The sequence below is a fragment of the Peromyscus californicus genome, unplaced genomic scaffold, assembly GCF_007827085.1.
Source record: "Peromyscus californicus insignis strain IS unplaced genomic scaffold, ASM782708v3 Scaffold_7__1_contigs__length_154581171, whole genome shotgun sequence".
NCBI lineage: Eukaryota > Metazoa > Chordata > Mammalia > Rodentia > Cricetidae > Peromyscus > Peromyscus californicus.
This window is the reverse complement of record NW_026294595.1, coordinates 63,815,521-63,873,035: the sequence shown is the minus strand read 5'-3', so window position 1 is coordinate 63,873,035 and position 57,515 is coordinate 63,815,521. Positions and strand designations below refer to the sequence as shown.

At 35.5% G+C, this 57,515-nt stretch overlaps 4 protein-coding genes across 4 annotated transcripts; all 4 read left to right on the top strand.

Moving 5' to 3' along the window:
* The first annotated feature begins 27,260 nt into the window (after positions 1 to 27,260).
* On the top strand, positions 27,261 to 28,199 carry LOC128101821 (olfactory receptor 5W2-like). Its single transcript, XM_052725215.1, has one exon. The coding sequence runs from the start codon at positions 27,264 to 27,266 to the stop codon at positions 28,197 to 28,199; it is 936 nt and encodes a 311-aa protein (XP_052581175.1). The 5' UTR covers positions 27,261 to 27,263.
* Positions 28,200 to 41,178: 12,979 nt separating this feature from the next.
* Positions 41,179 to 42,114, top strand: LOC128101840 (olfactory receptor 5W2-like). Its single transcript, XM_052725247.1, has one exon. It carries the CDS (start codon positions 41,179 to 41,181, stop codon positions 42,112 to 42,114), a length of 936 nt encoding a protein of 311 aa, XP_052581207.1.
* A 6,497-nt stretch (positions 42,115 to 48,611) lies between these two features.
* Positions 48,612 to 49,547, top strand: LOC128101925 (olfactory receptor 5W2-like). Its single transcript, XM_052725385.1, has one exon. It carries the CDS (start codon positions 48,615 to 48,617, stop codon positions 49,545 to 49,547), a length of 933 nt encoding a protein of 310 aa, XP_052581345.1. The 5' UTR covers positions 48,612 to 48,614.
* Positions 49,548 to 54,405: 4,858 nt separating this feature from the next.
* On the top strand, positions 54,406 to 55,341 carry LOC128101910 (olfactory receptor 5W2-like). The gene has a single exon (XM_052725375.1). The coding sequence runs from the start codon at positions 54,412 to 54,414 to the stop codon at positions 55,339 to 55,341; it is 930 nt and encodes a 309-aa protein (XP_052581335.1). The 5' UTR covers positions 54,406 to 54,411.
* The last annotated feature ends 2,174 nt before the right edge of the window (positions 55,342 to 57,515 follow it).

Below are 57,515 nucleotides of genomic sequence, written 5' to 3'. Positions count from 1 at the left end.
GATGTAGTTGTATAACAAAAACCAACTTATATTTTCCAACTACAAGACAGAGAAGCATCATTAATGAAATTAAATCAATTTTCAAGAACTGTAAGCTGAGTATGTTTCGGTAAAATAATATTTAGGATAATTCTTTAAGTTTTTCCCATATTTTAAAAAAGGCTGATAATGTTGGTCATCTTTTTTTTTTAACTTCAATATATAGTGTTTGCTTAAAAGCAATTCCAACTAAATACTAAGTAGCTGACTGAATAAAGTATGTACAACATTTGGTCATTAATTAATTTCTAATAACTTTAAATTATCTGGGACTCTCATGAATAAATACAAGTAACAAAAATAGCTGACAATTTAATTGTACTATGAAACAACTTCAACTTGTATCTGAGAAGTCTGTCAGTCAGAATTTCTGTGCTCTCAGGGTATTTAAATGGCAGAACACAAAGTATTTGAATTGTTTCACTTAATTAAATTTTGAAGAAAAGGAAATCAGTACTTAACCTTCAAAATTGTCTTGAATAACATAAAACAAATGAACAAAGTGTTCAATGATTATATTAATGTTGTCTGAGAGATCCATAAAGGGAAACATAACTGTTTCTGCATCTTGCATTTGTTAGAATAATATTTGTTAAAGTGGTGATGATAATAAGGATGATGTCTTCCAAATTTAATGATTAAAACATCCCTATAACATGTGCACATCAAAACCCAGTTGGGTGATTATCAGAAGGTTATGCTCAAACATGTTTATCAACAGAGAGTGCAAAGGTATGTCACATCCTATCTATCAACAGAGTGTAAAGGTGTGTCACATCCTATCAGGATAGTGGAAATTATTTCTTATTTTCTGTCTGCTTTTAAAGTATCAAGATATTAACCAAGACATTACTTTTTAGTTAATGTGAATTAAGTCAGAATATATATATATATATATATATATATATATATATATATATATATATATATATATATATAATGTTATACAACTTGGTGTAGTTTAGCAAACATTATAATCTATAAGGCAACTATGACATATCATTCAGTTGTTCTGTATTCAATTACAGAATTATCTATCTACTTATTTACCCATCTATCTGTCTGTCTGTCCATTGATCATCTGACCGTCTGTCTATCATCATCTATAATCTCTTGATCCATTCACTTTCAGGATATCTTCTCCATTCATCACTTGTTAGACAGAATAACATGGAGAAAACTGTATTTTAGTTATTCTTACACAGATTTACCAACAATAACTACTAGCTATTTAAGGCTTCTCAAGTATAACACAGAATTGTATGAATTATCACTAAACAACTTACAAAAATATGTAAGAATTTTTGTCATTATTAGCCCTGTCTAATAGATGGAAACATGAAGAAAATGAAAATTTGAGTTTATAGGGGAAATTGAGACAAAATTAAGATTAAAAAAAAAGGATCCCAAAGTTGTTCAATGTATTAGTTTCACAAAAAAAAAACCCCTGCATTCCCATTCGTAACAAATGTCAGGTAGATGCTTAGATTAGATTAACACACAAAGACATTTGACTAGGAGTTAGCAGGCATGATTTAAATTGAAATGTGTTTTTATTCAAAGACAGGGAGGAGAAATGATCTTTAGGGTTGTTAAGAGTTCATAGTTAGATCACATTGAGACAGACTGAAGAGCAGGAAATATTTTCTCATTTCCTGGAAAGCCATGGCAGCCATTCTTAGACACTTGTGATAAAATGTGCCTTGTGGTAGTCTAAGACAATAAGAGATACTAAAAGCTTAAGAACAAAAAATTAAAACATGGGCTTTTAAGTACAATTTGATGTTTTCAAAAGCTTGTGTAGGGTTTTTAGTGGGTATTTACATACTGTGTGAGTACATGGGCTCTTGATAATATTTCTTTATAATAAGAGCCCCCCCATGCCACAGCTGAGTGTTTAAAAAGATCAGAGGACTTGCTATGAAAAATACTTATAAAAGCTTACATTTGTGCTGTCATTATTTTATGAAGAAAATGGATCATCAAAAATCTGTTCACAAATACTTCCAATGAAATATTCTCTTTTTGTAATTAAAAAAAATATTTAACAAAATTTTCCCACACTTCTAGCAATTATAACAAAATATTTCAAATTATCAGATAGCATGGGTAATTTCTTATTTGAAATGAAAAGTGTATTTACACAAAGATGCTACAGATTATTACACAATTGTCAGAATGTGGGAACAAATTATTTGTGCAGACTAAAGAAATTTATAAGTATATTTTCATACCACTATTGCCATGAGTCATCTTTTTTTTAAGCTCAAATCCACAATTAGCTGAGATCCACAAAACCTAATTTTTGTGCAATGAAAGTCCGTCTAACTCCTCACAAAAGTGACTTACCAAGGAAAAGACTGTTTTCTAGTAGACGAAATGAATAATCTCACAGAAGAATTAAGGGCTTTTACTTCATTCTCATGCCATTGGGGGTCTAATAACTGAGCTCCCAAATGTGTCTTTCCAAGGGATCTTGGGGCTCCCCAATGACATCACTGCCACTGGGATATGTGTTCCTGTAAATAGACTGGTGAATACTGGAGAAATACTGCTACTGTTAATTATCTGAAGAGTAATTATCACTCTCAGTAACATTTGGACTGTTTCCTTTGCTTTACTCCTCAGGAGTGGGAATTAACTTTAGGGATTTAAGCATGATAGAAAGGTATACTCTAACAATGAGGTATATCACTAGTCCTGGGTTTAATTTTAATAACTTGTAATCTTTTAGTTTGTTTGTTTTGAGAGAGGATTTCTCTGTGTAGCTTTAAACCCTATCCTGGAACTAGCTCTATAGACCAAGCTGGTCTTGAACTCACAGAGATCCTCCTGCCTCTGCCTCTGCCTCCTGGGTGCTGGGATTAAAGGCATGCCCCACCATCACCCGGCAGTAACTTGGAATCTTACAAAGAATTTTTTATAAGTAAAAGTTCTTTGTAATTAGTAAAATATTTAAGATTTAAATCTTTATGACTAAACTATTTCAAATGTCACAAGTAAAAGTAAAAATGTTACTGTAAACATCAGTACTGTAAATTCATAATTGTTTCCTTACATTGAGGATGCACACAGGAGCTCTTATGTAAACATTGCCAAGAACAAGTGTTTTCTGAGAATAGGGAAGTGACATAAAAACATTTCATAGCAGAGTCAGTAACTACATCAGTTTCATTGGCTGATTTACATTGTCCATAATAGGTTCATGAAAGCAACTGAATTTCAATAGCTGGCTCTGCATAATAAAAAACTGCCAATCTTGTTTGACATTGGTGTGATTATTTCTCACAGCAAGAATTCCATCCTTGGAATTAGATTCACCTGGAAAGTTATAACTATTGAAGATCTCTGACATCTGCAGCTCAAATCTGAATTCATATCTGCCGTTATTTTCAGAATTATCTTTTTGTCTAATATACACACAAACTTTCCATTGTAACTTAGAAAGCAGAGTAATAAGCTCTGTGCATGAGAATTAGCTCTAAACATAAATGAAAGTTTGTTAGTATAGCAAAGATTTAATACTTACTTAATCATTTAATTTAAATGGTTTGAATGTTTAATACTTTACTATTTAAAACATATTTTCTGAATATGCTTTTCTTTTTACAATGTCGTGGATTTAAATTAAAAAGTGTAAATGGGTTAAAAATATCTGTTCAGTTTTGCTAAGCATCCTCTTGTAGAAAAGAATGAAAACTCAACTCTCTAATAACTGAATGACCTATTAGAAATGTAGTGAGATGCACACCCTGGTAGACAATTAGAAAACAAGAACCATTATTGACAGCAGATAGGTAAGGACCATCACTGACAGCACATATGAGAAGGAACACTCAGGACTTGGAAAAGACAAACTCCAACTTCATCACTTTATCCTCAAAATCAGTGATTTTACAAGTTTTGAACACTAGATGGAACCAGAGGCATCAGGCCATCATCTAATAAGCAGGTCTACAAACTGATGATTCTTTGAAGTAATATTTTCATTAATGATTTAAGAATGTCATACAATGTAGTTTGAACATATTTGGACATACTCCTCTAGCTTCTTCCATATACAGCCTCTCTACCCTTCATGCCTTACCCAGACAGTTTTTAGTTTTCCTTCTTTCTTTTTTTTCCCCATGAAATTCAGGTTTTGTTTCTGAAATAGACTTGGGACTGGAGCTTTCCTAGGGCTTACCAGGAGTGTGACTTACCAGGAGTCACACCTTTTCTTTTTCTTTTTCTTTTTCTTTTTCTTTTGCAATACAATTCAGTTCTACATATCAGCCACGGATTCCCTTATTCTCCCCCTCCCGCCCCCCCCCTCACTTTCCCCCCAGCCCACCCCCCATTCCCACCTCCTCCAGGGCAAAACCTCCCCCGCAGACTGAGATCAACCTGGTAGACTCAGTCCAGGTAGGTCCAGTCCCCTTCTCCCAGGCCGAGCCAAGCGATCCTGCATAGGCCCCAGGTTTCAAACAGTCAACTCATGCAATGAGCACAGGACCCGGTCCCACTGCCTGGATGCCTCCCAAACAGATCAAGCCAATCAACTGTCTCACCCATTCAGAGGGGCTGATCCAGTTGGGGACCCCTCAGCCATCGGTTCATAGTTCATGTGTTTCCATTCGTTTGGCTATTTGTCCCCGTGTTTTATCCAACCTTGGTCTCAACAATTCTCGCTCATATAAACCCTCCTCATTCTCACTAATTGGACTCCCAGAGATCCACCCGGGGCCTAGTCATGGATCTCTGCATCCAGATCCCTCAGTAGTTGGATGAGGTTTCTAGCATGACAATTAGTGTGTTTAGTCATCCTATCACCAGAGTAGGCCAGTTCGGGCTGTCTCTTGACCATTGCCAGCAGTCTGTTGTGTGGGTATCTTTGTGGATTTCTGTGGGCCTCTCTAGCACTTTGCTTCTTCCTATTCTTATGTGGTCTTCCTTTACCATGGTCTCCTATTCCTTGTTCTCCCTCTCTGTTGTTGATCCAGCTGGGGTCTCCCGCTCCCCCAAGCTCTCTTTCCCTCGGCCCTTGCCCTTCACTACCCCCACTCATGTCCAGGCTGTTCATGTAGATCTCTTCCATTTCTCTGTCATTGGGCGATCCCCGTGTCTTTCTTGGAGTCCTGTTTTCCAGGTAGCCTCCCTGGTGATGTGAGTAGCAGTCCAGTCATCCTTGTTCCACATCTAGTATCCTCCTATGAGTGAGTACATACCATGTGTGTTTTTCTGAGTCTGGGTTACCTCACTCAGGATGATTTTTTCTAGATCCATCCATTTGTCTGCAAACCTCATGATGTCATTGTTTTTCTCTGCTGAGTAGTCTCCTCCACTGTTGGTGGGAATGCAAGCTTGTACAACCACTTTGGAAATCAATATGGTGCTTTCTTAGAAAATTGGGAATCCATCTCCCCCAAGATCTAGCTATACCACTCTTGGGCATATACCCAAGGAATGCTCAACCACACCACAAGAGCACTTGTTCAGCTATGTTCATATCAGCATTGTTTGTAATAGCCAGAACCTGGAAACAACCTAGATGCCCTTCAACTGAAGAATAGATAAACAAAATGTGGTACATATACACAAAGGAGTCACACCTTTAAATAAAAGATTCTTCCTCTCCTGTAGCTATCAAATGGCAATAATATTTCAGCTGGGGTTTTTTCCATACTGACATTCCCCTCGTTACACTGGGGTTGTCTTGTTTAAGCTCATGTAGACTTCTGCAAGCTGTCACCTTCACTGTGACACATTCATACAGGAAACTGCCTTTTTGTGACTAGAAAGTACTGTTTTCATGGTGTCATTATGCATGACCTCTGGCTCTTACAATCTTTGTTCTTCCTCTTCTGCAATGGTGTATGAGTCTTGAGGAAGAGGGGTGTGATGTGTATGTGCCGTTTAGGGTTGAGAACTGCACAGTCACTTATTCTGTGCATTTTGACCAATTTAGGGTTCTGTCTTAATTGCCGTCTACTGCAGGAGAAGATTCTCTGGTGATTTTTGACTGATGTTTGATGTATGGATTTATCATTAAATCATTACAAGTCATTTTACCATAATCTCTATGTGGACAATAATAGTACTAAGTTCTCTAAGACCCATTAACTAACTACCCACAGGTTATTGGTCTCTTTAAGAGTGCCAGGAATGGGTTCTTTCTCTTGAGGCAGAACCTAAATACAACCCCAAAGTAGTTGGTTACTCCCCTAACTTTAATGCCATTATTGCACCAGTGGGCCTCTTTCGTCAGGTCAGTCATTGTTGTACCTTGCATGGTTCTCAGTTGGGTGAGATGGATGATTACTTTTCTCCTCCAGTAGTATGCACATACTCTGTCATTGTTAGTGCTAGCCAATAGGATGACCTCCTAAGTGAGTACCAGCTTGATTCCTGCATGATTTGTGACAAAAAAAAATGTGGTATCGTCAGCATTAGGTTCTTGAAGTCAAGGTTTGCAGGGAGGCTAAGAGTATCAATTGTCTCCAAGACGAGAGTATATGTGACCCTAGGAGCCAATAACTTTCCAAACGGTAACTGATTCCTCATGTCAGGCTTTTATAGTCTACCTATGGAATTAAATCCATCCCCCATTGTCAAGTAAATCAACTGAAACTCTTTTTATATATGCATAGGTATATGTTTACATACCAGAAAGCTTCTATAGTAATGGTTTTCATATGACTTTTTGAAAGGTTTTTAGTGTTAGTTATTCCTTCCTATATTCTTTCCTGTACCTGTTATCCAATCCTCCACACCAGTTAAAATCTTCCAATTTTGTCATTTCCATTTAGCCCTTTATAATACTTTATTCCATCTCCTGCCTACTACCATGTCAAGTTACTAATTCTCTGGCATTTATATGTACTTCATATGGAACACACATCCCTGAAGATTCAAAAATAATATCCTGAAATTAGAGAAAACTTCTGATGTTCATCTTTCTGTGTCTGGGTTACCTCAATTAAGAGAATTGGTTCTAGCTCTATTCACTTATCTGTGAATTTCATTTTTTCTTAACTAAATAATATTCCTTTGTATAAATGCACCATATTTTCATCATCTACTATACATCTGATAAACATTTAGGTTGTTTCAATTTATTGCGTTTTGTGAATAAAGCACTAGCAAACATAGATGGGAAATTGTCTTCACAGTATAATGTACATGTCTTTTGGTATATGCCAAAGACTAACATGGGTGGATATGGAGACAGATCTGTCTTCAGCTTTTTGAGGAGCCTCCACATTGATCTATCTGACAGTTGTACCAGTTTTCACTCCATCCTGCCAGACATAAGGGCTCCTCTATTCCCCCATTCGTGTCAGCATCTGAAGCTATTTGTTTCTTTGATTTTGGCTACTTATACTGGAGTAAGATATCCCAAAGTAGTTTTAAGTTTCATTTTCCTGATGGCCAAAGATGTTGAACATTTTAAACTCTTTTCAACCATTTGCATTTTATTATTTGGTAACTCTCTATTTAGATCTGTGCCTTATTTTATAACTGTGCTGTTTGTTTTCTTAATGTTTAATTGTTTGTTTCCTGTATATTCTTGACAATACTCCTCACATCTATCTGTCTGTCTGTCTATCTGTCTATCTATCTATCTATCTATCTATCTATCTATCTATCTATCTATCTATCATCTATCTGATAAAGACATTTTCCCATTCTGTAGGCTGCTTCTTTATATGAATAACTGTGCCTTTGCAATGCAGAAACATTTTAGTTTTCGTGTTGTCTTAGTTGTCTTTTGATTGTAATAATGCCTTTGCTATCAGGGCTCAAATAAGAGTCATTTACTGTGCATTCATGTTGCCTATGTTCTCCTCAGTCAGATTCAGGATATCATGTAGATTTTTTTTGATTTTTAAACACTTTTTTTATTGATTCTTTGGGAAATTCACAGCATGAATCCCAATACCACTGATTCCCCAGTCCCTCCATATCCTCCCATCACCCTTGCAACATTTCACCCAAAGGAAACCTTAAAAAGAGATAATAAAATAAAAAATAAGACATACAAATAAGAATAATAGTTAAAAGGATAGCAAAAGAAAAAAACAAGAAGCAAACAAAAAAAAAATATCTCCACTTCAGTCCTCCATGTTTCCTGCCTCTCCATCACCTCTTCATTCGTCTTAGTGGATTTGATAGCTGTTGTGTATCCTGCATTTTGCTCTGTTGTCTAAACGACTTTACTTGCAAACGTTTATTATGTAGTGTGCTGTTGGTCTGGTTCAAGGCCTCTGTCTTCTGGTACACCATCAATGCTGAACCTTCACCAAAACTCTTGCATAGCCTGCAGTTCCCCCAGTCAAGGAGATCCTGTCACTAGGGCTCCACAGGACCAGTTTCACAGGCTCCAACAGATAATAGATGGGGTAGATGTTGGGGAATGCCAACTCAAAGCCTTGGATGTATGCCGAGTGCTGGGTGATAGCCGAGTTGGTCAGTCTAGGCCTAGTATCACTCCCCTTGGTTGAGGGGTGGGATCAGCTTTCCCAAGTGTGAGGTGTGTGGGGTATATGTGGTGTGTGTGTAGGGTGTGGGGGTGGGATTTGGTGAAATTTTCCAATGAGGGGCAGGGCCAGCTTTCCAGTTGACTAGGGGAAGCTCTCCCTGGGCCAGTGAGGGCTCTGACCAGCTCATCTTGCCCTCGTACTTCCAACACATGCTTCAAAACATGGTTTGCAAGGTCCTTTGTGGGAACAAGGCAACAAACATCAAGACAGACCCCAGCTGCAGCAGGACAAAGGACCCAGACATGGCCATCAGCAGCAACTTGGGCTCAGATGTCACCATAGCCCCTTGTGGGAGTGCAGGCCTCTCAGATCAGCATGGGTCCAGTAGTACCAATGTGGTTCCCGGACTCCAACATGGCCTGAGGTGGCAATGTAGACCCTAGACAGAGTCACACAGCCTTTGCCTGTATCAGGAGGCACAGACATTAACATAGACCCTGGTTTTAGTAGAGCCACTGACCCAGACATGGCCCTTGGCTAAAGCTCATACCTGGATGTCACCATGTGCTGGATGGCAAGCAGGGAATCCACATCAGCCCATTCCTTACCACCTTGGCCTCTTCAGATCTGCCTCTCTCCATAGGACATGAAACATCTTGCCTCTCTCTCCATCGTGTATTTGCTGACCATAATGGTTCCCTATACCATCCAGTGTTACAAGGTGTCAGGTAGGCCTGTGGCTTCCTCTACCCAGGGCAAGTGGTCCCAGGCAGGCATATGCATGTCCTTCATCTGCCTGGTTTTAATCGGGGTATCCTGTCTTATGTCAAGGTCCTTGATACATTTGGAGTTGAGTTTTGTGAAGCGTGAGAGACAAGGATGTACCTTCATTCCTTTACAGGCAGTCATCCAGTTTGACCCATGCCATTTTTTTTTTAATGATGTTGCCTTTTATCCAGTGTGTATCTTTGAATTCTGAGATTGCAATATTGCTGGCTTTTATTGTTCAGGGTTGTTTTGTCTATCCTGGTTTTGACTGTTGTTAATTTCAAAATGATACTTAAGATTTTCTTTTTCTACTTCTATAATGAGTTGGGATTTTGGTGGGGATGATGATAAGTCTATAAATTTCTTTTGGTGGGATGATCAATTTTACAATATGAATTCTACTGATCTATAAGTATATTTCTATAATCTGGTGGTGATATTTTATTTGTATTAAAATGTTATTTTTATGCTAATAAAATTCAGAGCTATTAGCAAGCCATAGGAAAGCAGGGCAGTGGTGGCGTACTCTTGTAATCTCAGCACTTGGTAGGCAGAACTGGGTAAGTCTCTGTGTTCAGGGATACAGCCATTATTGGATACACATGCCTTTAATCAATACCAATCATAGAAAACCTGGAGGCCTATACAGACAGGCCGTGAGGAGGCAGTCATGTGGTTGGGTTTACAAACAATGAGAAGGCAGAACAGGAACTCTATATAAAGACTTTAACACAGGGGTAGCTCTGGTTCAGAGAGGTAGGACCACCGCAGGAGGAAGGGTAAGGTTTTAGCTCTTAGCTCTGACCTCTTGGCTTTCTTCTTTGCATTGGTTCTGTGTTTCTTATTTAATAAGAAGGTTGGTTACATCTACAATCTGGTACTTCATTTTGTTTCTTAAATATATTTAAATTTTTATTATGAAAATCTTTCACTTTCTTAGATTTATTCCAGAGGTTTTTTTTTTTAAGCTATTGTGAATAGCATTGTATTGTTGATCTCTTTCTCCGTAAGTTTGTTATTTTTATATAGGAAGGTTGCAGATTTTTGTATGCTAATTTTCTTTCTTGCCACTCTGCTGAATGTATATATCAGCTGTAGGATAGTCATGAGTCTACTAAAGTTATTGTGTTAACTTTAGAAACAATAGTTAGTGTGGTCACAGTAAAATTATACTCTACTGCACATATTCCGTGTGTGAGTGCCAAGCTTATATGTTGAATTTACCAAATAAGAATGACAGAAACTTTGATACACATTGTAATCCATTTATGTTTCTGTGGGTATAATGAAATTAATATTTTCTTCTGTGATATTCTCTTTGTAAACTGCTTCCTTATTCAAATATTAAGATTGATGAATAACTAATATATGGTATTTTAATTTTGAGTTAAATATCATCTCAGGAATTTCTGTTTTCTATTATTACACTATCTTATGAGTTTTAATGATCAGCTCTGCCAAGGGAAGTTTAAAGCTTTCTGCATCTATTCCTCCCATGTGACTGCAGTTGCTATTTTCCAGAGAATTGTGCTTTTCATGTATTTTTCTCCAAGTTTACTATTTTCAAAATCAAAATAAAATGACTTCACTGAAACATCCTTATGATGTCATACTGAATATTCTACTTTATAAGAATAGGACTTACAAGGAATAATCAATAAGTTGGTTTGAAACAAATTTCTTGGGGCTTGGGAGAAGTGGTTAAGAGTACTTACTCCTCTTGCAAAGGACCTAAGTTTGGTTCTCCAAACCCACATGTCAGTTCACAACTGTGTTTCACTCCACTTTCAGGGCATATGATACCCTATTCTGAATTCCACAGAATCTTTCACACTTGTGGTACACATAAACTCATGCAAGCACACACACATATGCATAAAAATAAAATAAATCTATGCATACATTTCTTATACATATGTGCACACATGAATAATGATGGTTGTTCTTAACAAATTCTGTGATATGATACAAAAGAAACTGTCATGTTGTTTATTAAAATAAGTGCATTTATACCTAATTTTAATAATATTTTACAGATACTAAAATTTTTATATTTCACTGTGCATTTTGAATTAAAATGTGGTACTATTTTGTTCAGAAATTTTTTCTGACACTTTCATTTGCATTAAAGTTTTGCTTATCACTACTTCCACTCTCAGTGAGTGTTTACTGATTGTGATTTTCCTTTTCTTTTATCTTTTTTTTTTTGAGATGGGTTCTTTTTATTTAGCCGTAGCTATCTCCCAACTCTGTCTCCTGAGTGCTGGGATTAAAGGTGTGCATCACCACATCCAGCTCTAATTGTGATTTTAACACATTCAATTCAGAAACCTTGCATTTCATGGAAACATTGTTAGTTCATGAGCAAGTTGATTTTATGTTATTATGTTAAAGCAGATGTTAATTAACCTGCATTTGGTTCACATAAGCTTCAAAGTAGTCCTGAGATATAAATCTCAATGACTCAAAGTAAAGAACAAAATGGCTAAACCTATTTTTAGATGGAGATACTTGTCTCAGTGGACAAATATGCTAGCCAGGAAAATGGACAGGTCTGAGATGCTTTCGAAGTAAAGAAGTCCAACAGTGTTAGGCTATAAAGAGTGACTCAAAAAACAGATGTGTTCTGGAATTATAAACTATCAGCTCCTCCCTCATTATTTACTTCAGAAAGTCTTACTCTACTTCTTTCAACTGTCATGGCAGGGTTAAACAACCCTCTGAGATGATAGTTGTCTCCTAAAGGTACGATTTAAAGGAATAGCTTATCTTTAAACATGTTTTGTTACATTTTATTTACTTATTTTCTATGCTTGTAAATATGTGTATGTGTGGATTACCTGATGATAAAATATGAAGTATTATTCACAAACCCTTTATCTTGTCTCAAATTATACACTTCTTTCCTGTCAACCAGTGACTTTTGAAAATTTAAAAATCCAAACACCTCAGTACTGATTATTATATGTTGACAAAGCTATGGATGTAGGCTTTGGCTCTCTGTTAAAACAAAAGTTCAATGAAAGTCAGTTGCTAAAACAGCAAATCAAGTTTAAGGATTGTGATTGGAATGGTGATTGGGGAGAAAAATGAGAAATTGATTAATGATAAAAATAGCTAGTAACAGTACTCTATATTACAGGTGAAAGAGACTGTCTCAGAAATTGAAGAAATAAGAAAAAAAGAAAAGAACAAGCCAGGGAAATCAAGCTAGTTCCTGTCTAGGATTCATTAGATGTTTTGCTTCATTTGAAAAAATGTGATTCATAATAGCAAATTATAGTCTTAACTAAATTCTCATGAAAGTTTTCAAGGAATGTTTGGTGAAAAGAGTTAAGTATTGAAAGTTCAGATTTACTTTGGTGCTAAGCTGGGGGTGCTATTATTCTTAGGAGAAAATAAGTATCTAATTAACCATATTGGAATAATGCAGAAGAGTGAAGGCAGATTTGGATGTGTATAAATCCCAGTTGTCACTAGGTGAAAATAAATAATGAGGTAATACTCCTGACACCAGTAAAAGGTAGGAAAGGCTTTCTTGTCTCAGGTAGGCTAATGAATCTAGCATCTAAAAAATAAGGAAAGAAAAAAAAACTATTTTCTATGGAAAAGCAACATTGGTGAATTTGTAAATGATTGATTTATGTCTAATTATTGAATTAAACACAAGTTATCAAATGGTTATTTCTTTTCAGTTTTATTCAGCAAATAATAGATATGAAACATTAAAATATGTATGTTTAAGCCTACATGGACCAGATGCCATTATATTTAAGTCTAGAAACAATAACAGCTAACTACTCACGTTCTAACTAGACAGATAGACAGAAAACAGCTAGGTGGATAGGCAGCAAGCAAAACAGACAAGCATGTACACTCATAACTACCATAAATAAAAGACAAATAAGCCTATATATCTTTAAAATAGCTACTGAGTTTCAGGTTTTGGTTCAATGAAATCATTAAAAAGCCATCAATTAAAAATGCATTTCTTGGCCGGGCGGTGGTGGCACACGCCTTTAATCCCAGCACTCGGGAGGCAGAGGCAGGCGGATCTCTGTGAGTTGGAGGCCAGCCTGGGCTACCAAGTGAGTTCCAGGAAAGGCGCAAAGCTACACAGAGAAACCCTGTCTCGAAAAAAAAAAATGCATTTCTTACAGATTCTTGCTTCTATTTCATTTTTATTGGCTGTTTAGGGGATTTATACTGAGAGTCAGGCAAATTACAGATAGAGGTTTTAGTAGTTTGACAAATCAGCAAATAATGAAATAGGAAAAAGTAAAAAAAATCATCTTTTTAATTTTAACTAAAATTATATGCCAAACTTGTACTATCATGCTGTTCATTTAGTAACTGTCTTTCAGTATAATTTTTGATGGCTCAGGTGACTATGCTTGTTGGAAATGTAATAATTGCTATTCTTGTAGATAAAGATATTCTCAGTCACAAGCTTTCTGTCTTGTTTTTCCATATCTGAATTTTTCCTTGTATCATTTTGGACATAAAATCACCACTTAATTCATTCAAATGTATTTTCTAATATGAGTGATGGAGACATAGTAAATTCAGGTTTCTCATACATTGCATAAGCATTTAATTTCCACCTTTTCAATTTCCTAAAATAAAACTTTATTTTACATAACAATGAATCCTTAAAACTACTTTCCATCTGCACTGATTTTTAATGCATAAAATTAAACAAAAAATATATTTTGTCTTAGAAATGGCACACTGATGTATGTCCAGAAAAAGAAATCTAATCAATTTTCTCTTGACTTTTGCAACAGGATAGGAAAAGAACAAAGAATCATGGACAAGAGGAATTCCTCCTCTTGGGAATTACCAATAACCCAGATATGAAAGTGATAATATTTACCATGTTCCTAACTTTATTTTATTATTCTCCTGACTAATATTGGAATGATTATTTTGGTCAGAATGAATCCCCAGTTCCAAACACAAATGTACTTTTTCCTCAGTCACCTCTCTTTCTCTGACATCTGCTACTCCTCTGCAGTTGGGCCCAAGATGTTGATGGATGTTAAAGATGAATCTTATATTCAAGTGAAAACCAAGGACATCACTTATACACTCAGTAGTACATTTAAAAGTTTTAGGAAAGAATAAAAGTTTATATTATTCTGAAATAAGAAAGAATTTTGATCATTACCTAGAGGAAAGTCTTTATGCCCAATGTGCAGGAGGAAGAATTTACATATTATGGCTTCTGGTTGTTTTTTTTTTTTTCAGAAAGCACTGAAGATGGGGAAGAAGGAAGAGAAAGCTAATAGAGTAAGCGATGGTATTGATGCTTGAGAATTACAGCACATAGAGTATTGTGATTGTCTACATTGTCCTTTAGAATGTAGACTGATTGGATTTATTTGCGTAATACAGAGAATTTGTACTGAGCATTGGTATCATGTTGGTGAAAAAACTGACCAAATGATTTTTGAGCTTTGCGATTGCTTTTTGGAAGGGTTTCTAGCATTAATGTTTAAAAGCCCTAAAATGCTACAAACAGAACTTAAATAGATATGCCAGGGAGAATGTTGAAGAGCAGAATTGTGACAGAAATCTACACACTAAATATACTCACACATATGGTACCAAGGATTGGGATAAAAGTCCTTATATTCTGGCAAAGAATCTCCAGTCAGGAGAACTATACTTACTTCACACCCACAAAGAGACTTTTTAAGGATCAAATCACAGTTAAAGATAAAACCGATTGAGTCCAGATAACATGAAGCACATTGGATTTCCCAAAGAAATCATCTGAGGAACTTATTCTTGTACTTGTGAGGGGGGAAAAAAGAAGTTTCTATGGAAATGTCATGATGTTGGAGATATTGGCAACATGGGATAACTGCCGAAGAAAACTTCAGACAGTGTATGCTTCTGTTCCAAGAGAGAGCAGTTGTCTGATTCAGACAGTATCGCAGTATGGGAGGAGCTACCTTAGCTTTTTGGAGCACAGATGAAACCACCATGAGACTAAATACTGGACATGAAGATAAACAGTTTAGTTTTCCCTTGCTGGATTTTAGTAATAAATTGGTCTGAATTTTCCCTGCTATTCTGATCCTTTAGAATTGAAAGTTTATTCTGTATCCTGTAATATTTGTAATATTTTACTTATTTTATATTTCACAGAGTGTAACAGTAATGAGACTTCAGATTTTTTTAAATATTGGCATTTTTAACATTGAAAAGCCTTTTGAAGTTATTCTGGATGCCTTTTGCATTAAAAAATGTCTGTGAGTTCATGTGAAATAGGGGATTACTGTTGTGGTTTGATTTTATCTTTTGTTATTGTTGTTTTCTTTTTGTTTCTGTTTGTTTTGTTTTGTTTTTCTAGACAGGGTTTCTCTGTAGATCTGGCTGCTCTGAAATTCACTCTATAGACCAGGTTGGCCTTAGATATCCTTCTGTTTCTGCCTCCCAATTACTGGGACCAAAGACATTAACAACCACCATCTAGCTACTGATTTGACTATAAACCATCTATCATTGTTTCATGGGTTTGAAAAATTGGTAGTCAGCAAGTAGCTATTTGTACAACTATGGGCCCTCTCCATCAGGAAATATGTTTGGTGGAGGTGGGTAAGCAAGCCATGATTTGAGGTTATAACCCATTCCCAATTACCATTCTGTCTGTTTCTTGGCTAGTGCCATTAATAAGTTCAATGCTTAGGAGTTTTACTGTCACTGACTGAACACAATGTACTGTCTCTTTTACTTCTATATTGACAAAAGCCTATAAACATATGAGAAAAACAAATAACTCCCTTCTTCTTAAAGTACTTTCATCACAGATTTTATGCACATCGACTATAAAAAAATGGGTTGATCTGAAGTAATTTTTTAAAATTTTATTTAAATAACATTTCATTTATTTTACATACTGACTGTGGTTTCCCTTCCCTCTTCTCTTCCCATTACCCCCCCTTCCCATCTACTCCCTTCCCCATCCACTTCTCCTCTGTCTCCATTCATAATGGGGCAGGTCTTCCATGGGCTGAACAAAGCATGGAACATCAAGTCAAGGAAAGACCTGGCTCCTCCCCTTGCCAAAATGCTGGGTGAGGTAATCCAGCATGGAAGTAATTTCAGATCATCTCACAGAGTCTACTCAGCATCCACATACATACATCTGTGATGTAATAGCTCTAAGAAACTTTTTCTCCATACATTAGGTTTATGGAATTTCCTCTAACATCTTGCATATTTCAGGAGTATTTTCAGACCAACAGTTGTATGTAATTGATATAGCGTCATCATTAAATAAACTGTTGCAATTGTGATGAAATACAAAGTCCAAAAAGTGCAAAACATGTTACTAGTAATCACACAATAAATCTTATATGATTAAATTATTATTAAATAGTAAAATTAAATATGATTATAATTAAAATATGACTGGTATGTATATGCATATATACATTCTTCTATCCATTTAAATAACTGTGAATTTATGTAAATACTAGGTTTGAGGACAAATCCTCGTGTACACAGGATTTTGGATTCAATCTCAAGTATTGAAAACATAAAATAAAATATAGAAATAAACAAAATTTGCACAATTTTAGTATCATTAAAAATTTATACAACAGTCCATATATTTAAGTACCAGCACTTACCACTAAAATACTTGTTGACCTGGTATACTCTCCAAATCAAACATTTTTGCAAATACATATTTTTTTATTGACTATACTGTGAAATAGAATCTTTCTTCAAACTTTGTATCGTGCAACATAATTTTAGAGAAGTGGTGACCATTTCTCACTGTTTGTCATGTATATAACCCAATTATTTTGAACACATTATAGTTTTTAGTTTTTGCAGTGTCCCATTCACATCATTGCTCCTCTAACGACAAATAAGAGGGCTCATCACGGGGTTCACCAATTACAAATGGAAGCATAGAAACTGGGCAGAGTATAGAAGCCTTCGAGGAGCTATCCTTTCTACAGTCCACACGACACCTTCTCTCTTCCACTCTTTTCAGTGTCAGAATAATTATTCCAGAAAGATTCCTGCAACACTATCATAAATTGATTTGCTTCTAGTAAAAAACGGACATCTACAGAACATGAAATATATTTCTTCATAATGATATTCATATTATTTTCTGCTTTTATGAAAACATATTTTCTGCCGGGCGATGGTGGCACACGCCTTTAATCCCAGCACTCGGGAGGCAGAGCCAGGCAGATCTCTGTGAGTTTGAGGCCAGCCTGGGGTACCAAGTGAGTTCCCTGGGCTACCAAGTGAGTTCCAGGAAAGGCGCAAAGCTATACAGAGAAACCCTGTCTCAAAAAACATATTTTCCTATTTCTTCTACATCTAGAAAAATTTAACTAAAATAAGAAATAAGAGTTTTACTAACTTTTATCAAATTTTTGTCTCTTTTACTTCCCCATTTTATAGCTATCATTGTTTATCATCAGAATCTCTGTGACACCTGGCATATGTTTTTCATCTCTGTTATTGTGACATACATGCCTATATATTTATTTCCACAATCCCTAGCATAGATATATGTATGGGTTGTAAGTTCATTAAATTATAAATTTAAATAAAATATTTTCATGGAGTTAGACAAAGGATGTTCAAAAATGAGAAATAACATGAAATAAAGTCTGTTTTGAGTGATATACTTCATGAGCGTAGGGGTCATTATTTTTTAAAACATGTTTTAAGGTGATGTTGCCATGAATACTCCCAATATCTGTCCATTTCTTAAATAAGATCTGGATGTTACTATTTATTGCTGCTCTTTGATAATTGACAAAACCTGAAAGTATCACTATTAATTAGCAAGACATGAAGAAGTACTACAATTGGGCTTCAACTAAAAAACAACAACAAAACTATTAAATAATAATAAATGACACACGTTGAACCAGAGTACCCAAGAGCTCTAGATCATGACTAAACATAAAATATAATGAGTTAATTAGTTAAAACATAGAGCTAAACTAAAATGTGAAGTCAGAAAAAGTATTTAAAGAAATAATACCAGAAAGACTTCAAAATCTGAAGAAAAAATTAACATGCATGTACAAGACATATTTAGAACTTCAGAAAGAGATGGCCAGAGAAAAATTTTGCTATAACATATAACAGTCATTCGACGAGAAGAGCAAATAATAAAATATATTGAAAGTAATAAGAAGGTTCACACACCATGCAACTTCTCCACCCATCCAGTTCCTTCTCCTGAGCCCAGGCCAGTGAGTTTCCATGACCCTCCTTATCCACTCACCCTTTCCAATACTCCAGTATTAGACCAGGCCTCACAATCTTTGCTCTAGTCCAGTAAACTACCCTGAACTGTCCCAAAATCTACCACCAGGATTTCCTAGGACCTGCCACCATGCACAGGTCCCTCCTATGCTGTATCTAAGATCTTCATGCTGCAAGATCCTATTCACATTCTAATCCTGTACCAGGAGGCACATCATCTCAAGTAATCTAATCCTCTACATCTACTTGATTTTTTTCATAGCTCCCAAGAACTTCCACACTGTAAGCTCAGCCTTTCTTCACACTCTATTATGCTCCAAACTTCTCTGTCCATATGACTTATAAGAACTCCATATGATTAAAAAGTGTTGAAAATTATGAATATAACAGCACATCATGAGCTACTTTTCATGAATTATAGCAAGCAGGTGATCACAGAAGTACAAAATTTAATATCAAAGATGACTATTTACATTATATAAGAAAGAATAATATAGAAGTTATTCCTTAATTATAATGCATCTAGGAAATATTTAAATGTGATTCCTGAGAGCCAAATTATAAATAACTGAATCTATACCATGATGTGCTGTTATATTCATAATTTTCAACACTTTTTAATCTTACAGCTTCTTTGATGGGAGCTAGGAGGTTTGAAAATACAAGTGTAATTTTATAGTAGGTTTTTATTTCTAAGGCAATAGCTATGCATCAACAGTGGAGAATCTATTCAGAATACTGAATATGCTTCATTATTTAATTCACAACAGGCATCTCATTGAACATCAACATCTAGGGAAACATCAGATAAGCACTTTCAGTTTGGTGTAATGATTATCTAATAAATAAGAATGTTCTGAGTGAAAAAAAAAAAAAAAAGAACTCCATATGTTCATATTTCTTTGAAAAATACAAATGATATGAAAGTTCAAGCCAGTTTTTTCTCTCTAAAACCTTCTAGTACTAGAGCCTATGAACATCATCAAATAATTCAAGAAATTTTCAGAAGATACAAGGAACCAGTTCAATGAAATTGAGGAGAAGGAATGTAAGGAAAATAAAATGCACAAGAAAACACAAACAAAAGCTGATGGAAATAATGGAGAAATGCAATACTTGAGAATGTCAGACAATAGTTAAGTAGGGACACCCAAGGCAACTTGGAGCTGACATGAGAATTCAACTGAAAAGCCCAATAACTCAACTACAGAATCAAAGGATATCCTTGAAATTAGAATGAATGAAGTACACTATATAGTATGAAGTACAATATATACAATATCAAGACATAAAGATAAAGTAAAGGATCTAGACTAAGCAAGAAACATGAGGAAGAAAAAAACAGGAAAAGAATGTGGAACACCATAAGAATGAAAAAAATGTCATAAATTTGAAAGAAAGCAAGGAACATTCCATTGGAGGGTATGAAATGAGTAGACTAAAATGGCATATAGTAATTAAATTTTAATCTCTAAAATAGAATAAAGAATTTAAGAAATGCAAGAGAAAAAGTACTAACATACAAAAGAAACATATAATTCAGATTAACATCAGACCTCTCACGAGAAACTCTAAGCAGAAAAATTTAAAATGCTGTATTCCTCCTGTGAAGGTGAATAACTGCCTAATGTATTTAGAAAGGAAAGTTACCTGTTTAATTAATAAAAAACAAATATGTATCAAGACAACAACAGACAGAAATCATTCATGACCATCAAATGGAATTGCCTGGGAAAAGAAACCTCAGTTTTCTCCAATGAAGTGTCTGTGGGTGTATCAACTATATTCCAGAGCAGAACCTATGCCAAGGAGTAGATGGCCAACAATAAAGAGACCCCATGTTTTTTTGTGTGTGTCTTTTTTGTTTCTTTTCTTTCTTTGATTTTTACTAATGGAATTTTTTTCTTTAACTTTTTTTAGTTTGTTCAGATTTTTGTATTTTTCTTTTTATTGAGATAGAGAAAAAAACATGATGTTGGGTGGAAGGGAAGAATTTGTGAGGGTTTGGGGAAGGGAAATCTATTTATACATATTGTGTCTGTCAATGGACATTTACAAAAACACAGCTTTTCATATCTACTGTATGTTAAAGTCATAACTTAAAAATTGGCTCAAAATATTTTGGATAAAAATGCAATAATTGGGTATTAATTTCTATAGAAGAAAAGATCATACATTGGTATCTGTCACTAATATCTTTATTTTCATCTAAGATAATTTTTGTTCCCTGATGATTGAAACACTGAATGGGCTCCATGAGATAATGTGAACAATGTTTATGCACTGGAAGATCTGTATAAGTTAACTAGACACTATTAATTAGCCATTATCATTATAGAAGCTAAACCTACTGAGGTCCAACTCCTTATTTATCTGTATGAATTTTCTCTGCCTACAATATTTCATTGCAGAAGAAATTTCTCTCCTTTCACATGTAAATGTGGTATAAATGCATCTTTTTTTGTCAATGTGACAATATACCTGGAAAGAACAATCTATGAGAGGAATCAATTATTTTGCTTATCATTTTATATTTAAGGCCAGACTGGTCTAGCAAGGCCCACATCCTAGAATGTTCATTAACTAGAAATAGTCTATTAGCTGTTGGATAAATCCATCAATGGATTCAGCAATTGGAAAATCCAAGTGCTTCATGACCCTGTGAAATCTGGACACATTATTACCCTACACAAAGAGGTGTGCTTGCTAATCTAGGGACTTCTCAATTTTAACATTATCAGTCAAGGTAAACCATCACATGAAGTGTTTCTCCAAGATTTTTTTGCACACTAGATTATTTCTGTGGTATCTAGTTTTCAAAAAACATTTCTATCATTCTTCTTTCCCTCAAATAAGTGATGACTCAGTATAATTATGAGAACATTGTTTTACCCTCATATCATTGAGAAGACTTTGTAAACACCAGGAATAGTTTTACAGACACCTTGACTTAACCCTATTAGTTGTGTTTCATTTTCTAAAAACACTCTTTATTGGAATTTTAGTAAAATAAAACGTCATTGCATTGTGGGAGATCAGCTCCCACTTTGTCCCCCAAGGGTACCCTTAAGGAAAGTGAAGTGGGAAATATTTAGATAGGATAGAGGGGAGAGAAACAGATAGAAACACAGGGTAGCCTCGGGAAGGCCTGGATCATTATCCACCAACCACGTCTGTCTCTTCTAAAGGGCTATTTATAGGAATGCCAAGGGGTAGAGCAGAGACATCCCCATAGCTCAACCAAGTGTAGACCCTTTCAGTCACCTAGTAACCATGCACATGGTCAAGCAATCCTTTATTGAAGCTCTGCTTGGTAAAGCAAGCTCAGATTTCACTAGGAAACCTTTGTGGGTCTCCACACTGCATCAATAAATTATTCACCAAAATGGGATCTGAATATCCTATCTGTTCCCTCCAATACTCAGGGAATATCATGAAAGAGTATGAAGGGAGATTGGAGCTGGAGGCTAGGAAAAATGTGGACAAAACAATATATTCTGGACGTGACAAGACCCTGCTATCATTAACTCACAGCCGCTGGTTCTGCACAAGATCAGGTCATTCCACATTCTGACACAGAGCAAGGACATTCTCATGCACTCCCCCACCCTAGCTGAGTAGATAGAGATAGTTGATGACTGCTGGAGAGAGAGAGTCATGTTTCTTTAAGGATGTGGCCTCTTTTCAGTCAACCATTATCCAGGGTATGTTCCTATACCCAAAAATATACAGCCAAACTAAGTGGAACTTGATGCGCTATCAAAACTAGGAAAAAGAGAGGACATAAAGCCATGAATGGTTATAAGGTGAAGTGTTGAGTGGTGGCACTGTGGTGAATATGATAAAAATCCATTATTTATATGTCTGAAAATTTAAAAAAATGGAATTAAAATTCCCTAATAGAAAATAGCATCACAAAATAGTAATGTAAGGGGTGACATATTTTGGAGAACATTTCACAAGAATGGAGAATATGAAGGAAGAAATGATTGTTTGAATCCAAATGATGTATTTAAAAAGCACTGAGAATAGGGAAAATAACACTCATATAAAAATAAAATAGGAAGTTATATTTCACTCTAGAAGCCTTGTGGCTTTCTTGTATACTTAAACTTCAGTTGTTTGCCAATAGAAACAGTAGACTTTGAAGAAGTTATTATTGTATTAGATATATGAGTGTGTAGATCACTATTTATTATTTTAAAAATAAAATAAAACATTTTATTACAGTGGCCAAACTACCATGATCATAATAATTTGAAGTATGTTTTTGTCTTCATTGTGGTATCAGAAAACTCTGAAGAGCAAGTGATTTGTAGTCATACAAACACCATGCCTACAGGATTCAAGATGCTTTCTGTAACATTTTACATGAAATGTTCTTTCCATATAATAAAGTTGTTAGAGATGGAAATACAAGGTAAGATCTGAACATCCAATATTCATGGAGACTAGCTAATATGAACATGTATGTTTAAAAATAAGTAGACTCATCATCTCTAGTAGCATATCCACAATAATCTACAGCAAAATTCAAAGGTTTTGCTCAAAAAGAGCCCTCTACTGAATGAATACATTCTTCAAACACATTTTAGAATATTATTGGTAATTTTCTGGTTAAAAGAATGTGATTCCAAGGTTAACTCTTTTTCTTAATGAAATAGATTGAAGTCAGAGAGTAAGGCATTCCACCAACATTGAAAGAGAGATGAATGTTGCACTTAGAAAATAATGGTGATTTTTGATAACCCACAACATTTCATTATACAATATTAATAAAAAGATGCTAAAATAATACATTTTTAATGATATAGAAGACTTACTGTTTTTAAAAAGCATTTTCCTAATGCACATTTTGAAAATAAAACCATCACTATGTATCTACAAATTTAATGCCAGTTATTATTTAACAAATGCTTTTAATAACCCATCCAGAACACTTTTGTTGTAGTAACAGATAACATTTTTGGTGCAATCAGACATGAGAAATGAAAACGAATATATCAGATGTTCAAGAGTCTGATCAGTCATAAAATAATTGAAGTGAGTATGATTGCTATGGAGTTGAGAGTATGTTCAGACAATGATGAAATACAATGTTTAGAATTACCATTTCTCTAAATTGAGAATGGAGAAGATTGTTTAAAAGACAGGAGAGTTTGGATGACACCAGTTTGGTGTGGAAGTCAATAAGGACAGATAAATTTCAGTTTCTTTCAGTTTCACTATAGGTTCCAATCAGTATCTATCACTCATCAATAGCATCAAGTATAAAGTGTGACGATGGCAGTCAGGGATGCAGTTGTTGAGTATTCCCAGGAAAATACTGAACCAGGAAGCTAATTAAGTACTACACAAGGATGAAGCAAATAGGAAGGCTTGGCCTCAAGAGAATTATGTCCCAACAGTCCTGGTTGAAAATAAATGATGATCCACTTTGTTCTGGAATTGCAAGTAAAGATGGAAAGACCCTCTGGGCTCAGGTAGGTTTAGGCATGGTTATTTGCAAAAGTAGAAGAAAATAACATTGTAATTTATTTGAAACATGAGCAATACAATTGATGAATGAATTAGTACATGGCTTAATCAACTTATGTAGTTACATGAATTCTGCCACCTAATGCTAAGAGACATATATTATTAAATAATTGAGAATTTGAGTGCCTTCATTTATTTGGATATGGCTGGTAGGGGTATATGATATTTTACATTTATTATGGCACATTTTATTACTATACAATTCCCTTTTAAATACTGCACACTCATGATGTGGTATGGGAAGCTTATTAAATTCTTCTAACTTCATTTAAATAATAATATACAGTGTACAAATTGGATAGCAATATATAACAACTCGTGTCCATATAACATAAACCACAATATTTTGGGATTATACGCCACAGTCCACATTTACCTTTTCATGTAACTACAAATAAAGTCAAAAACACCTTACCATGTGAACACACAAATTCCCATGTTAGACAGGAAACAGGCCATGTAACAGACCTTTCCTTTTGCACTCATTTTCAGTGAAACAAATAGTCAATCTGTGCGCCAAAATGTGGTATTAGTTACACTCTGTTATTTCAGTTCTTTTTGTGGGTTCTTAAGTCTTCTGAAGATTCATAAGTTGGGCCCAGGTGGAAAAAAAAACCAACACAAACAAACAGGAAAAAAAGCAGCAGTTAAGAAATTGTGAACCAATGAAGAGGAGTGGTCAAACTTTTAAATAAATAATTTTTCATTTTTAGTAAGTGCAATCAAATTACTAATAGTGCCAGAACAACTTGCATTTATTTCTGAGAAGGTGGCAGTATTTCGTAATTAATTTAAGCAAACAATATAGCAAATTCAGTTAGTGTATTGAAGGATAGGAAATCTGAAATTGTTGATTAAGAGAATAAGAAGCTCTGTTTGGCTTTTCAGTTAATTGGTATTTTCTTTCTATTATATTTCATCTGGATGAGTTTCTATATTAATCAAATACATTTACTGATAATGTATAGTAGAGACAGATAAGTAAAGAAAATAATGAATTTCATCTACATTGGTAACTCAATATGTTTTAAACTTCTACAACAGACGCTTTTGTTAAATATTCAAAATTCCTCTTGCTTTCTTCAGTTTAGTTCATATCATAAGACTACATAACAATGACATTATGTTTTGATTTGTGGATAATAACTTCACCTATTCAGATCAAAAGCTCTACCCTAACACAGTACTGATAATTTTTCAGATGATTTAGACAAAGAAAAGAGAAAAATGAATGAAGACAACTGTTTTTCATTTCCAGAATTTTTTCTCTTGACAATTATTAGTAAGTCTGACATGAAAGTGGCTTTTATTCTTGGTGTTTCTGGTTGTTTATCTCCCTATTCTGCTGGAAAATCTAGGAAGGATCACATTGATTAGAGTGGCCCACAACTTCACACTCTAAATATAGTGGCTAGTGCTGTTTTCTTGCTATAATTGTGTGAATTTGACTGTTTTTATTTTCTATTTCTGTAATTTCATAAAATTTCAGTGGTTCATTTAGAAACCAAGATTGATTCTTTTTTTTTTTTTGGTTTTTCGAGACAGGGTTTCTCTGTGTAGCTTTGCGCCTTTCCTGGAACTTGCTTTGGAGACTAGGCTGGCCTCGAACTCACAGAGATCCGCCTGGCTCTGCCTCCCGAGTGCTGGGATTAAAGGCGTGCGCCACCACCGCCCGGCCCAAGATTGATTCTTAAAACAACTGTGTAAGTGATATGGCATAATAATTTTTTCATGTTGCTCAAAAATAATAAAATCAAAGCATTACAAACACAAAACCATCTGAGTTCAACTCCATAGGATTTCCATGCCAAAATGACTCAGTATAGAAAAAGTAGTTTCATTCATCAATGAACATGAATAAGCATTCCCTGGTATACACGTATGAAAACAAATATAAATACAAGAAACAGAAGATGTGTTCAACAGAAGCCTAATGTCTTTAGGCATTTTCAGGTTATTTGAAACCAATGATGCAAAGGCATTTTTTAAGTCAAAAGTTATGTATTTCCCACATGAGCATTTCTTGCATTTTAAAGCAACTTAGGGCAGCCCCATATGTTAGACATTTACCAGCAAGGCAAAAAGTAGAAGTGTGACAATATGCTGACAATTTGGGCAAGCCCTCCACTTCTATTTAGGCTATAGAAAATACCACTGGGGAAGAGAATGATAAATGTAAACATGCTTTATTAATATAACAGCATGTAATTATCTATTTATGAATTTACATTACATCTTACACTTAGTAAAGACAATAAGATACCATTAACGATTCTAAAGTTTGACTGGAAGTAGTGTATGTTGTAAATTCACATTAATGCAAATACATGCAAGAGGAGAATTGAGCTCTTGTTTCTAAGTGTTTGAAGGAAAGTCCATGTGAAGTAGAATTTGAAGAAAGTATTTAAATATATAGTACAAAATCTTCTAAAGTTGACATTGAAGAACAAAGTGGGAAACTGATAGAGAATGCCTTCAATCTGTATTTTCACAACATTATTTACACTTACCTTTAGAGTTAGGTTCATACAGTTGTAATCAAACATTTGGTAGACTTAATGCAGAGGCATTTTCTAACACTGGCTTTATCACTTTCTTTTGTAAGGACTTAATATTTGGAGTCTGGTGTGTTGCCCTTCACATCGCAAAAGCAACAAGTGGTGACAAATACCAGATGCTCTCATGAAAGAGGTGTCAGTAAGAAAATGTCGCAAAATCATACCATAGCAATTTCCATGGATTTGTTTGTATTTGATGCTATGACGAGAGGGTAAACTATGATTCTTTATTAATATGGTGAATGTGATCCTTTGCTCAATTTTATGAAGTGTTTAGACTTTCATTGCTGGATCTCCTACTCAGTTCTGTTGTTTCTTTCAGATGAGTTGTAATCTGATAATTTATTTTCAGCTTTTCAATTTTATAGCCTTAGGATGAGCAAGAAAAATCATGTCAGGTACTATTTATTAATTTATATTAAAAATGATTAACTGCCCACTTCAAATAGTTGAGGGAAGTTTTTAGTGATCATGCCACTTTAAGAGTGATTTCTGTCTGATTTTAGAGATACACAGAATATTCTCTACATAATGAAATTAGAGTCTGAAAATTGACTACAATTTTCTTGCCTAGATAAATTAAATCCCAATCAATCTGTATTTTGAATGCTTTTTGACCAATTTAGGCAAAGAACAAAGAAGAATGGATGAAGGAAACTGCTCCTCAATCACTCAGTTTATTCTATTGGGAATTACTAATAACCCTGTCATAGAAGTGGTTTTATTCATTGTATTTCTTCTCATCTATCTCATCATTCTTGTGACAAATATTGGAATGATTGTTTTGATCAGAATGGATTCCCAGCTACACACACCAATGTACTTCTTTCTTAGCCATCTCTCTTTCTCAGACCTCTGCTATTCAACTGCAGTTGGGCCAAAGATGCTGGTGGACCTAATGGACAAACACAAATCTATATCTTTTGTTGGCTGTGCCTTGCAGTTTTTCTTCGCCTGTATCTTTGTAGATGCTGAGTGCATGCTGTTGGCAGTGATGGCTTTTGATCGGTACAAGGCCATCAGCAATCCCCTTATGTATGTAGTAGACATGTCCAGTAGGGTTTGCTACCAACTCCTGGCTGGAGTTTACCTACTAGGAATGATAGATACTGTTATGCATACTATAATGACATTTAGGTTATGTTTCTGTAGGTCAAATGAGATTAATCATTTCATCTGTGATATCCCTCCTATCCTGTTACTATCTTGCTCAGATACACAGGTCAATGAGTTAGCAATGTTTATATTTTCTGGGTTTATTGAACTGATCACCATTTCTGGACTTCTTGTCTCCTACTGTTACATCATTTCATCTGTCATGAAGATCTGTTCTGATGAGGGGAGATTCAAAGCTTTCTCTACTTGTGCCTCTCACCTGACTGCAGTTGCAATTTTTCAGGGAACTCTCCTCTTTATGTATTTTCGGCCTAGTTCTTCCTACTCCCTAGATCAAGATAAAATGGTTTCACTGTTTTACACCCTGGTAATTCCTATGTTAAACCCTCTGATTTACAGCCTGAGGAATAAGGATGTGAAAGAAGCCCTATACAAACTGAGAAATAAAAGGTTGTTTAAATAATTGTAGTATGTGTGTATATATGTCTAAGTTATAGTAGTGATTTGTACAAAATTACATTGCATGAATCATAGGAAAGTTGAGTCACCTAATTTAACTGATTAAAATACATATTTTCTCTTAATTTTAGAGATAAGATAATGTGGATATACTAAGGATCCATGTTTCATTATTTCTCTTTAATTTGTATGTTGTACATGTCTGGAGAAATTTTCCTGATTATTTCAGTTGTAAAAATAATTATATTTAGCCTTTTATTCAATTTTAATCGTATTAGGCTTTTTGAGTTTTATTGGTTGGCTTTTAATATTTTATTTCTTCATTTTGAAAGACATAGGAACCTTTAGGTTGTTAAAAATTAATCTTTTACTCAAGTGGAAGATGTAGACATTAACTATACACTCAAAGCAATTGTAATTTTTAGGAAAGAATTAAATTTTATTTTGTTCTGAACTACAAAGGATTTTGATCATAGTCTAGAGCAATGTGCAGGATAAAAAGTTTCTTGGATGAAAGTGAGGTTCCTTAAATATAAAACATACATGTGTGAGGAAGAAAGGGGAATTTATCATAAGGCTTGAAATTATATGGCTGTTTAGACATACCAGTGAAAATCAGTTGGAAAATAAACAAATGTAACTAGACTAAATTAGGAAGAGCAGTGAAAGGAGCCATGGTTAGGCATGTGTGTGTACAGGGATCCTCAGTTATCTAATCTGTGATTTAGTGCAATATTGTTCCTTTCCTTATTTGCCATTTTAAATCTTTCATAATTATATTTTGTTATACAAAAATAATTTCCTTCTATTCTCTTTTCCTCATCAATGCTATTCTTAAAATCATACCATTAAGTCCTTGTGAAAATCACTCTTACTTTTAATAGCATTCCAAAATTGAGTATAAGCATTTCTTTTGCTGAAGTACTGAACATTTCTACTCTATAATTAATTTGTATTATCTTTTATAGATAAAACAGGAAACAATTACATAATGTGACAAAAAACATAATACTTTGAGCAGATATTTGGCATTGATAAAGGAATATTAACTTCATTAACAACACACTTAGATACACAGAGAGAACATCTGTTTAACACATAATAGCTTGAGATGCTAGTTTAGTGGATCTACCAAGATGTAGGTATTATTTTCATGAAAAAGAAAAGTAAATACACATGTATTTTATTGAGTTCTTTAATTATTTTCCATCTTTTCTATAAAATTTTGTTGATGTTTAGGGAATGAACAAGTTAATTTAAAATGCATAGTTATCGTCTCTACATTTGACAGAACACATAGAACAGGGTATATTATTAATTGTTTCCTTCAATTATAGATGTTAAGGAAATAGGGTTGATAAAAGTGTGAAGTGCTCCAGTGTGTAAGACTATTTCAAAATTCAACAAATTGTGAATCTCCTTTTATTATGACCTATGGTTAAAATAATAATTGGTAATTTAGGACCATATATCATTTGTAAATATCTATGCTAAATTTTGTTATTAATGAAATGATTTAGAGTTTTCCATCACCATCCCATTTTCTATTAACTTGTAATGTCTTAAAAGTGGTGACTTTGGAACAATGCTGTGGTTTTTCTATATACTGAGTTTTTAATCCTTGAAGCAATGGTGTGAGGTTGTAGGTACTTATGGAGAAGATAAATTCATAAGAACAGAATATTCAGGAGTGAATACTGGAGATATTTGTAGCTCATTATGCTAAGAGACACCGGTAAAATTTAATTGTCAGTGAAATGAAAATTGAGTTTTTTCAAGAAATCAGATCTGCCGGTGCCATGATGTGACACAACAACCTCAAAACTGAGCTGTGACCTATGTATCTGATTGCATCTCTTCTTGCTCCTTTCAATCTACCTTTCCTCTCTATTTCTCATCACATTCCCTCTCTTCCCCCTTCTCTACTCTTCCATCCTGTCCCTCTCCCACACTTACTCATCTGTTCTCTTCACATCTCTGTCTCCCACCCTGTCCATATTTCTCCTTCTATATCATTCCCTCTTTCTTTCCCTTTCTCATCCTCTTTCTCAATTCTTCTGTCTCTGTCAATGTCTCAGTCTCTTTGTCTCTCTCTGTCTATCTCCCTCTGCTTCTTCTCTTTCTACCTCTCTTTGTAGTTCTCTGTCTTGCCCTCTTGCAATGAGGCTTTAATTTAGCTAAATATGGATGCTGCCTTAAAATCATGTGATCATTATTTACCCTGTTCATTTTTAGCATGGGAATAAAATATACTCCACCATGTAAAAATCTATAATTTTGATACCTACTAGACTTTGATAATTTGTTTTGTAATTAAAAATTTTACAAGATAGAAACATATGAGTAAGCATTGATAGAAATATATTAGTGTATAAACAATGCAGAAGTAATAATGGCTTGCCAATAATGAACACATTTCCCTCTCATATACTGTTTTATCAACCACACAGTTATTATAACTGTGGATACTTCTACCATATATGAGTTAGAATAGATATGAAACAAATTGGAGCAAATTTAAAACCTTATCAAATGTCACAAAGTGCAATAAACATATTGAAGCATTTGGGCTTTTCAATTTCCCAAGCACATACTATTAAAAATACACCATTTTAGAACTCAAGACTGAAATAGAAGGTAGGATATGGCATATGACTCTTCTGCCACAGGATTCAACTTACATGTGGAATAGAGCATTAGTATTGACCCCATTCCGGCATTAACTATGTAATTCAATACTTGTTTTCCATCAACTAATAGGATCTGAAATTATTCACTTCTTTCATATCAGCCAACGGTTGTGCACCAATAGCCTTTCTTGGGCTCTTTTCATGGTTCAGATTCTCAATTTCCCTTCATGACACCTTCAGTCTTCACCTTCCACTGCTACACCTTACCAATGGCCTCTCTTGGCTTCTCTTGTCTCCGTGATTCCTTCATTCCCTCAAAAACATTACCACGTTGGTCTTACACATGACAAGTTTGCTGCCAGCACAATATTCAACCTTGGTGGTCTCTGCAACACAGCTTTCATGTGCTGATTCTGTGGAAACACTTCCAAGAAGATTTTACCTCAGTGACCCTGGCTTCTTCTTAATCAAAACTATTATTCAGTTCCAGATGGCCAGCATCCATTGTTCTAGCAAAATAAAGGTTTTACTTCAGAGGTTCTGGCCTCATATTAATCACATCCAATTATGTACCTCCAGCTGACCCATATCCTTCTCTGGGTTATATCTCAATGAGTCTCCATGACCCTCCCTATCCACACCCTTCCTCTAATACTGCAGAATTAACCCCAGTCTCATATTCTATGCCTCTACCTCCCACAGGCTCCTCATGTGCTGTATCTAATCTCCCCACTCAGCAAGATCCAACCTCATATTCCTATCTTGCACTAGGAGGTACATTCTTTTCTCTAGGACAATACGCTACATATACCAGACTTCATTACTCCCAGGCAATTTCCAAACTTTAGGCTCAACCTTCCTCCACACCCTTTCTAGTGTCCCACACTTCTCTGCCCATATCAGACTCAGAAGAAATCCTCAAGTCCAGATTTCATCAAAAAATACCAGTGATATGAGATGAGAAATCAAGTTAGTTTCTTCTCTTCAAAACTACCAGTACTATAGAAATATTTGTCACTGAGGATAACCTTGATAAATCCCAGGATACTATATATAAAAATCAATCATAATCATCAAATAATTCATAGCATTTTCAGAAAAGACAAACTGCTTAGTGAAATTAAGGAGAAAGAACTTAAGGATAATAAAAGCCCAAGAAACCACAAGCAAAAACTACATGGAAATGAGGAGACATATAGGACTTGGGAATGACATTCAATAATTAAGTAGAGAGACCAAAGGAAACTCAAGCTGTAACGAAGATAGAATTGAAAAGTCCAATATCTCAACTAAAAAAAATAATCAAAGGATATCTTTATTAGTAGAATAGATGAAGTATAAGATAGGATATCAGGACCTGAAGATGAAGTAGTGAATCCAGACTAAATAAGCAAGAAATATGAAAAACAAACAAAAACCAGGAAAGAAACATGAAGGAATGTGATACACCATGAAGAATGAAAAATGAGGCCTCAAATTAAGAAAAAAAAAAGGGGGCATATATGGAATGATGTGAATGGGTAAATAAAATGGACAAATGATGCAATTATAAATTCTAAAAAAATACATGGTTCAGTGAATGTCAGAAGAAAATTATAACATTAAAAAATAATCATATCAGATTATCATCAGACCTCTCACCAGAAACCCTAAAAGTAAAAAAAAAAAAATACAATGTTATATTTCAAACACCTCACATAAAACACTGAAACTGATAGAAGACAAAGTGGAGAACAGCCTCGAACACATTGGCACAGAAGACAGCTTCCTGAACAGAACACAGATAGCACTGGAACTAAGATCAACAGTTACTAAATGGTACTCCATGAAATTGAAATGTTTCTGTAAAGGAAAGGACACTGTCAGTTGGACAAAGAGCAACTTGTAGAATAGGAAAAGATCTTTATCAACCCTACATCTGACAGAAGACTAATATCCAAAATATATAAAGAACTCAAGAAACTAGACATTAAAAAAGACAAATATTCCAATGAGATTAGGCACAAACCCACATATCAAGGCTGGCCAAGGCAACTCAGTAGTAAGCAAAAAGGTCATAATCACAGACAAAAGCATCAGAGTTACCTTCATCCCAATGGTAGGTGTCCCTCCAGAACACGAAGCCATACAACCATAACATATATGCAGAGGGTCTAGCTCAGCCACATACAGGATCTATGATTGTTGATTCAGTCTCTGTGAGCCCCTATGAGCCCCACGTAGTTGATTCTGTGGGTTGTGTTCTTAGGATATCCTTTACCCCTCTGGTTCCTATAATCCTTCCTCCCCCTCTTCTGTGGGATTTCCCTGGCTCCATATAGTTTGGTTGTGGGTCTCTGCATGTGCTCTCATCAGTTGTTGGACAATGCTTCTTTGATGGCAATTGAGCTAGGCATGGCCCTATAAGTATAACCAAATATCATTAGGAATCATTTCATTGACTTTTTAAAATATCAGTTGATATTCATGGGAGGTCTGTTTTTTGGAGGTAAATGGAAGGAGAAAAAGTAGTTCTGGGAGAGAGAAGTGGTGTGTAGGTGACTGGGGGGAGTGGAGGTAGGGGAAAATGAGGTCAGGATGTAATATGTAAAGAATAAAAATAAAATAAAAACCTAAAAATATTCCAATAAAAATGGGGGTACAGATCTAAACAGAGTATTCTGAGTAGAGGTATCTCAAATGGTTTAGAAACATTTGAAGAAATGTTAAACATCTTTACCCATCGGAGAAATGCAAATAAAAACTACTTTGAAATTTGATTTTATACCTGTCAAAATTGGTAAGACCAAAACCACAAGTGACAGCTCATGTTGACGAGGATGTGTAGCAAGGAAAACACTCCTCTATGACTTGTGAGAGTCCAACCTTGTACAACCACTATGGAAATCAATATAGTGGTTCCTCAGAAAATTGGAAACATCTACCTAAAGACCCAGGTGTAACATGAATTGCTAAATGGCCTTATTAATAGAAAACCCAGAGGCACTAGGAAATCCTCAGTCCAAGAGAGCTACTTCCTATATACTCGTGCTTTATATACCTTTCTTTGCCCTTCCATCTTACTTCCTGTCTCTGCCTACCTACATCACTTCCTCTTTCTGCCCAGCTCTATCACTTCCTGTCTGTCTGTACAGACTTCCAGACCCCTATGGTTAGCTAGTGTTGGGATTAAATGCATGTGCCACCATGCCTGGCTCTGTTCCTAGTGTGGCCTTGAACTCACAGAGATCCAGATGAATCTCTATCTCTGCCTCCTGAATGCTAGGATTAAAGGCATGTAACTACCACTGCCTGACTTCTATGTTTAATATAGTGGCTGACTTTGTCCTCTGATTCCCAGGCAAGCTTTATTGTTAAAGCATAAATAAAATATCACATCACCCAACTACATCACTCTTGGGCATATACCCAAAGAACATTTCATCCTACCACAGAAGCATTTGCTCAGCAATGTTCATTGTATCTCTCTTCATAATAGTCAGAAACTGGCAATAACCTAGATGTCCCTCAACTGAAGAAAGGATAAAGAAATCATAGTACATTTACAAAATGGAGTATTACTTGGCTGTTCAAAGAAAACAACATCATAACATTTGCAGACAAAGGGATGCAACTAGAAAAAACAATCATCCAGATTGAGGTAGCCCAGACCCAGAAAGTCAAATACAGTATTTATTCCTTTGGAAGTGGATATTAGCTGTTAAGTAAATGATAACCAGGCTGAAACCCACAGACCAAGAGAGGTTAGGTAATGAAGAGTGCTATAGAGGAGAAGCATTGATCTTGGGAAGGGAAAATAGAATAGATTCTATGTGTGGACCAGGAATGGGTGGGGCAGGGATGAGAGAGAGATGGGTGAGGGTGTGGAGGGACAGAGTACAGTGAGAGACATCTGGAATTGGGGGACATTTGGGGGCCATATAAAAACCTAGTGAAATGGAAACTTCCTGCAAGCTATGAGAGTGACCCTAGTGAGGACTCTTAGTAATGGAAGATAAGGGGTTTGAGCTGGCCATCTTTTGTTGGCAGATAAAGATTCACGTGATTGAACTGGGTTGTGTTCAGTTGAGTTGTTGGCAAAGGAGGTCCCATGGAGATCCCTAAACAACCTAATGGTAGGGCAAATGGTTGCACTCTGACAACTACCAGTAGGGTCCAAAGCCAAGGACAACTTCTACTTAGCTCATTGAATGTAGAGATGTTGAACTGAAGCAGACTTGGAGCCTTCACCCTATGTCCTTGTAGCTTTATCTAGAGAAGGTATGTTGCAGGGTATGGAAAGAGAAACCTACATGCCAACAGAACCACAAAAGCCTCCACCTACAATCTGACTTGCCTGTAAAATATGCTGGTACAATGGTGGCATAAAACATATAAAAGTGGACAAAAAAATTTGGTTTAAATTGAGGCTTATGCCATGGGAGGGATTCCATATCCTATATTGCTTAGATGGCAAGGGACAGAAGATTAGATAGCTCAGAGTCCTAGGGTAGAACCAAACATGACTGACTAAATAAATAAATAAATAAATAAATAAATAAATAAATAAATAAATAAATAAAAATCAATGAAATAATTCCTAATGATATTCTACTATACTCATTGGTATCTGGTCCTGTAGTCACCATATAGGCTTTCTATGCCAACAGATCCTATGCCAGCAGATCAGAGAGGAGCAGAGAGTGTCCAAATTAGGTGTCACCATTGGGTCCCTTCCTTCAGTGTAATGGTTAGCCTAAGCGAGACAATGCCCCAGCATATGTCTGCAATAAAATGAGACAGTTTTTGATTATTACAATATAAAGCACGTTACAGGTATACCACACATTCCCACAGTCCAAGCAGTCATAGAAAGATCCAATTGAACTTTAAAAGATATGCTAAATAAACGGCAACAGGTAACAATGACTCCTAGAAATAGATTGAATAGTGCTTTATTAACCTTGAATTTTCTCAATGCTGATGAGAAAGGAACAACAGCTGTGGAGAGACATTGGATGACAGACAAAACTCCTGAGCTAAACCAATTGGTTTATTTCAAAGATGTGTTGACCTCAGAATGGAAACCTGGGTATTTCCTATGTTGGGGAAGGGGTTATGTTTTTGTTTCTGCAGGAGAAGAAAAGCTATGGATACCAGCAAAATTAATAAAAATTTGATTAGAACCGGAGAAACCCCTTGATGAGAAGTAAAAGCTCATTCACCAATGTGACATCTGTACAAGTAGTAAGAAAAATTTAACAATCAAAGGTTGGCACAGGGTTCTGTTTTTCTCTTTCCAGGATAATGGAAATACCCATCTTCCAGAAATCATAAGGCCTTGGATATCCAGATGTCTACAGCAGAAATAAATGAATCTATTGGTACCAATCTACACAGGGTAAAAAATCTCACTGCCTAACATCTATATCTCTTTCAATCTAGAAAAGTTGTGGTTCCAATTCACTTATAAACCAAGCTGGCTTTGGAGATGGAATTGGCTCACCCCTTCTCTAAACCCAAGTATACTGATAAAAAAGAAAGTTGAGAGATTCTTCAGTCCTGTATCAGAAGGAAACCAATAAAAGGGACCATTGTCTTCAAGATTCTAATTCTATTCATGCTCACTCTTGATTTCTCGGAATCCTTTCTTACATGTCATTCATCTTTAAATCCAAACTTTCCATTTTAATAAAAAATAAGTTTTTCCAATAGCAGTCTCGGAAGTCTCCAGAAGGAAGATGGGGCTCCAACAACAACGACTCTACCCAATCCAGAATGATGCCATGGTAATCGTCATCACACTACAATTCTTGCCAGAATCTCAGACAACCTTACCCATTACTTGCTGCAGAATCTACAGTTAGTCTAACTGAGATTTAGCTATCTGAGCTTTCTTACAGTACCCAACAGAGATGTCATCACCCCAAAAACAGCAGGAAGCAATTCTAAGAAAATGACGCCATTTCTCCCTAAGGTTTCATATTTCTCAGGGTTATGGATGATGGTTATAGGATTGGGGGTGAAAGAAAATATTAGATTCAGTATTCTCCTTAAGAAAACAAAAAGTGTCTCAAAAAAAAAACAAAAAGCAAAAAAAACAAAAAAGGAAAAGACGAAGTGGGATGGATAGGTATAAGATATTATGGTAGATAATTGTTATACTAGTAAACAAATTTAGTAAAATAGCAGCCTTAGATAATTTGCACTGTAATTTGCACTGTTATGGATTCTTATACATTGATACAAAAGTAAACTATTTTTATATTCCTGTTTAAGATAATTTGTATATTGATAGAAATACAGAACTATATTAATTATAATGTACATATATTTCTACTCTTATTTGAAATATTTGTATATTGATACAAATGTAAATTTATATCTGTCATACTGTATATATGTTCTACTTCTGTTTAGGATATTCTGTATATTGATATATATTTAAGATTATTGTCATATTACATATTACACTATACATTCCTACCTCTGTTATAAATTTCCTGTGTATTGTCACAATTTTGAAGACATCGTCCTTTATCTTACACTTGCTTATAGACTGTTTACCTTGTTTACAGGAAGCCTTAGTCCTTAGGTTATCTAGGTAGATAAGACTTACAGATTTGTAGTCACCTATGCTTGTTATCTCTATTGATATGTTAGTTAGATTATCCAGATTTACAGATAACATAGGATGGATGGACAGGAAGTCTTCAAATACTTCATGGACCTAGAGAATATGGCATTTAAATAGCTTAGAATTCTGTTGATGTGAGACACAATTGCTTCTGGCAGCACCAATTTGATCCCGAGAGAACGTTGGGCTAAGACATTTTCATTTGGAAATTTGTCTTCTTGGCACAAAATGGCCTACTGGGCAAAGAACTGTCCTTGCCTCAACTGCTGACAATACGAGTGCCATCCTTCTGTGCAAGCAGGACACAAGGAAAAGTGACTTCTGAACTCTGGCAAGACAGGGTAAGATGGTCTTTCAGAATTCCTGCTTCTGAAAATGGTCTGTCAGATACTCTAGGCCTGTAACCAATTTGAATGCACCAACAATGCTGAGAAACATTAGGTGACTGTCCAGGCTGCCAGCTGTCTCTGTCTACAATTGCAAGATTCCCAAAAGTTGCTTGCATCCATCTTCCATTTATCAGGTACCATTATATTCCTTCTCAGGTCTTTGATCAGATTGAAGACTAGCAATTATAGTTACAACTTAGCATATATATATATATATATATATATATATATTATATATATTATATATAATATATATAATATTTTAGATAGAAATATTATGAATTAGATTCAGGTTCTTTAGAATAGGACACCTTTTGGAATGATCCTTGTAACATGCCATTTACCTATGCTCTAGACTTCTCTGGGTTTTAGTATGTGTTTCTTGCTTGATATTATTCGCATTGGTTGTAGTTCCATCTTATCTAGGTCATTTTCCCTCATTACTCCTGGACAATATTTGATAACCCTTCCTATTGTATATAGTCTTGTAATAGGTTAGAACCTTCTTATTTAGACAAAAGGGTGAGATGTGGTGGGTAGCCATTCCAGCTTTGATCTGGAAGTTCCACCCCCACTGAGATTTCAGTAACTGTCATGCCTACAAGGCAGAGCCAAGAGAGGACCCTGAAGACCCCAGATCCTCTCTTGGTTCCTGGACCTTGGACGCTGGAGGTAGTCCCAGCAGAGTTCTCCAGAGAGCACCACCGGAATGTGCTACACCTTTCCCAGACCCTGTAACCTATCCCTTCACTTGTAAGTTACCCCACAAAATAAACCTCCCTTTTAACTACATGGAGTTGCCTTAATATTTTAACCAATACTTCAGATTTCTGGGAACACCATGGAAGAGGGGGAGGAAATACTGTAGGATTCAGAGAGGGTGGAGGACAACAAGAGAACATTGCCCACCAAATCAAATGAACAGGGCTTGTATGGACTAACAGAGACTGTAAAGGCAAGCAACCTGGGTCTGTACCAGGTTCTCTACATGAATATTATTATAGCTGTTAGCCTGGTGTTCTTGTGAGGCTCTTAATAATGGGAGTGGTTGTACCTCTGACTCTTTTGCCTGCTCGTGAGACTCATTTCCTCCTATTGGGTTGCTTTTTCCAACCTGTAAATGAGGACGTTTTCCTTGTCTTATCAGATCTTGTTTTTTCGTGTTTGACTGTCATCTCTTAGAGGCCTGCTCTTTCCTGAAGAGGAAATGGAAGGGGAGTGGATCTGGAGAAGAAGGGAGGTGACAGGAGCCAGGAGGAGTGAAGGGAGGGGAAACTGTGGTTGGGATGTATTGTATGAGAGAAGACTTTATGTTAAATAAATAAAATTAATTAATTTAAATTATAAGTAAATGTATATGTATAATAAATAAATATATGTACATATATGTGATACATACATATATATAAGCTCAAATGAACTTCAATGTTTTTCAGGTTTATTCACAAACTCGAATTGCCTCTATTAAATTTCCTGTTCATTTGCTTATTCTTATATTTATATATTTTTATTAAAATATCTAACTTTTGTGTATGACATCAAATTTAGGTAAATGAGAATACACATATGACTTCATCTCTACCTTCAACACAATTCAGAAATTTTGTACAAAAGAAGTCCAACAAAATTAGAAAGTGAGATATGAAATCTCTTAGGACATTAAAGATTCACCGTTAAAATTCTTAAAAAACAATAATCCTCATACATATAAAATCTACTCAAAACAGACTTCACCTCTATTTCTAGCTTTTTTGAAAATTTGTCACTCTACTTACATGAAAATATTTTAATAGACCCATTTAATGAGCTATTTTTCACACATATATCTAGGGACTGTAAGAATATATATTAGACATGTATGTCAGGATAACAGAGACTGGAAAATATATACCCATTGTTATAAGGTTTTTAAAGACACACAATGATATTTATAAAGATTGGGAAGTAAATGAGACAAAGATTTAATAAAACATTGTAAGAGTTTCAAACTTTTTGTTTAGTCACAATAGAAGAAATAGAATAAACCCTAAAATTAATATGATTGTTATGATAAAATTTCATATTATGTGGATTTCTACTTTTAGTATCAACAAATCAACTCATAATAACCATGTGCCATATTGTTAAAAGGAACATAGTCAATGCCTGTCATTGGTCAAGATGGAGTCAGTAAGAAAGATGAAAATGTAAAACTTTGGTGAAACTGTTGCATGACTCATAAGGGAAGGTATAGTGAGAAATCTAATTAATTATATTTAAATAAAAGCCTGGATGAAGAGCCTTGAGAGATTTAAGTCCCAACAGTCTCTAGTTGAAATAAAAGGATCTACCTATATTCAGGTACCAGAGAATAGGACAGGAAGACACTCATCTCAGGTAGGTTTCAGAGTGGCAGTGTTTGAAAATGAAAATAAATTAAATTTTACTGTCTTTGAAAATATTAAAAATCAAGCTGATGATGTATAAAATTGTTCAACCCTGAATTACTAGAGGAAAAAAACGAGAGAAAATGAGTTTCATTTAATGACCAGTGACAGTCTTTCCTTCGATCTTAGTGTATTTGACTTACATAGGTAGAATTGGAGAAAGTATCTGGAAAGATTTGGGGGAGGGGAAGAATATGACAAAAACATATATTAATTTAAAAAAAATTAAAAATTTTAAAAATGAAAAAAATGGAAATCAATAACAAGCTGAGGCTTTTGCTGTATTCTGTCACTCCTGGCTCCTCTTGTATGTTTTATTTAGCTTTTGTCATTTGGACTTAGGTAAGTGATGTTCAGTGCTTATGAATCTTGGCACACAAATGGTGATTAGTGACAGACATTTCAGCAAATAATACTTCATACCCAGTAAAACCTACAAGGACTCCTCATTTTATTATATTAAAGGATATCTGCTGATGGCAAATTCTGCTGAAACAATGAGTGAATAATAGCCTATAAAAATTGAAAACCTTATTTCATCATATGGCATGCTCAGTTATTATTACTGTTATTATTATCTCATCTGATATCCCTTACGGCTTGTCAGGTTAGAAATCAAGTTTTACTATATTTAAAATCACTACCTGAAAGTAAGTGAAAGAGAGCAAACAAAGTTAATACAGATCAAGAATTATGTGATTTAAATTCAAAGTGTATGAATTTATTATTCCATGTTTTCCTTAACAGTGCTGCACTGATTTAAACATTGCATTTTCTTCTGAAATGTTTTCAGATTTTTATGAAAATTTATTTAAATATTAAATAATGTTCTGATTAGTTATATTCAAAACTGTTGTATGCTTTTCCAGAAAAATGAATACTAAGCTATTATTGCATTGTGACTTTTGTAAATTTTCAGACCATGAACAAGGAGAACTGCTCCTCATTGCCAGAATTCCTCCTCTTGGGAATTACCAATAACCCTGAGGTGAAAATGCTTCTCTTCACTGTGTTTGTCATTGTTTACCTCACTAATCTGCTGACAAATCTAGGAATGATCACATTGATCAGAATGAACCCCCAGCTTCACACACCAATGTACTTCTTCCTCAGCCACCTCTCTTTCTCAGACCTCTGCTATTCCACTGCAGTTGGCCCCAAGATGCTGGTGGACCTTCTGTCCAAGAACACGTCTATTCCCTTCCTTGGCTGTGCTATGCAGTTCTTCACTTTCTGTATATTTATAGATGCTGAGTGTGTGCTGCTGGCAGTGATGGCCTTTGATCGATATAAGGCCATCAGCAACCCCTTACTGTATTCAGTAGACATGTCCAGCAGGGTATGTTTCCGATTATTGACTGGTGTTTATGCTGTGGCATTAGCAGATGCTTTGGTACATACAACATTGACATTCCATCTATGTTTCTGTGGGTCTAACGAGATTAATCATTTCTTCTGTGATATTCCTCCAGTGTTAGTGCTGTCTTGTTCAGATACACAGGTCAATGTGTTAGTCATATTCACTGTTTTTGGTTTCATTGAACTGAGCACTATTTCAGGAGTCCTTGTCTCCTATTGTTACATCATCTCATCAGTCTTGAAGATCCGTTCTGCTTCTGGGAGATTCAAAGCTTTCTCCACCTGCACCTCACACTTGACTGCAGTTGCAATTTTCCAAGGAACTATGCTTTTCATGTATTTCAGGCCAAGTTCTTCTTATTCCCTAGATCAAGATAAAGTGACTTCCCTTTTTTATACACTAGTAATCCCCATGCTGAACCCTCTAATTTATAGTTTGAGAAACAAAGATGTGAAAGAGGCACTCAAAAGAGTAAAAAGTAAAATGTGTTTAAGATAATAAAGGTATATTCATGGCACATTTCACTGTCTTTAAAACAAATATGTGGACTGCTTTTTAGAATTTCCTCTGTGTATATATTATGGCTGTTATCCTGGTGCTCTTGTGGTAATCATAACTGTGGAAACAGGTGTATTTCTGGCTCTTTTGCCTGCTCTTGGGATTCTTTTCCTCATATTGGGCTGACTTTTCCAGCCTCAATGTGAGGGCTTTCTCCTTAGGTGTGGCAGTGGATCTGGGAGAGAATGGAGGTTGGGGGGAAGCTGGGAGGAGTGGTTTAAGGGGAAATTGTGGTTGGAATGTATTGTATGAAAGAAGAATATATTTTCAATTAAAAAATTTTAAAAGGAAAAAGTATTTTCATTACATTTTAATTGTGAAAGACATATGTATTTCTATATTTTATTGTATTTTTAGTACTGTATATTAAATCTGGAGCCCTATGTTTGTCAGTTAAGTATCCTAAAACCTAATATATACATAAATATGCATACATATGTGTATTCATGTAACACTATATGCATATATGTCTCAAACATTTTTCATTTTATTTTAATCATATTAAGCTTTATTGAATGGGTAGTAGCATGTTTTAAACTTTGGGGTTTTGCATTTCCTCATAAATTCAGTACTTTTTTATGATAAAAACATAAACAGCGGGTACGACAGATATTAATTACAGGAACACTGAAATGAATCATTAGTCTGAAAACACTACTGAAATATAGAAGATTTTAAGTCAAATTTCAGAAGACTAACATACAGATGAAATATTTCTTGCTAGAACTATTACATCTCAGATGTAAGCAGGTGGATGCTGAGCAGAAGATTCTGTGAGATGATCTTCCATTAAAAATTACTTTAGTTCAAGCTAAACAACTGTCTCACCTATGCAGAGGCGAATAAAATGTCTGTCAGGTCTCATGGGTTTGAATAATTTTTGCCAGCAAGAGTAACTATTTGAACAACTATGAATCTTTTCCAATAGTTAATATGGCGGGTGGAGGGGGAACCAAACCATAACTTATCACTAATTACCATTCTGTCTTCTTCTTCCTGGCTAGTGTCATTCATGATGCTAGTGCTGCTGAGTTTTGCTGTCACAGACAAAATACTCTGTACCTGATGTGATTTTCTTTTAATTAATTATGAGAAATATAAGTAAATCACTTCTTCTTAAAGTAGTTTGCCAGTGACTTCTGCAACATCTATGGAAAGAAATGCAAACATGGCTGTTTGATCTGAAATAATTTAAAAAAAAAATTTTTATTTTTATTAAGAAATTTCCTATTCATTTTACATACCAACCACAGATCTTCGATTCTTCCCTCCCCCCAGCTATCCTCCCTAACCATTCCCCATTCCCACCTCCTCCAATGCGAGGCCTCCCATGGGGAGTCAGCCGAGCTTGATACATTCAGCTGAGGCAGATCCAAGTCTCTCCTCCTTACCCCAAGGCTGTGCAAGGTTTCCCACCATAGGCACCTGGCTCCAAAAAGCCCACTCATGCACCAGGGATGGATTCCAATCCCACAGCGAGAGGGGATGAGAACATAAGGGAATGGGAGGCTTGAACTGGAGCAGGGACAGAATGGGAGAGCAAGGAAAGAGATACCATAATAAATGGAGACATCATGGGAATAAGGAGAAACAGGCTGCTAGGGACGTTCCCAGGAATCCACAAGGATGACCCTACCTTAGACTACTGGAAGTAGTCAAGAACTGGCCTACTCTGGTAATTAGATTGGTGAATACCCTAACTGTCATCAGTAACTGATGGAAGTAGATGCAGAAATTCATGGCCAGAAGTCAGGCTGAGCTCCAGGAGTCCAATGGATGAGAGAAAGGAAGGATTCTATGAACAAGAGATATCGAGACCATGACTGGAAAAAGTAAAAAGACAACTGGCCAAACTAGTGGAAACACATGAACTGTGGACCAATAGCTGAGGAGACGTCATGGTAGTGGACTATGTCCTCTGGATAAGTGAGATAGTTGTTTAGCTTGACTTTTAGGAGGCCCACAGACAGTGGGATTGGGACTTATCCTTAGTGCATGAGTCTGCTTTTTGGATCCTAGTGCCTGTGCTTAGCCTTGGTGCAGGGAGGAGGGGCTTGGACCTGCCTCAACTGAATGTATCAGTCTCTGCTGACTCCCCATGGCAGACCTTACCTTGTAGGAAGTTGTTGTGAGTTGTTCTGTATGTTAAATGTGTTGCTCTGATTGGTTAATAAATAAAACACTGATTGGCCAGTAGCCAGGCAAGAAGTAGAGGCAGGAAAAGGAGAGAGGAGAATTCTGGGAAGTGGAAGACTGAGGCAGAGAGATGCTGCCAGCCACTGTGATGAGAAGCAACATGTTAAGATACTGGTAAGCCACAAGCCATGTGGCAACTTATAAATTAATAGAAATGGGTTAATTTAAGATATAAGAATAGCTAACAAGAACCCTGCCATGGCCATACAGTTTGTAAGCAATATAAGTCTCTGTGTGTTTACTTGGTTGGGTCTGAGCAGTTGCGGGACTGGCAGGTGAGAGAGAATTGTCCTGACTGGGTCAGCCAAGAAAACTCTAATACAGGAAGTGGGAATGGTGGGTTGGTTGGGGGGTAAGGCTGGATGGTAGGAGGAGGGAAGACAGGGGAGTCTGTGGTTGCTGTTTAAAATGAATAGAAAATCTCTTAATTATAAAAAAGAAGCTTATAAAACTACTCTTTTCCTCAAAAAGCAGTTGTGGTATTATTATTATTCTCGAATATAATTTGAGAAAACTCTGAAATCACCTGGAATATTTATGCAGACATCCTGAATTATCATTATCTGTAGTATTTTATTTTGTGAACTGGTTGTTAATATTTATTGGATTTTAGTAAAATATGAAATAAACATATTAATACAAAAAGTCTGTCTCTCCATAAATGATTAACACATTATAATATATCACTTTTATAAAATAAAATAATTATTTGTGCTTCATTCTGGCCATAATTGCTTATGCTTAGTGTCTGGGGAAATATTTCTTTGTGAAGACTGAAAACTCACACATAATTCACTTTTTTATATTTCTAAGAATATGTGGACCACTAGGGGTTTTATTTAAGTAAAAAAAATCACTAAACTATTTTATCATATTAGTGGAAATAACATCATCTTCCTCATGATTAATATTGGATGCCTCATTTTCTTCATTACTCTGCATTCAGAAATTTCTAGGGAGCAAGTCCATTAGAGTATGTTAAAACGTATGCCAACAGGAAACTTGAAACTTTTTGTTACTTTTTACATCATAGTTTCCTTCTATATAGCATGGTTATTAAGGAAGTATATATAATATTTAAAGAGCAATATGGATATATTATACATATTCATGTAAATATAGTTAAATATAAATCCATTATACTTGGTAACATAACCATACTGGTCTACAATTAAATTCATAGTTTGTGTTCTCAAAAGATCACTACCAAATGAAAGAAATTTCAAAACACACAATTTTAGAGTGTGTTTTAGTGTATTGCTTTTTAATTAAAGCATTTACCTATTGCACATTTTAAAATACAAATTCTTCATAGTGCACTTGAACAATATGCATCAAAATTTATTTTCAAGTTTATGTCTGCTCTTTTGGACACTAACTAAATGACCTGGAAGTGTTTAGCAGTGCCCTTTTAGTGATTCCTCATGATTTTAGTAATCCTCAAAGACATCACTGTGGTAAGGTTCCTGGGAATGGGGGTTGGGTGGTGGACTAACATGGTCATATAGCAGAGATCACAAGAAATACTGCAGGTGCTGTAAAGGCTGCTTGGACATTAAATAATTGAAATAAGAATGCTTGCTGTGGATATGAGGGTACATCTAGACAACAATGAAAAATACCTGACACTGCCTGTGAACCTAAGAACCTTTAAATTGGATAGACCATGGCCTTAGGGGGAAACCAAATGCTATTGTTCTGCTAAAGGACCATAGCAATAAAATGACTTTTTTAAATAAATATTTTTTATTTTATAATTAATTCAATTTTATATATCAGCCAAGGATTCCCCTGTCCTCCCTCCTCCTACCCCCAGCCTCCCCCTCCAATCTACCCCCCATTCCCACCTCTTCCAAGGCAAGGTCTCCCCTGGGGAGTCAGCCCAGCCTAGTAGATTCAGTTGAGGCAGGTCCAGTCCCCCCTCCCTGCACCAAGGCTGAATAAAATGACTCTTAATGACATTTGTTATATCTGTATATCAGTGCCTCCCTCAGCCATCATCAGAAAAGTTTCTTCTTAGAGTAGATGGGAACTAAAACAGATACACACAATAGGACAATGTTTAGAGACTGGGAGATTTTGGAAAACTCAGTTCTAAATGGGATGTCTTTATAAAATTTCTCCCCTCAGAAGATCAGAAGCCTCTGCAGAAGAGGAGGCAGAAAGATTGCAGAACCATAGGGGAGGGATGACTCTAAGGAAACAGTTTTCTAGACACACAATGACTGATACACATCTGAACCCACAGAAACTGTGGCGTCAGCAAAGGGCCTTCACAGGTTCAAACCAGATGGTGTCCAAACACTGACAGGAGGAAATAGTCATGGGCTTCGACCCCTCACCAAGAAGCTGTCTGTCATTGACACCTGCTTGCAAAGGAAAAAATAGGTTTCTCCAATGGATTCTCAATGGTTATATTAAATACACTTAAGGGCTGGCCCCATTATTAGCAGTACAGGCCAAGTATGGTGACTCACGCCTTTAATCTCAGAAAGCGAGCCTTTAATCCCAGGGAGTGGTGGTAGAAAGCAGAAAGGTATATAAGGCGTGAGGACCAGAAACTGGAAGCATTTGGCTGGTTAAACTTTTAGGTTTTGAGCAGCACAGTTAAGCTGAGAGCCAATCGGATATGAGGACACAGAGGCTTCCAGTCTGAGGAAACAAGACCAGCTGAGAAGTTGGCCAGGTGAGGTTAGCTGTGGCTTGTTCTGTTTCTCTGATCATCCAGTGTTCACCCCAATAACTGACCTCAGGTTTTATTTTATTAATAAGACCTCTAAGATTCATGCTACAGAAAAATGTTTACAATGAAAATCAAATAAAGTAAAGCAGTCTATAAGATTATTTTTGGGCCGGGCGGTGGTGGCGCACGCCTTTAATCCCAGCACTCGGGAGGCAGAGCCAGGCGGATCTCTGTGAGTTCGAGGCCAGCCTGGGCTACCAAGTGAGTTCCAGGAAAGGCGCAAAGCTACACAGAGAAACCCGGTCTCGAAAAACCAAAAAAAAAAAAAAAAAAAAAAAAAAAAAAAAAAAAAAAAAAAGATTATTTTTGAAAATTGAAGTTGAAAGAGGTAGTCTACGAAAAGAATAAGTTATGATAAACAGTAAAGGATATGGAAATTATCCATAAAAAGTCAATTTTTGTTTTATTAAGTGTCAAGTTTCACTAAAAATTCTGATCAACATGAATTATCAAATTGAGTGAAGGGTAGAGGATTGAAACAACAGCCAGGGACAGTTGTCTCAGGATGTCCAGAAAAAAACAAAACAAACTTCTGATCCTGGAAGCTAATTAGTCATGTTAGGATTACATGAAGATGGGAAGGAAGAGCCTCAAGGGAATTTAGTCCCAGCAGTCATAATTGAAAATAAATGTGATCAACCTGTTCTTTCTACCAGAGAGATGCCAGCAAGATGTCCTTATTTCAGGTACACTTATGAGTTGCTATGGGTAAAATAGAATAAAAATAAAATTTTGCTCTCTTTTTGGACATATGAGAAAGTCAGTGAGGAATGAAAAGCAAATGAATTATTCTGATTCTGTAGTGGCATAAAGTCTGTCTCCAATGATCAGGAACATGCTCTTGTGAATATTTAGTATATTCTCCTACTTTTATTTGACTCGTATAGGATTCGAAAAGTTAGAAAAAGTTGGTGTTCCAGTGAAAGGGAGTGGCAGATCATATTTAAATATTCAGCCAATAATTAGAAACATAAAACAATTCCATATTAATTTTCTTTTATTATTATCTGAAAAGTTGATTTTGTTTCATAGTTAACTTGTAACAAATAGTGTTATGAATTTAGCAAGTCTAATAAAAATAACGTTTTTGATTAAGTGATGAGATTTTTCTGTATGACTTTCTGGGCAATTTAATATTTTCTTTTTATTATATTGAACCTGGATAAGATTTTATTAATTTCAAATACATTGCCTAAAATGGGTGTTAGACATCTAGTCAAGACAGAAAGAAAATGAAGTATACATATATATTTAAATGAATGGTGATATTCTCCATCATTAGAGGGATTTTTGGCACTGAGAAAGCTATATTAAAAGTACTATGTACTGAGGCTATTTCTTTAGTGTACTTTATGTACAAAAAATAGCAACATAGCATGCCACCTAAAAATGATATTACATTTTCCTGCATTTGCTATACAATAGCATGTTGAGAAATGAAAAGCCCAATTTAAGATAACACTGATATTTTTTTAATCATTTAGACCAAGAAAAAAGAAGAATGGATAAAGAAAACTGTTCTTCATTACCTGATTTTTTTCTCCTGGGAATTTCCAGTAACCCTGACTTAAAAGGGGGTTTATTTGTTGTGTTTCTAGTTGTTTATCTTAGTATTCTGCTGGCAAATATTGGAATGATCATCTTGATCAGAATGGATCCCCAGCTTCACACACCAATGTACTTCTTCCTCAGTCACCTTGCCTTCTCTGACTTATCTTATTCTACTGCAGTGGGACCGAAGATGCTGGTGGACCTTCTTGCAGAGAATAATCCAATTTCCTTTTTTGGCTGCTTTCTACAATTCTTATTAGTATGTACCTTTATAGATATTGAATGCATGCTTCTGGCAGTGATGGCCTTTGATAGGTATAAGGCCATCAGCAACCCCCTGATGTATGCTGTGGACATGTCCAGTAGAGTTTGTTATCAGTTCTTAACTGGAATATATCTGTTGGGTACTATAGATGGTCTTATACATACCTCATTGGCCTTCAGCTTATGTTTCTGTGGCTCTACCAATATTAATCAGTTCTTTTGTGATTTTCCTGCTGTTTTACTCCTTTCCTGTTCAGATACACAGGTCAATGAACTGGTATTATTTACCCTTTTTGGTTTCATAGAACTGAGTACCATTTCAGGAGTCCTCATTTCCTACTGTTACGTTATCTCCTCAGTCTTAAAGATCAGCTCTGCTGGGGGGCGCTTCAAAGCTTTTTCTACCTGTGCCTCCCATCTGACTGCAGTTGGGATTTTCCAGGGGACTATGCTCTTCATGTATTTCAGACCTAGCTCTGCCTACTCTCTAGACCAAGACAAAATGACGTCAGTCTTTTACCTTCTCATTATTCCCATGATCAACCCTCTGATCTACAGCCTAAGGAACAAGGATGTGAAAGAAGCCCTGGTCAGGCTCAGAAATAAAAGGTGGTTTTAAGGAAATTTATTGAATACACATGTATCATGTCTGTTGGTTTTATACTGCACAAAAAATCAATAATTTCACAGTTTTTAATTTACTAAGCATTTGTATAAAGGTCTAATAATAAGAAACAATTTGAGACCACCATGTTTCCTACTCATTTATTGTCTTTAGTAATGTGTAATACTCTCTTTTAAAAAATATATCAGGGTGGAAATTTTAAAAACCCTGATGAATTAATAGGTTCATCTAGTAGTGAAGTACTTCTGAGTTTCTACCAGACTATTAATGTAACCATTAAACTTTAATGGGGTATTTTTGACCTGAACTCACATTAACATCCAGTTGTGTTGAGGATCTATCTACCAAACTATGGTATTAATATGAAAAACTTTGGAAAGTGATAAAAATCATGAAGATAACTCTTCAAAAAAGACTTTTTTGTGCCCATGGAAAAGCAGAGGAGACCCTTGGCCTTTTATGCCAAATGAAGACAGTAAGAAGTGGATAGTCTATAAACAAAATTGTGGGCTTTCTCCAGACACCATCTGCAGATCCCTGACTTTAGATTACCACCTTCCAGAATTGTGATCTACATCTGGAAATGGACCTCAACTGTGGTGTTTTCTAATTAAGAACAATAGAAAGATGTAGAAAAACATGGCACTCTTAGCAGAAATCATTCAGTAGAATTCATTAAAATAATAACAAATGGTGTGGTAAGGGATTGTCACTAATTCAGAAAATGTTATGCTTATGAAAATAACCCATATTCCACAAGTACATTCTCCTTTATAATACCATGTAACTATATTTGGATACATACATGTCAGCCATTTATCTGTTGAAGTGATTGTATTAGTCAAACTTCCCTAGAGGCAGAGGAAAACAACTGATATAATACATGTATGTATGTATGTATGTATGTATGTATGTATGCATGTATGTATATATGTGTACTGAAAAGGGACTTCTTAGAGTGACATACAAGTTGTGGTCCAGCTAGTCCAACAATGGGTGTCTCTAACAGAAATGCCAGGAATCCAGTATATATTTAATCTATATGGCTGAATGTTTCAGCTGCTTTTCATTCTACATTTGAATCTGAAGAAGCAGGTTCAGATGCCAGTTAAGGAATGCCTCAGGAGCAGCATGGATGAACTTGTCAGTAAAAGTAAAGGGCAAGCAGGCAAATACCTTCCTTTGTCACTGTCATTTTATGTGGGCTGTCATCAGAAGGTATGCCTCAAATTTAAGGTTGCCTTTGTATACCTCACATGATATAACTGAAACAATCCCCCACAGGCATTCCTTCCTGCTTGAGCTGGAGTTGATTCCAAATGCAGTCAATTTAGCAATCAAGATTAGACATTACAATGATCATGGAATAAGTGAAAAGAGACTTAAACTTTAAAACAAAGCACAGCTGATTTATGAACTCATCTTTCTGAATTTGTTATGTTGAGAAATATAGTGTTTGATGCTATACTTTAGGGAATTAACATCTGATATAGAAATAACGACAGAGTCCTAACCCCCTTCCTCATGGTTTTTAAGAAGTATGGAACAGAATGTCACAGGCATTGTTGTATCTTAAATCATTCTTTTTGGCTCTCATTATTTCCTTCCACACTTAATCTCTAAAATATCATCTTTCATATTTGACAAGATAGTTGAAATGGCAAAACATTAAATACATTTAGGAGTTAATCTTATAATTCTGGGTTTATATACATTACGTTTGTTCATTATTGTTGCTGAAGATGCTAAATATAGGAATGAAATATTATGATTTGCTTGGATATATGTGCATCACAGTCTACTCCAAACTAATTTTACGAAGAATAGAAAATTAATATTAAGTGCTTTTAGTGCACCATAGTCTATCTCTATAAATGGGTATCCCATTATTGTATTGGATTCAGAAATGTGTGAAATGGATGAATAATTTCCTTTATGTCCAAAGTATTGGCTTACAACTCTAATGTTTGTGATTAAATGGGAATAGCAATTAGCAGAAATAGGAAGCATCCATTTTATTTCTGGAGATTTAAAGAGATAGTTTGTTTTTTTCCATGTGATATCACTTCTCTGTCTTTGACATCTTGCTCAAATACAAAGGTGGGTTAATTAATATTTTTTAACTTTTTTTCCTCAACTGAAGTGATTACTCTTTGAGACTGTTACATCATGCTTACTGGTAAAGATCTTCTGGTGAGGAGAGAAAATCATCTTCTTATTATCCTTAATAAAATATGATGTTGGCAATTGGTTATCAATTTGACTGGATTCTGAGACAACTAAAACCTGTGAAAATACTTATGAGTGTGTTTGGGCAGCATTTCCAGAGAGCACTGGCATATGGGAGACTGCTTAGCAGAAGTTACAACACATTCTGAATACAAGTAGTGTTATCCAGTGCTCTGGGTGTCCACATGAAAGGAAATTGAAGAAGACAGTGATATAGGCCTAGGTGTATTGTACTTTTGTTCTTGTGTGAGCATATCTATGGAGGCAGTCATCATGTATGGATATGAAACTCAATACTTCTTAGCTCTACACAGTGAATAATTTCCAGACACACTCTAGGGTTTTCTCATACCATCTGTCCTGGAAAAGGACTGCCAACCAAGGTGACTAGTTTCTTGGACAGAGAACATGTAAGAGTAAAAATCAGACAAACAATTTTAAAAAGGTAACTTATTGTAGAAAATCATAACCAATCAAAATGAAGAATTGTGTAGCCCTGTATCAATTGAAGCAACCACAACACAACTCCTTGACCTAAGGCTGATGAACCATTGTGAAAGAGATGTGGAAAGATTGTAAAAGCCAGAAGAGAAAAGGACTTTTCTGTGAGATTGTGTCACCTAGAAATGTCAGGAACAATATTCATAAAGTGTCACTAACATGAGTGCATAAACTTGACCTGAACAAGTGATATACCAGTAGACATGATAATGTTGATAAAGGAAATCACAAGAGGCCTCAGGACTAAACAAAAAATATAGATAACTAAGGAATGCTGAGAGTGAAAAAATACTTTTCCTCAGGAAAGAGCACACCAATTGACTACCAAGTACCAAATGATCAGCCCTGAAAACAGAGGCATACAAGTAACTGTTTGTAGACTGTGCAGGTGGAATTTATGAATTCAAGCATGTGTGTGTGTGTGTGTGTGTGTGTGTGTGTGTGTGTGTGTGTGTGTGTATGTGCAACAGCAATTAAAGAAAAACAGTCCATTTATTTGAAAGAGAATGAAGGAGATACATGGAAATAATACTTGAAGGGAGGAAAGGAAGGAGTGGGAATGTAACTATTTTAATAGTTAGTATTAGCACACCTTTAAATAAGATGTAGATGAAATTGTCTTGGGCATGGAAGAATTAGAGCAAATAAGAAAAGCTGTAGACATCCTTAAATAAAGTTCAATTTTAGTTTCATTGAATGACTGGTTTCACTAAAAACCCTGGACAATGTCTGTCACTCCTCAAAATCAAGTCAAGGACAACCAGTGAAAATGATAACTATGGGTGCAGTGGTTGGGAATTCCCAAGGAAAACACTGAGTAAGGAATCTAATTAATCACATTAGAATATCTAAAAAAAAAAAGTCAGTCAGAGCCTCAGGAGAATTAAATCTCAACAGCCTTAGATGAAAATAAATGTGATCAACTTATCTTCAATTACCACAGGAAGGATAGAAAGATTCTCTCATCACAGGTAGGTTTCTAAATGGTTATTTTTAAAACTATAAGAAAAAATATTATAGTGGTTCCTGGACATAAACCAAAGTTCAAGAATAAATAAGTAGCTTTATTCCTGCTTGTGTAGTTAGGTAAATTCTACCATGTGTCTACAGGTAACATCTCCTAATTATATGTTTATGAATTTGTTTCTTCATTTGTCAAAGTGTCTCTTTAAACTCTTATTCTATGATTCACTCTCTTTCTATCTGTCCTCTCTCTCTCTCTCTCTCTCTCTCTCTCTCTCTCTCTCTCTCTCTCCCCTCTCTGCCCTCTTTTTTATGTACAAATAATAGGACAAAAAGAAAACCACAATGTTCACATAGACCTGGTCATATAAGCACTGAAAACAAAAGCATTTTATTTGTGCAATTTTGCTAACTAACTCACATTTGCATTTAAATCTTAAAGTCAAGGTAAGAGATAAATTAAGGAAAAATATTTGCTGTAAACAGTTGTTGCCACTTCCTGCCAGTTCTAATTTACTTGTTCTAGGTTTTGTCATTTGAACACAGTTAAATAAATAACAGAAGTTTAAAAGGCAGCAATTAGTGACAAGTGATAGCTTTTAATAAATTTTATTTCATTTTTATGTAAACACTTCAAAATCCAAAATAGTACCATGACTATCTTCATCTATTGATTCATATACATTTTATAATGAGCAAAGTAAAAAAATATTGATATTAATTATGACTCTATAATAAGACTATATAAAATATGGCTTATGTTATAATTTGTCTATAATTTTTCATTCCTTTCACATTATGTGAAATCACAGACCAGCATTTTTTATTTACATGTTCTACTAAATATGGAGTGATGAAGATAAAGACAAGTCAGATAGATCATGACTTAAAACTTTAGATAAATGATAGATAGATACATACATACATACATACATAGATACATAGATAAATATAGATAAAGACATAAAATTCAATGTAATCATTCTCCTCTACTACTTTTCTATGATTGTACCTTATTACAACTATATTTTATGTTAGCTGTTTTCTTAAGTACCTTCCTAAGAATGTAAATATTTTCTGCATTATATATTCAAAAGAAAATCAGACCCTAAAAGGCCATGATCTTAACAAGTTTTGTAACTATTTAGATCATGAACAAAGAAGAATGGACAAGAGAAACTGCTCATCTGTACCTGAATTTCTTCTGTTGGGAATTACCAGCAAGCCTGAAATGAAAGTAACTTTGTTCATAGTGTTTCTGCTTGTGTACCTCACTATTCTTCTGACAAATGTAGGGATGATCACATTGATCAGAATGGATCCCCAGCTTCACACACCAATGTACTTCTTCCTCAGCCACCTCTCTTTCTCAGACCTCTGCTATTCCACTGCAGTTGGCCCCAAGATGCTGGTAGACCTTCTTGGAGAAAATTCAATCTCCTTTGTTGGCTGTTTTCTCCAACTCTTGATTGTCTCTATTTTTATAGATGTTGAGTGCATGCTGCTGGCAGTGATGGCCTTTGATAGGTACAAAGCCATTAGCAAGCCCCTGATGTATGCTGTGGACATGTCCAGTAGAGTTTGTTATCAGTTCTTAACTGGAATATATCTGTTAGGAACTATAGATGGCTTCATACATACCTCATTGGCCTTCAGCTTATGTTTCTGTGGCTCTACTCAGATTAATCATTTCTTTTGTGATTTACCTCCAGTCTTACTTCTTTCCTGCTCTGACACACAGCTCAATGAACTGGTGTTATTCACCCTTTTTGGTTTCATTGAACTGAGCACTATCTCAGGAGTCCTCATTTCCTACTGTTATATCATCTCATCTGTCTTAAAGATCAGTTCTACTGGGGGATGGTTCAAAGCTTTCTCTACCTGTGCCTCTCATCTGACTGCAGTTGGGATTTTCCAGGGGACCATGCTCTTCATGTATTTCAGACCTAGTTCTGCCTACTCTCTAGACCAAGACAAAATGACATCAGTCTTTTACCTCCTGATTATCCCCATGATAAACCCTCTGATCTACAGCCTAAGGAACAAGGATGTGAAAGAAGCCCTGGTCAGGCTCAGAAATAAAAGATGGCTTTAAAAAAATGCCTTACATCTACACAAACATATTTATGATAGTTGTAGTTTTTTTATTTTACCATTCATATGAATCATTAACATCAGTTTGTTAAAAGTTCTGAAGTGTTGTAGCATATTCTAATAATAAAATAATTGTTTCAGACTCTAAATATATCTTACTGTACTAGTGCATCTTGCTAATATTTACTTTTCATAATATGGAACTTTCATTACCAATTCAACTCTGATTCTTTTTCCATTTTGTTATTCAGCTTTAAATGTACTATAATGTGATTTATTGCATTGTTCCATACTTATGTACTCTGAATTTCTTCTAAAACAGTGTACTTTTTTCAAGAATGATAAGTATATGCCAGTAGAATTAAACTGGGTACTCTAAACTTTGTGTTTAGGATCAATTGAATCCAAAATTGAAAAAGACAAAGAGAGAGAGAGAGAGAGAGAGAGAGAGAGAGAGAGAGAGAGAGAGAGAGAGAGAGAGAGAGAGATGGGGCCTACTCTTTAGAAAAAAGAAATACCATAACCACGTGGGCAGCTCATTGACTTTGTGTTGAGTTGCTACTTCTTTTATCTAAACATTTGCATGTGTGGTAGAGGAGGAAATGTATCATAGAGTTTATGATTAAAGAAATAACTTAGATGTGAACAGGTCCGTGCTAGTTAAAATAAAAAGAACTCTGACAGATTTTGTTTAAAATGAAAAAAGCTATATAAGGGATTCCACTATAAATTCCTTATGGGCTGGAGTAACAAACCATCAGGCACTCCATTTTCCTTCCTTCCTCTTTATTATAGCCCCAGTGAAATGTTCTCTTATATAAAAGATTCACATCCTAAATCAAATGTCTACTGTTAGTCAGTTTCTTAAATCAGCATCTGCAATAAAGATTGTAAAGATGTCTTTACTCTCAGAGAATTCTATCTCCATTAACTGGATGTGAGACACAAACAGGAAAAATAAAGTCATAAAATAAAATGTCAGCACACCGACTTTTAACACTTATGTTAATAAAGTAAATATACATCTATTAATATGTATATATAGTATCAGTTTTTAGTAGTATGTAAAGTGACTGGGAATAAATGAAACAATCTACAAATAAATATTAAATTTCTGAGAAGGAAACAACATCCCTGTTCCTCCTCTCTATTTTCCTTTCTTGTCTTTCTGTGTCAGGTTCCTGAAGCACTAAAGCAGCAAATCAGTTTCCTGAGAACATATAGTCCTTACATTCACGTAAGACAGGGTGCCATCATTTTCTATTACAATTTATTCCATTTTTTTCTTTTATTGAAAATAGAATTTTTTGTATCATATATACCAATTATGTTTTCCCCTTCCTTTACTCATCCAAGTACCTCTCCACCTCCCTCCCTTTTAGGATCTACCTGATTCTTGTGTATCATTAGGAAAAAAAAAAAAAAAAAAAAAAAACCAGGAATCCACAAGGATGACCTTAGCTGCTACACCTAGCAAAAGTGGAGAGGGTGCCTAAACTCACCTTCTCCTGTAATCTGATTGGTGACTACCCTAATAGTCATCAGAGAGCCTTCATCCAGTAACTGATGGAAACAGATGCAGAGATCCACAGCCAAGCACTGGGCCAAGTTTCTGGAGTCCTGTTGAAGAGGGAGCAGAAATTATACCAGCCAAGGAGGTCAAGATCATGACAGGAGAACCCACAGAGAGAGTTGACCTGAGCTCGTGGGAACTCATGGACTCTGTATTAACAGCTAGGGAGCCTACATGGAACTGATGTAGGCCTTCTGCATGTGTGTGACATTTGTGTAGCTTGGTTTGTTTATGAGGCTACTAGCAGTGGGATCAGAACCTATCCCCTGAACTTGAGCTGGTTTTTGGGAACCTATTTCCCATGCTGGATTGCCTTGCCCAGCCTTGATGCAGGTTGGGGTGGGGTAGCTTGGTCCTCCCTCAACTTGGTATGCCATGCTTTGTTGACTCCCATGGGAGGCCTGCCCCTTTCTGCCTTTCTGAAAGTAGAACGAGGAAGAGTGGATGAGGATTGGGGGGAAATGAGAGTGGGGGGCGTTACATAGGAGGTGGTGGTAGGGAAAGTTAGGGGAGGAGGGAGGGGAAACTGTGTTTGGCATTTAAAATAAATGAAAAAAGAAAAGAAAATACAAACAGGCTTCTAAGGGATAAAATAAAATATA

Coding starts and splice junctions, on each gene's coding strand:
- LOC128101925 (XM_052725385.1), top strand. CDS start 48,615: ATGGATAAAGAAAACTGTTCTTCATTACCTGATTTTTTTCTCCTGGGA.
- LOC128101840 (XM_052725247.1), top strand. CDS start 41,179: ATGAACAAGGAGAACTGCTCCTCATTGCCAGAATTCCTCCTCTTGGGA.
- LOC128101821 (XM_052725215.1), top strand. CDS start 27,264: ATGGATGAAGGAAACTGCTCCTCAATCACTCAGTTTATTCTATTGGGA.
- LOC128101910 (XM_052725375.1), top strand. CDS start 54,412: ATGGACAAGAGAAACTGCTCATCTGTACCTGAATTTCTTCTGTTGGGA.